This window comes from Argentina silus (genome assembly GCF_951799395.1).
Source record: "Argentina silus genome assembly, chromosome: 1".
Taxonomy (NCBI): Eukaryota; Metazoa; Chordata; class Actinopteri; order Argentiniformes; family Argentinidae; genus Argentina; species Argentina silus.
In genome coordinates, this window is record NC_139655.1 from 28581131 (window position 1) to 28653219 (window position 72089).

General features: G+C 43.1%; 3 protein-coding genes and 1 pseudogene across 4 annotated transcripts in view; 1 reads left to right on the forward strand and 3 right to left on the reverse strand.

Annotated features, from left to right (window-relative positions):
• dok6 (docking protein 6) overlaps positions 1-728 on the reverse strand; it is a gene marked incomplete at its 3' end in the record, with an annotated part of 40608 nt that extends 39880 nt beyond the window's left edge. The window contains exon 1 of the mRNA XM_083684620.1: positions 648-728. Within this exon, the coding sequence (XP_083540746.1) occupies positions 648-713 (66 nt within the window). The 5' untranslated portion in view covers positions 714-728. The remainder of the gene's footprint in view (positions 1-647) is intronic.
• A 16735-nt stretch (positions 729-17463) lies between these two features.
• LOC310813774 (cysteine-rich secretory protein LCCL domain-containing 1-like) lies at positions 17464-29718 on the reverse strand (the record flags this gene model as incomplete). Its single annotated transcript, XM_083682893.1, has 14 exons — positions 17464-17730; positions 18867-19000; positions 19177-19252; positions 19774-19846; positions 19939-19982; positions 20097-20227; positions 20508-20574; positions 20725-20785; positions 21490-21672; positions 21976-22076; positions 22273-22388; positions 22507-22639; positions 22845-22963; positions 29455-29718. 14 exons carry the CDS (start codon positions 29716-29718, stop codon positions 17679-17681), a joined length of 1554 nt encoding a protein of 517 aa, XP_083539019.1. The 3' UTR covers positions 17464-17678.
• A 5815-nt stretch (positions 29719-35533) lies between these two features.
• LOC310812822 (polyadenylate-binding protein 1A-like) lies at positions 35534-38641 on the forward strand (annotated as a pseudogene). The gene is made up of 5 exons: positions 35534-35644; positions 36618-37344; positions 37463-38015; positions 38137-38346; positions 38433-38641. The product of its transcript is annotated as a polyadenylate-binding protein 1A-like (transcript).
• Positions 38642-46755: 8114 nt separating this feature from the next.
• Positions 46756-50334, reverse strand: LOC310804725 (peptidase inhibitor 15-A; the record flags this gene model as incomplete). The annotated part of the gene is made up of 5 exons (XM_083670043.1): positions 46756-46891; positions 48244-48359; positions 48502-48634; positions 48943-49061; positions 50059-50334. 5 exons carry the CDS (start codon positions 50332-50334, stop codon positions 46756-46758), a joined length of 780 nt encoding a protein of 259 aa, XP_083526169.1.
• Between the last annotated feature and the right edge of the window lie 21755 nt (positions 50335-72089).

The window sequence follows — 72089 nt, forward strand, 5'->3', positions numbered from 1 at the left end:
TGCCAAAATGCCGAACTCAAAGATATATACTTGTACATTACTACATGTACTGCATCACCCAAGTACAGGATAACAACATGTAGACCTTCACACCTGGGGAAAGTTATACTGTGCAATTTACAATGCAGTCCATTACTATTACCATTCTGTCATAATGTATATCAATTATACTTTTTTAGAAATAAAAATGAATCATCATACTATTCATGATAGACTTGATTGCTTAACAGAAGGCTACAGGCAGCTGTACATTTAACTAGGACAAACACGTTATCACGTTAACAACTTTTTACTCTTTGTAATTACAATTGAATTGTTAATTTAACAATATCTACAGTACAACAAACATGAATGTCCCTATTAAACAACAATGTCTTATTGCCCCAAGGTAACTATAGGATTCGACTCTATATTAAATTATTGCATACAATATGTGATTATATACAAAAAAAGTAAAATTCAACCATTGAAGAAAAGTTAATAATGTTGTTCTAGTCTGTTTCCTATCTTTAAGAGCTCACAGCAGGACAGACGCCTATGGAGCAATTAATGCCTCTAAATCCAGCTGTCCCTGATGCTTCTGCTACTGCCTACACATAAATGTAGTAGCCTCTATCTACCCTCATGAAACAGCAAGTGCCACTCACCCCTAGTTTCTTACTCCGTATCCTCACGTAGCCCTGCTTCACTATATCATTGAAGTTAGAGGCCATGGTCAGCGAGCGCTCTCCGCTACTGCCCGGAAAAAGTAACCTCCGTTTCGGCGGCGAAGTCTCCCCGGAGTCAGTCCGACATCCAGCACGAAGGACCGCTGGCAACCTGCTCCAGTGTCAGCGCTCGGGCACCCGGCTTCGGTGGCGCGTTCCATCCGGGAGTAGGGAGATACCATTCGTCAGCTGATTTAATTCAGCCGAGAGGAGCGCTTCCTGGATCACACCACCCCCTGTTCGACAGGGGCGCAGAGCGGGTAACACTGGGACCAGTCGGATGAATAGAGCGCTATCCTTAAGTATTCTATTATTTCCACTTAACCCACCATTGATTAGTCTCTAGTGTACAACAGTAACATTTATGTTCTAAAAGTTTGTTTGGAAAGGGCTTATCAGAGTAGGCTTCATCTTATATGCAATAATTATATAATATAATTAAATTGAATTGAATTCATCAACGCATCTTTTGAACATTCAAAATCAGTTTCACAGACAGATGGGTGTGTACACATTTACAACCTACTCTGTACACTGCCAGCATAAAATCTGTGTTGTCAAATGAAATTGGTATCACTTCTGATCTCATTCTAGCAGCTTCAACATATAATGCAAAATGCTAATCAACAACATGGTGTTCTGACAAATTTGCATTAGGCTTTGTACTTTGTGTTTTTGTTATTACCTGACTGAGTATGAATATGATTTCCATACATTTCAGTGCGGCAGCCCATTAATAAGGAAATACAGTTTCAGATTGCCTCTGCTTGTGTTGTCATTATTAGGCCAACCTTGAATAGATGTGAGATTTGTATCATGATAAGATCCCATCTGAAGGATTAAAGGACCAAACGAGTTGAATGCAAACCACAAAAAGAAAAGAAACCACAGCTTAGAAACAGAACAGCACATGCACAACTCTGTAGATACACATTCCAAAAACAACAAAAACCCATATACAGATTTTGATCCCCCACTGAGCCAAAATTACTTGAAACCCTGTAATCCTGATGGGGAGGAGGGGGCGTGATGTGATGCTGCTTGAATGAATGTGGGAAGTTACAGTGAAAACCAGGGTATTATACCAACAGATGGCTTAGGTATATTGATGAAAGGCTGGCATATAGTAAGTAATGTTGATTATAATTTAGAGCCAAGGAGGAGAGGAGGCTTTATGTAACACAAGTCACAAAATAAAGGATAAAGGATACATCAAGCCTTTTTATGCCCATAAACACCCTATTCCACACTTTTCCTATTCTACTCTTTTCAATTTTACAACCAGTTTCAAACATTTGATTGGCCAGAGTAGACCACTGAAGAGAAAATCATAAACGAACACTGCCGGTTGCACACAATAGATGTTTCTGTTATAAATGGACAACAGCATTTCAACCAGTCCCGTCTGGCACCGCACAATTCTCCCATTGCTCCTATTAATTTATTTATTTCTTCCAGAAATGCGTACAAAAAAGCTATTTTCTACCCTCAATGGCAGGGGAAAGAGGGGCTTTATTCATTGTAGCATGGATGATTGACACTTTGAGCACTGCTATTTGTCAAGTGTCAGCCTTTCAGTGGGGAGGTAAAGCACAAAGCTTGTGTTTTCTGTTGTATTTGCCGTGTTTGGAAGGCTCAGAGAGAAGCTCCCCCACCAACAAACAGCTTGACTTTGATAGTCTTCATATCTCTCTAGGGGTGGCCTCAAATTTCAGACTTGTCAAAGTTGTTTTGTCTTCATAAACCTCTTTGTATAACATGCCCCAGCTCTATTTCCCAAAACATGTCATTCTCTCAAAGAAAACAATGTTGACAGCAAACACTGACTTTTCATTTGACTAATGACGCTCTGTACTTTCTTTTGGGAGTGTGTGTGTGTGTGTGTGTGTGTGGGGGGGGGGGGGGGGGATCAGTATCATGCAGTGATTCAGGACTACCAAGAAGACTTGTGTTTCTTTTCGGTATGTACAGTCTTCACAGAGGCTCCACATATGGCTCTGTAATACATGAACGCTTGGGTTCAGATGTGAGAAGAGATGCTCAAGAGTACAAAGACCTTGACCAAGGTCAAAATCAACCAACACATTTCTGCTGAGGTGGGGAAAAGAGCACACTCCTCTAATCTGGCAATTTATCAGTTATTGACCTCATAATCAGGACCATTTTTCATAGGTGTTCCACATCAGGAATCCCAGTCCCTCCACGTCCATGATGATTAATACAGCGAAGGCAGAGTCACTCTCAAAGAAACCTGAGCATCCGTTACATCGCTAAGCACTTCTGTAAAAGCCACAGAATGTGCTTATTCAGTACACTGGCGTTTGTGGAAACACGAACCGCAAATGAGTTTTAATGTATTGGTGTGATATTGAAACGGTATTAGTCCACTTCCACACTGCGTTATTTGGCACATGTTCAATAACACAAACAGCAAAATAATGAACACATTCCAAAAATGAGAGATGGGGAGGTAGCGATGGAGGAAGGGAGAGAGAGAGAGAGAGAGAGAGAGAGTGAAATCTAAACGCTCAACGCTCAGTTTGCCTTGTAAGCACTTACACATGTGGGTGGTGGGGAGGGAGGGGGGACCATGCAGGCAAAGTTATGGTAATGTATCCTAGTCTGAGTCTCTCAGCACCAGCTTTTACAGCATCCCACATCAGCACGGATATGTTAATAGGCACAGTGGGATTTGGGTTTGATTAAATGTCAATGCCTTCAGGAAAAAAACGCTAGGGTGAAGAAATAAAGATCCCTCACTCTGGGTATAAGTGATAGCCAACGCCGGCCTCTTTGGGTCCTTGGCCCTCAGAGGACATTGGGATGAATACAGTGTGTATCACATGCTTGCGGTGCAGAGGGCTGTGGCTCCCAGAGGATATCATAGTGTCATGTTTGTGATTTACTCCAGAACCGTTAAAGAGGGAATGGTTGGAGGGCTTCTCTGTCCTTTGCTGGAAGGTTATAGCTGTGAAGGCAGGGGATTGGAGAGGCTGCATGGCTGTGGCTGCTGAAAGACAGTGTGTCAGAGAATTGAAGGATCTTAGGGTAGTATAATAGCCAATTAATGCAGAAAGTCTACAGAGGATACATACCGTATAAGACTATGGAGAGACATTGCTAATGAGGGGTCTAGATTAAATTAAACTGATAATTTTTTTAAGATAATAATGATGGATGAGGATGATGATGATGATGAGGAGGAGGATGAGGATAATGAGGAGGAGGAGGAAGAGGAGGAGGATGATGATGATGAGGATGATGATGAAGAGGAGGAGGAGGAGGATGATGAGAATGATGATGATGCTGATCAGGATGATGATGAGGATGAGGATGATGATGAAGAGGATGGGCCAGTCTTGTGGAGGGAGTCTGTGTAGCTCCAGATGGAACTGTACGACCCAGGCTCAGTTATCTAAATCGGGGTTCATTTAAGTCAGCGTGAGGCTGAACTCAGGGGTTGATCCCCGGGGGTCTCGGCTGTTCTGCTGCAGTGGCATTTCTCTTAGAAACAGGAAGGAGCTGGCTCTATGGTTCAACAGACATTCAGCCCCTGAGGAGGAACATAGAAATGGGAGTTCAATAAAAAAAAGGTTTTCCTTCAAAACAATGCAACAGAAGGGACTGGGTGGGAGCCTCATATATTTGAACCGTACATATCCTTACACCGGGAGGTTAGACAAGAACATTGATAGTGGCCACGGATTAATGAATATTTCATATGAATATTTCATTTTCATATTTCATTTCATAAAATATTCCTCTGGCATTTGCTGTCCTCAGAGGACATTGAGATGGAAAGATCATTGGTGATTGGTATGAATGCCCTGTAGAGGGCGACATTGTCTTTCATGTCTCAGAGTCCGGTATTGGTATTAGCAGGAATGCATAAGGGAATGCGGTGGACTGTGTGTGCAAAGCTCATTGTGATAGAGCACTTTTGATAGTTGTGCCATTACAAATTGTGCTACTGGCTTACCATCATGGCATAATGCATTGCTAACCTTTAGTGTGGAGATACGTAGATCCACTGATGCAGTTGTAGCAATAGGCAATTTGAGATATTCACTCTTTTCTAATAAAAAACAACAACAAGATGCTTCCATCTATGCAATAGCAAAACATTGTTAGGTGCCTGTCTGTTGAATCATTCAATCCAGGGAGCACTTCAAAACAGTTACATAACCAAGGCCAGCCCAAGGCCACTGCAATTGTGTCATGTCTATTGTCTTGTGTCCCCAACAATCGTCACTGTCCAACCGTCTCACTTATATTGTGCTATGTCACTTATTGTCTTGTCTCACTTATCTTGCACTATGTCACTTATTGAATTGTCCTACCTCATTGTACTACTGCGTATTTGTATTATTTGTATTATTTGTATTATTTGTATTTGTATGCTGCATTGTCAAGGAACCGAGCCCAAGAATTTTACTCCCTGCACTTGTGTATGAGACGTAACAAATAAACTTGAAACTTGAAGATGTCAGTCTTATGAAAGTCCATATCTGAGACCTCTACATCAATGATGAATAATGACCAGTTTGATAGAGTGTTCCCTTATCAGATCTCTTCTATTGATGCATCTGTTTACCTGCATTTGTCAAATCAAATCAAATCAGACTTTATTTATATAGCGCCTTTCATGCAAAATTGCAATACAAGGTGCTTAACAATATTATGAAAATACAACAGTACAATGAAAATACAACAATACAATTTGAACATGAATAAAAGGATCTTAAAATCTATTCTAAAACTGACAGGCAACCAATGAAGGGACTTTAGGATGTGTGCTCTCCTTCTGGTCTTGGTCAGTACACGTGCTGCTGCATTCTGAATGATCTGTATCTTATTTATAGCTTTCTTAGGTAGACCAGAAAGGAGAGCATTGCAGTAATCAAGCCTGCTAGTGATAAGTCTCTCAGTATCTGCCTGGGAGAGAAACGATTGCACTTTAGCAATATTTCTGAGGTGATAAAAGGCGGTTTTAGTGAGATTACTGATGTGAGATTCAAAATTCAAATCAGGGTCTGGAAGCACGCCAAGATTTTTTATGAGGGATTTGGCATTTTGTGCCAGGGATTTTAAATTAGCGCAGAGTATCTCTCTCTGGACCTTTGCTCCGATAATTAAAACCTCTGTCTTATGTTTGTTCAATTGCAAGAAATTATGTGACATTCACAAGTTGATACAATCAATGCATTGAACCAGTTTAGCAATAGGGCTGATGTCATTGGGTAATAAAGAGATGTACAGTTGTGTATCATCGACATAGCTATGAAAATGAATCCCGTGTTCTCTGATGATATTTCCCAGTGGCAGCATATAGAGACTGAACAACACAGGTCCCAGAATGGAGCCTTGAAGAACCCCACATGTTATGCTAGTGTTAGCCGAGGAGTGGTCACCAATGGAGACAAAATAGTCTCTGCCGGACAGATAAGTCCTAAACCAATCTAAAACTGAGCCAGAGAGGCCAACACACTTCTGTAGTCTGTTAATAAGGATGTCATGATCGACTGTATCAAAAGCAGCGCTTAAGTCTAAAAGTTTCTTGTCATCCATGTTCATTCTCAGGTCATTTACAATTTTAACTAGCGCTGTCTCAGTGCTGTGTTGAGGGTGAAAGCCAGATTAAAACTTTTCAAATATATAGCTGAAAGTTAGGTAATCATTTAGCTGTTTAAATACTAATTTCTCAAGAATTTTACTTAAAAAAGAAAGGTTTGAAATGTGCCTGAAATTGTTTTGCACTGAAGAATCCAGGTTACTTTTCTTTAGGAGAGGGTTCACAATAGCAGTTTTCAGTGTCAGAGGGAAAATATCAGTCAGCAAGGAGTGATTTACCATCACTAGCACTTCATCCTCTAGACAATTAAACACAGTCTTAAAAAAGGTGGTGGGGATAGGGTAAAGTGAGCAGATGGAGGGTTTTAATTGCATTACTTCGTTCCTGAGCATTTCTTTATCAACAGCAGCAAAATCATTCATAGCAGTCTTAGGCAGAGGGATAGTGTCCAAAGACAGGGGCTCACACACATTCAGTATAACATGGTTTAGATCCAACCTGATTTTTGTTATCTTGTCTCTGAAAAATGCTGCAAACTCTTCACATTTTGATGTTGAGGTGATGGAAGAGTGGCTTTTTGGAGCTGGATTTATGAGGCTTCTGGGATTATTATGATTTTTAGAAATCAGCTTTGAGAAATGAGCTTGTCTTGCATTTCTAATTGCTTTATTGAAGATAGTGAGGTGTCTTTAAAAATGTCATAATGGACTTGCAGCTTAGTTTTTCTCCATTAACGCTCAGCTTTTCTGCATTTTTTCTTTAAGTTAATAATATCCCCAGTTCTCCATGGTGATTTCTGTTTAGATTTTATCTTCTTAAGTTTGGCTGGTGCTATAGCGTCAATGGTAGTCTTCAGCTTATTATTAAAATTGTTGACTAAATCATCACAAGAGGAAGGAAGGATCTGTGGGCGTCTGTTAGTAATATGATTTATGACATAATTAGATCCAACGTATGACCGCGGTTGTGAGTCGGCCCATTAACATGTTGAATAAAATCTATAGAGCTCAACACATTTAGGAACTCAGCAGCTTTAGAGTTGGCCGCATTATCCACATGTAGATTAAAATCACCTATGACCATAATGTTGTCATAATTGGTACTGACAATAGACAACATTTTGATGAAGTCATCTAAAAACATAGGACATTGTTTGGGGGGTCTATATATTGTTATAACAACCACAGGGGTTGGGATTTTAACAGTATAGTATGATGTTCAAAGGAGCAAAAATCACCAAAAGGGATATTTCTACAGTTTAGGATGTATATAGAGGCAGTCCCATCGCCTCTTTTACTATGCCTTGTAGAATGCTCAAAACTATAGCATGGAGAGGATGTCTCAAATAAACAGCAGGTCCGTCACTATTTAACCCGATTTCTGTTAAAAACATGCAGTAAATTTTATGTTCAGATATGAGTTTGTTAATAACAAAAACGTATTTGTTAGTGATCGTACATTGAGAAGTGCCATATCCATTTTCCCCATCCAGTCTTTCTTAGTGCAGGACGTGGAACATTTCATGGGATGGAGATCAGATTACCTGCAGTTACACCACGAGTAGTACAGTTTAACTGATGTTTAGTGGATCTCACATGTTGCCAGTTGCAACTGTTAACTGGGATGAAATTAGAATGAAAACAGACTGCCTGACTGGAAGAGTTTAGGGAGTATTTGTTTAGTAGTCCAGGCCCCTTGTAATGACCATGACAGACTGTAGTAACCATACAAGGTAACTGATTACCTTGTAATTAATTGACTTTGTTCTATTGGCATGGGTGATGTGATTACCTTGTGGGGGCAGAGAGTTTCTCAGTCAACTAAGACAGTGTAGGATGGCAGTCCATGTTTGCAGAGAGAAAATGTGCACCAGTGCGGTTGGGATGGAGTCCATCTCTCTTATAGTATTCACTACGGTTCCAGAAGAGGTCGAAATTGTCAATGAAGTGGATTCCAAGGGTTGTGCACTCTGCCTTGAGCCAATTGTGGAGAGAGAGAAGCCTGGTGAAGCGGCCGTAGCCACGTCCAAGAGTTGGAATTGGACCAGAAATCAGGATCCTTTTACCTGTGGACAGGAGTGTAGCCAGGAGATGTCTGAAATCCCCCTTTTTGTGTACATACCCATATCTCATTTTGTGTACATACCCATATCTCAGTTCCTTCTCAATTCCATACTGAAGGGCACCAGAGGAAGAGAGAGAGGCTGACATTTTGGCCAACGTTGCACCCTACAGAACGACAGGTTATTGGCTTCCTTATTTAATCTGACAAGCTTAATATAAAACAGGTGATGCCTGTGCTTTTCTCAATGGTCGTGGGTTGTGGGCCCTCTTCTCCTCTGGGTTTGGCAGTGGCACATGGCTCCAGCGTTCGCCATCCCGGCCCGGACAAAGCCACTCTTTTACCTCCCCGTGCCTCTCCACAACGGCTCATGTGTGAACATGGAAAAAGAGGCGAAATCAAACCCCTTCTGTAAACACCAAAAGGTCAGCCATGACGTCAGAGCCTCGGGACCGCCCTCCTCATGACTATGCGACCCATCGCCGGAGCCTGATTCGTCGCAGGTCTTTACATTTGAACCCCATGCTCCCTGGACCGTGATCCCAATATAAACATAGTCATGCACGAATTGGATACAGATTTGTCACAGAGGTGTGTTTTGTATCACTCACCTTCGTCTGTTGCATAATGCCTATGTACAGTACTGCAGCTATATGGAATGAATAGATTTTGCTTACTGGGGCGAAAAAACTAACAACAAACTTGGTTATTTTGAGGAACTTTGATGTCGTTTTATGATCTAGTTTTTTTTTTTTCTTCTTTTCTGAGCTGTGTTCTCCTTTCAGAGCCTCCAGGATCCTCAGTGGCCCTCTCCTCCTTCCTCCTGGCCTTTGCCAAGGTTTCTCACTCGCTTCCTTTCCTATTATGACTGCAAAGGAGTGCGGCGCTATTTCCCATAGCTTTATCGTTTATGTATGATATGCAACTATATATACAACTTCCCCACATTAGACTTTGTTGTCCTGCCAGACCCTTTATACTCTTTCCCAGATTCTTACTCAGCATTTATTTTCCTTTCGCTACCAAACAAGTGTTTGTTCTACAGTCCCTGCTGATTGTGTCTTTGGATGGAAGCATGGCCCTTTGAAAGCCCAGCCATTTCCTCTATTGGCTGTGTTTCTGTCTGTGAAGCCTGATGCCAAGCTGCAGCAGCGCTGTGCTATCATCACAATCGGCACTGACCCACATCTCTGTCCAACACTGACAGGAAACACACAGCTCCACTGCCTGCTAGTAAGCCTCTTTGTTGTGTCCCTGCGTTGGCAATAAGGGGCTTGGAGTGTATCATTCATTGATGGGCTGCTGCACACTTAGATCACTTTAATGAAGAGGAATTATTTATCCTTTGATCCAAAGTTAGTGGGATTTGTTGGTGATGTTTCTGCTCATTAAATCTTCAAAATCCTTACTGTACAACCCATTGTGAGTTGAGTTGTGAATGACGAGTACACCAGTACAACTTCCAGTACAAAGTCAGGGCAGGATCTATGTATTAGCCATGTTCCATCCTCTCTACCCACCTCTTCAGTGACAGGCATACTGTACGGTATGCAGACTAGTTGTAATTCACATACAAGGACATACAGGGGGAAGTTAAGTCTCACAGTACTGTAGTAGTAGTAGGCTGGTGGGCGGTCTGACCTCTCCTGGCGGGTTCGGCCCAGTGCACAGAGACTCAGCTTGTGGTATTCCAGTTTGCTTGTTTTAAGAAGCTTTTACATGTGGTGCACATCTGCATTCAGTGCATATTATGGCTTCACTGGTGTCCATTTAGCAAATGCTACATTGGTTTCAATACAATTCAGAGGAACAAATGTGTAAGTGTTCTTTGTGCCCTCACTGTCTTACGTGAGCAAGTGTTGACAATAAAGCTGGTGACGTGTGTTCTTGGGTTATGGTGCATTTCAGAAATATGACAGGAACTGTGTCATATAAACATGTGTGTGTGTGTGTGTGTGTAAGAGAGAGAGAGAGGGGGGGGGGGGGAAGGGATTACCATAACCAATTAGCACTGCCTAATACAGTATGAGGTGAATTTCATCTGCAAAACCTAACTTTCCAGATGTTCCTAATCCCTTGCTAGAACTCACCTGATTATGCCCAAAGGAAATAATCTTTCAGCTCCGCAGCAAAATGTCTATTTTCCTTATTTCTGCAGAACAAAGAAACCTTCATTCTCTTGGTCGCACTGCAAAAGACTAATTTATTTGTCTTGGAATGGAAGGCGGAGAAGGTATTTGGTCTGCTTCAAACTCCTACAATTAACCATATGGACTATGGTGGCCAAGTTTGACTGGTTGACAACATGTAGGCTACTCACAGTATCAAGTACTCAGATGACACAGTTATGACCCAGGATTGGTGATTTACCGCTTAGGCTCACGTTACACACAAATAACAATGTTAACACAGATTCTTGTTAAGGTAATCATTGGTCTTACAGTATTAGGTCACACATGTTGGTCACACCTTATAATGGCTCTACATAGGACCTCTGTAACCTTGGCATATGTTTTCCAGCACATGATGGAGGATTGAACAGTTTACAAGACATTGTGAACACACCATTGTTGTGGTTTATAGACAAGGTGTGGTTTAGAACCTACTGTGCTAAAACCTCACAGGCAACCTTTTGTCTGTGCAGTGAGTGTTTCAATGTGGAAAAATGAACTTTTCCAGGAGAAACAACACCTTCATATTTCAGCCAACGAACACATACACACGCGTACACACATGAGCAGACACGTGCAGACACTAACACACACGCACGCACGCACACACGCATTCACACCCGCACACACACACACCCACACCCACACCCACACCCACACCCACACCCACACACACACACACACACACACACACACACACACACACACACACACACACACACACACACACACACACACACACACACACACACACACACACACACTTACACACCTGTCAGTTGTCACCTGTTCAAACTGTTGTAGACCAATAAAGGTTTTGGGCTTCTCCATTCTCACCTACTGTACACATCCAGGACCATTCATCTGAATATCCTATTCTGAGGACCAGTCACAGGAGACTTTCGGTAATCCGATCAAATATCTTCCGAAACCAATAAGATAAATCTATGAGGCCAAGCTATTCCAAACTCAGGTGAACACAAGGCAGAGTTTCAGGGAAATAAGCAGGGGGTTTTTTAGTGGTCAAAAGGAAAGCCAGTTGGTAACACACACATATTCTAAATCAAAAGTCTTAACTTAAATTTACCGGAGGTTTATGTTTCAAGAACATAAAGAGCTAAAATAACTAAAAAATGATGAGTCACCTTTCTACTCAAGAAAAGCCTTTTCTCCACATATAAGTGGCTTCTCCGACGATATAAAACATATTCAGTGTTTGTGTGTAATATTTTTGGATCATGAGCGGAAAAAATCTCTCCCTGTCAAATTTTATGTTTAGTTGATCTGCCAAAGTAAAGGTACAGCGAGAAGAAACACAGACATTACAACTGGCAGCCATAACTCTTCACCTCAGCGCTGACAAGTTTTCAACTGCATCACTGCTATCTGATACACATCCAAAGCTTGTGGTAGGCTACCTAAAACATAAACAAACACAAGAGTCAATTAAAAAAGAGGGACAGCATCCAACAAGCTTAAAACATACCCACCCACACAAATTCACTCTCTCACACACACACGCACACACACACACACACACACACACACACACACACACACACACTCTCTTTCTCTCTTTCTCCCCCCCTCTCTCCCTCCACCCCTCTTCTCTCTCCCCCATCCCTCCCCCTACCTCTCTCTCTCTCTCCCTCCCTCTCTCCTCTCCTCAGGTATATTTGGTCTGTTTGACACAGTCTGCCAGTCTGCTGCCATGCAGCGCCACATTTAGCTTTGAGAGCAGGCCAGACTGCAGCTGAGTTGAGGAGGTTATTAATGGCCTTCGTTATTTTCAAACGACAGTCTGAAAAACACCAGCGGCACCACGGCAGACCCTCTGGCTGTGAGCTTGTCTTTCATCCCATATGTCTTCACGCCATCTTCCTGTCTCCTTGTTCCCGCACCCTGTGTGTGTCTGTCTGTCTATCTGACTGTCTACCTGCCTGTCTGTCAGTCTGTCAATTTATCTGTCTGCCTGTCTGTTTGTCTGCCAACCACTCACAGCATCAGTCCAGACTCCTGCAACACAGTCACTCTCTGTCAAATTGCACTCCATCCCACCCCACTCCCAGCTGACACAATACACCATCCACGCTTAGAGAATACTCATTAGGTGCTTTTGGGTCGCAGTTCAACAAAACATAAAAAAAACAATAAGACTGAATGCTTTATGCCTACCCAAAACCCTCACGTTACATTAAAGAAAGAGGCTAACAGATATGTAGCTTCCATATTCAAGACGTGACCTGACATAACCTTGTTATAAAGCTGTCTCACAGCCACAGTCACCACAGCTTCATACCTGCTGTAGTATTCTGGCAGGCTCGATGAAGCCAGAGTCAAAATAAAACAAATAGACTGGAATTTTCAGCATCCGTAATGCTACAAGGCCCTTCCCTGTCTATGACCATGGAGCTACCTAGCTAGCAAGTCCTTATCGGGCCACTGGTGGCTACAGAGTGACTCAGCAGCCCATATCAGACCCCTAATGGTAAAATGAAGACATCTGTCATGACATTGGCATACAATTGGTAGACCAACAGTCGATATGCCTCTATTAGACCAACGGTCAGCATGCCATTGGTAGACCACCCATTGGCACGCCAATGGTAGATGGATGCCAGCATGCCAGTGGTAGACCGACTGCCAGCATGCCAACACTAAACCGACAGTCACTATTTGAACCAATGTAGGCATGCTAGTGGTAGACTGACAGTCAAACCCATAACCCTGGTACTGTACGTAAAGACCCATGTGTTCACAAGAGTTGGTATGCCAATGGAAAACTGATGCTGGCATGACAATGGTAGATGACCAGGATACAACTGTGCAAAGACATCAATGGTGCAAAGACAGATGGTCGGCATGCTTGTTGGTTGACTGACAGTCAAACCCATAACCCTGGTACTGTACGTAAAGACCCATGCTTCAGCCATTTGAGCTAAATATAAAGCTTGGCAAAGGAATGGGGAGATTGTGAAAGGGAAAGGGAACATAGTGGCAGTGGAATGGGAAGAGAGCAGCAAAGAGGCGGAGAGGATGGCTTGTTAACAGCCAGAGCTGGTGTGTCCCCAGTGGACTGACTCAGGGCCGGTTGCGGGTGTCAGCTTGCCGATGGAGGTCCAATCTTTGACAGATATAAATTCTCAGCTAGCCGATGGTAGTGTGACAATGAACCACTGTTTGTGGTGTCGGCTTGCCGCTGTTGTAAAGTCGATGAGCAAAAGCCATGCCGACAGCTTTTGCCGGTAGAGGGCCGTTGACTCTACCAACATCAGACCACTCATGGGCCAACACAAGCTTGCTAGGTGGGTACTGTCTACCTCATAATAGTGTCCAGGTTTAGCATCAAAGGCTCTTTGAAAGCACAGCTGTGTTGATAAATAATTGCAATGATAATGGATTGTAATTATAACATCCCTCTCATTAGATTTCAAAGGATGTTGCATTGTATTGGAGTAAATAAGGGGTTCATGAACCTCTCCTCTCCTCCCCTCTCCCTCCCTACCTACCTTCTTTTTTATCTCCTCTCTCCTCTCACTATACCTTCCTTTCTCCCCTCTCGCTTGATCTTCCTCCCTATATATTTCTCTCTCCCTCCCTCTCTGTTTTCCTCTCTTCTTGAGCCCCCACCTCCGCACCATGCTGTGAATTCTGACACTAGTCTGATGTCTTTCTCTCTGAAGATCTGGGCTGATCCAATCAGCAACCCTTCTTCCTGAAGATATCAGCCAATTGTAAATGAGATGGTTCATTGCAAACATAAACAAACTCAATGTCTCAATGTCTTTGACCATCCCCTATAGAGAGAATAGATACACCACTTATGACTTATAACAGAAAGCCAAAGGCAAAGTACTATATCCAGGGCTGTCCACACACACACACACACACACACACACACACACACACACACACAATGCCACTCTTTGTGTGCCTCTCCTCCTGGTTCACAGCCAGTGGGCTCCGCTAAGTGGTTTAGCATATAGTCTAAGGGTCAGTGTGTGTCTGTGCTCTGCCCTGTATGGAGTGTGAAGTCTGTATTCTCCCCCTTGTACAATAACATCCCTCACGTTCTCATTACTATTTTGTCCATTTCCCACCTATAAAACATTCCTACAAGTCGTTTCAAAGATTCTGTTTTCATCATGTCGCCCTCCTGTTGCAAGGGGCAGTAGCTGTATATTCAACACGTCGTAAATTCCCCCCATAGTGTAGGTACCACTCTTCCGCCCTATAAGTAAGGCTGGCAGCTTGAGTCACAACCCATTGCAGCACTCACAACATTGTAACAACGTCAGACATGGATATGCTGGAGCCCATTATAGATCAGTCAGGTTGCTCCACTGCTGCTCCGAGGTAAATGAAGACTGACTACTTTACTCCCCAGTGACTGAGCTAGAGAGGAAAGCAGTGGTAAGAACTAACCCCCCCCCCCCACCACCACCACCACCACCACCACACACACACACACACACCCTTCAGGGTATGTATGGAGAGAAAGGGGGATCGCTGCCCTAGTACCCACTGAGACCCTCACCTTGGTGGGGTAGCCCTCTCCTACACCCTGGCAGCAGGAGCTGGTAGTCTGGAGGTCTGGGTCCAATCATAGAGGGGTTATCGTTTATCTAACAATAGGCAGGATGTGTGTGTCCTCTGAGCTGTATGGTGCCTAGGATGGGTGAGGCTTTCAATGAGCCATAGATATACACAGTAAGACTCGTTTTGATGTTTAGAACATGATTGGGTGATCATCAGAAATTGCAAGACAATCACATTCTCGTGAAACAACATATTATATTGCTATTGTCATGAAAAATTGTGTGCTAACATTGAGGAGTTTTGTGCAAACGCTGTATTTTCTTTCTTTCTATGGTTTGGTATACCCAGCACGAGAGGGGGGAGGGAGTGGAAGAAGAGGGGTGCGGGGGTCTATCATGTAACACATGTCCAGAGCCTCTAATACTGTAGCTGTATTGTGAAATGGTCGTAGTAATGTTACACAAAGGACAGCTTGGTGGAAAAATGTATTATTTCCTTCAGAGAATGACAATATCTAATATTGACATATGCTAGAAATACAACCAGGTGGAGGAGGAGGCTTACCGTAAGGGTGGGGGAGTGGGTGGGTGGGGGAGTGGGGGGGTGGGCAGGGCCGAGGAGGTAGTTTGGAGACACCCCCCTTACGAGGCATCAGGGAAATATCAAATTGACTTCTACCAATGTGTGAGTCCCACAAACAGGTCATTACTTTGGTTACCCAGGTATACATGACTTTAGGCTCCACAAGGGAACAGGGATACATGCTTTTAGGTTCCACAAGGGAACAGGGATATACTGTAGAATTGAGCAATTTAGGAACCATCCTAGCGTGAAAGAAATGGCATCTTTAATTTAGAAGATTGCGGGTTGTGAGGATGTCTTACTTTTAGAGGGACCTGACAGAGACAAAATGAATGTGGGGTTATGGTTGGAATCATTTATTGTAAAAAAAAATATAATAATAATAATGAAAACGAAAAAAAAAAAAAAAAATGATTTTCTCAAACAAACTGAGGTAGGGAAAATATATGTAGTGTAAATGACAGACACAACAACATCAAAATGCAGATGTTTAGTATAGCAGAGAGCACTGTAATAAAAAGCTGAGCTGTCATATAAATAAACACTTTATTAATGTATCTACCACCTCCCCAATATCCAGCCCACCATATATGTTCTGCATTAAAATATTGATACACATGATTACATAATGTATGTAATGCCCCTGAATGTACTGTAGAGCTACCAGAGTATTTGCTATACTGTATATTACCACGTTACTGAGGGTTTATGGAATTCAGAGAAAGTGTGACTCATTTTACTGCAACAGCTCAACTGCCAAAAAGTGTTTGATTGTTTCCTCTTTATTTCACAGTTTATTATTTACCAGGAAAAAGGATAATAACATGACAATCACCAGTTAATAATATTATTTTTGTATCTTTGGCATACTGGACATTGAAATAAGCACCATTGTGGAAATAAGCACCATTTGGTATCAGTTATTTACTGTGCTGAATTATTTGATGTAGGTGTACCAGCAAAAACAGGACTGCAAAATAAAGTTCAATCATTACAATACTAATTGAATACACACTATTATACTATACCGCGTAATATACCTCTATTCCAAACATCTTTTTGAAAGTGACCTGGTCAGAGTACAGGTTTTAACAGCCCTCTTTAAATGGATAGGTCACCCCAAAATCAACGTTTGTCAGGCATTTTCATACACCAAAGGTGGAATTGACTGTTGTGTAGACTCCACTTTCACTTTTAAAATGTGCGTGGAAAATGTAATCGGCTCCACTTGAGACCACCTTTGTGTGACAAAGTCTGACATGTACATTCTGGGTTAAACTATTCCTTTAACAGTGTGAATGATGGGACAGCTCTGTACTTCCTGGCCGGCAGGGAGTCGTTACCAAGCTCTGATAAACACTATCTGAAACCATAATATCTCTATGGGAATAATAACACATAACAACATAGCAGCATTCCTTGACTTACCCTTACTGATATAAAATAAAAAATCATACAAAAATAAATGCATAACAATTTGTTCCACTTATATTCTTTAAAAAGACAACCACAAAAAATGAAAACAATTTTCTAGAGCACCAATACCATGTGCCTGACCTGAACACCTCAAGTGTTCTGAAAAATGAACGACAGAAACAATGGATTCATATCCTTAAGTGCTAACTTGTACATTGCTATCTACTATTATATGTTTTTTTCTATTTAATATTTGATCTCTGAATATTTCTAATCGCAAGACAATAGGAAAATAACACAAAAACAACACATATTCCACATACAGTAATGTACATCATAAAATATATACAGTTTATAAAGATAAACATATGCTGCTGACGATACAATATAAAAATGTGACCGCACGTGAGCAACAACCACCTTTCGCCCATCTTCAGCGCTTTGTTCGTGTATGTCAAGTTTTCAATCCTCAGTTAGCGTTGCCATGGAGATGACCTTTGGCCTCGAGTGTAGCAAAAAAAAGCCAGAAAACATTTCAGTCATTTCATTTTGACAACAGCAATGTGATTACCGCCTATTCAACAGCCAAGTGCTCTGTGTGTATTTGGTGAGGGCTGCCCTCAGGACCTCTCAGATCACAGCGAACACTCGGAATGCCTTTCCTCCTGGGGGATTCTGAAGACTGCAGGGAGAGAGAGAGAGAGAACAAGAGCAGGAATCAGTCAGGGTGTGGTCTGTGTCATGTGTGAGACATGTTCTACGTTCTACACGGACAGAGGGATGACAGACACACACAAACACAGATAGAGAGACCTCACGTTTGACTGGAAGACATGCACGTCAAGCTCTACGCAAACACATGGATGACAGATAGGACACAAACAGATAGGGGGATAGAACTTTTTAAACAAACAGATAAACTTCTAGTTTTTACACAAATAGATATACTTCACATGTTCTCCCTTAAAAGATAAACTTTAGAAAAGACAGATAGATGACAGACAGACACAAACAGATGTAAGGCATCGCGCCATGTTGACATGGACACACGCAGTTGAGATGGGGAAGGAGGGAGAGAGAGAAAGAAAGAAAGAGAGAGTGAGACAGAGAGAGAGAGAGAGAAAGAGAGAGAGAGAGAGAGAGAGAGAGAAAGAAAGAGAGAGAGAGAGAGAGAGAGAGAGAGAGAGAGGGAGAGAAAGAAAGAGAGAGAGAGAGAGAGAGAGAGAGAGAGAGAGAGAGAGAGAAAGAGAGAGAGAGAGAGCACCAAGCAGCAGAGAGATCTTGTCATGTGCTCAAAGGGCGGTCATTCTTGCACATACCTATTTTATTGGTCTCTACAAAGTTAATGCGAACTAGAACGTCTGTCCACAGAAACAAGCCCATACTTAAAGTAGGTCATTTTTCCTCTTTTCAGAGGCTGGTACAAACTATACCTTTCATGTCCTGAGAGACAGGCCCTGCACAGTGCTGACTGAACCCATTTGACTGAACTCATAAGACTGAACCAATACAACTGCACCCATACTCTCTCCCTGAGTCAGCCTCACTATCCCACCATGGGGGATATAGTCCTCTTTTATCCCACCACTAACCCGTCTTCAGAGGACATAACATCATTATCCTAATCTTATCAAAGTAGACATGATATGACCTGCTTGTCAAAAATCACTTCCCTGTTTGTTATTATGTAATTATTATATGATATAATGTTCCCCCTTCTTTATCTTCTAGCCCAGAAGGTTTAACCATTCTGACGCATGCTAGCCACCGTGGCCAGATTAACTACCATGCTACAGGATTAGCCACACACAGCCGTACCTCTCAGAGAAAATGCCGTTTTGGTACGAGGCAATGTACTGTTTCCGCTTGTCCACTGGCATCACATCAATGTAGCCACCCTCGCCGTTCTTGACCACTCCAGCGTGGACTGCCGCCCTGCATATACTGGACTTCTGTAGAGAGACATGAGACAGAGAGAGAGAATATGGTGAGAAATGGAGAAACTCTGTGGGTTCAAGATCTACTGTAGCAGTGGTGTGCCAAATCTAATTTCTCCGGTGTTGGGTGAAAGAGACAAACCTAAGCCACACACTGAGTTATGCCCCAGAATACATTTTGAGTGACTTACATCTGAGTAAATTCTGGTTCCGATGACTCGAGATATGTGAGGGTTCTCTTCCATACAGTTTCGGGGGCAATATAACCTGAAAAAAAGATAGCTTGTAATCCTTATATTGGCATTTTGGAGATTGAGATCCCCAAAAACAATCCAACGTGATTGGATCTTCCTCGAACACAGAAGTCGAAATTCTATTGGGCCTGAAGAAGCTCCTCCAGACCCCCACGCTGTTATTTCTCATTTTCGTTCTGGAGTTATTTACGAAGCTAGCTAAGTAGTTTGTTACAAGTTAGCGATGGAGATGTCTAACAGTCTGAAAACAAAAGCCTTTTTCATTTCAAAACAGGATGTTCTCGCTTGTGATGTCTGATTGATGCTACGACCTGTCAGTATTTTCCTTTTAAACATCCACAGCCCACCCACTTCTGACTGTTCAGTAACCATTGAACAAGCTATGTTTGACAGACTCTAGAGTGTGGAGCGTGCAGAATGCTCAATGTCTGTCGTCGAGGGACTAGGGTTATAGTAGCTTACTATGTGACAGCTACAATGTTGTGGGTTAAGAGAAAAATAGAGGGATAGAGAGAGTTAGTGTCAGGGTCTTACCTTGGACAATGCTTCACAGGCCTTTGATATGAACACATCAGAGCAACGGTTGTCTCACAGGTGATGGCTTTCACTGAGAAGAGAAGGAGATGTCAACCAAACGAATATTTCAAGAGGACACAGTGCACTTGTTTCAATTCCGTTGACTTCCTTGTCATAACTGACCTGTTACTTTGGCGACTATAAAGGCATTGGCACTCTGGTACTTTCTGTAAATGAGAAGAGGACACATTTTATGTTTTTATACAAGCCTTCTTCAAACCAGGCTATCATTAATGTACGTAGCTATCATCTTCTTCTGATGTGCACATTGATGCCCTTACCCGAGAGACTGGACCCCATTTTTGTTGGATTTGATGAAAAACTCCTTCCTTCCTTGTCTGCTTACATCCAGCCATCCTCCATCGTTGTCTATGACCCCTGAGTGGAGACCCGCTCTGCAGATACTGGATTGCTGTGAAATCAATCCAAATCAAACTGAACTTCATTGACTAACTACAGTCAATAACTGTTTTGTTTTGAGGACAGCCTTTCTCTGATGTTCCAGTATATGGACACAGATACAAAAAAATACTCAGTACTGAGAAAAGCGCTATACAAAATAAATTATTATTATATGTATTATTATTATTATTATTATTATTATTATTATTATTATTATTATTGTTATTATTATTATTATTATTATTAGTAGTAGTAGTAGTAGTATTATATACACTATCGAAGGTACTCACCATCTCATAGTGCACTGTTCCAACAATCTTTCCTTTGGCATCAAGGCAGCCAGCTGGACACTCATACCTGTGGAAAACAATTCAAAGGATGTCAAAGGAAACACATTTTTGAAAACAATTAAAGTATACTATGGATGATGGCCAGTTCTTCAGCAATAGCTCTTTACAGTGAAGAAGTACAGCACAATGCAATAACGTGATGTTTTCTTGACTTTACCTGTTACAGGTCGTTCCTTTACACTGGTCTCGTAGTTTGGTATCACAGGTCACTAGCTGAGCTGAAACACAAACACACACATTCGTGGCGGCCGTGAGACTTATTGCAGCACAAGGAGCCAATAACAAGCTGTGATGGGCTGTTCTAAAGCCAAGGCCTCTCTGTGGAACCCAGGGCCTTGACTCAAACCCAGTTAAGACTATTCTTGTGATGCTTTAAGAGCAAAGTAAGGAATTCCTGCAGCAGGGTTCAGGGTAGTCAGCAGAGAGGAGCGGTCTCAGCTTACATCCAGGGCCCCCTAGCTCTGGAGAGAGGAAGCCATTTAAAAACCACAGCCCCCCTCGGCTGGCCAAAAGCAAACATACACTCAGGAGAACGCCACGAAAATAGAACAAAAAACCCTACCCTCCCCGCTCCGAAGAGTGACTCGCAATATTAAGTCTACTTAAAAAACTGCCAAGTCGAATCAGAAAGTTGACAGATAAAGCCTGCAGAACATCAAGGCAATTTGGAATAAATGGGAGGAAAATGTTTCCGTTTGGGGTTTTATTTTTTTTCACTATCCGTTTTGCTTTATCAACAATAACTGGAGTGAGTTTGAGAGCTTTGGAAATGCCGTAGTTTTGACCCGCTTTTGAAAAATTAAGTTTTTTTAGATCCCAAGCCCATACTCCCTGCTCTCCCCATACCCCCATAAACCACAACCTGTACCCCCCATTTTGAGATGAAACTGAATCCAGAATAAACACTTAAATGACAGCTTACACATCTGCTGTGTGTTGACCACCTCGTTCTTCTCCATGTCCTCTGTGGGGGTCTGGGTGGGGGCGGGGGATCTGGACTGGGGGGCCCGGGGCCGGGGCTTCTGGGGGTTTCTGGGGGCCTGCGGCTCGATGAAGTTGTTTTCCTCCGTTTCCTCCTGAGGAGTGTGTGACTCTGTGCCATCATCTGCAAAAGGGAGTTTAGAGACTGTTTCAATACAAAACACATACATCACAAGTGCTTGGCTGTGACCTTTTAGAAGAAGACAATGAATAAGACGAATGAAGCAAACAAAATAACAGTTTTGGAAGAAGAGATTTTGGTGCAATTGCTGTTTTTATGCAGCCAATCTTTGTAGCAGAGCAAATGATTATCTCTCTCTCTCCCTTGCTCACTTTCTCTCTCCCTCTCTCTCTCTTTCTCTCTCTCTCTCTCTCTCTCACACACACACACACACACACACACACACACACACACACACACACACACCTTTGTAGCAGAGGTTGTCCTTGCAGCCTCCTCCATAGCTGGGGGGACAGGCGGAGCATGGGGTGCCATGCTTGTAGGGAGCGTGGCCCCACCAATTTCCCCTGTAACAGTGAGACAGCACAGGTCAGTGGGAGGTACAGACAAGACCCTAAGTAGGGATATTATATTGCATATACTATATCAATCAACCACTAATGATAGTGCCCCTTTCAGTACAGTTCCATTATCTCAATATCAGCTGTGCATTCCTGTGGCCTAATTGAAGCATTTTAAACATAGCCTCATTCATCTGCTTACTTTGGTGAGTAGTTGCAGACGAGGTAGACAGCTTTGGCCCAGATCTGGCCCCACACATTCATGTTGTAACACATGTTGATGGCACAGCCTATCCGACTGCTGGTGGCCCACACCAGCTGCACAGGAGAGGACAGAGGGACTGTGGTTAACAATACATCCCATTTAGTGAATCTGGCATTAAAACACCCCCCCCCCACCTCATGTGCTGATAAAGTGGTTTGATCTGAAGGCTACCTGGGTGTAGTGAGTGCAGACCGGACCAGAGCATCTGAAGGGGCAGTAGGGGTCACACTCCTGTTGGTAGGGGTATGAGTAGTCCTTCACCTCATCATACCATGCCTGGACATGAAATGTAGGGGGACGAAATCTGGAGAGAGAAACACCCTTCTGAGTGTGACCGTGTACGTGAGCACAGCGGGACACATCCTACCTTGAGCGTTGCGAGCATTAACTCATTATCATTCGATTCTGTAACGACATGTTCATAAATATTCGGAAATATCCATTGGTCAGACTATCAATCAATCAATCAACCAACTAATCACAGGGTGAGTATGGTGTATGTTGGTTACCTCCCCCAGTGGGCCCCCAGGTTCTGTCCAATCTGAGGCAGGAGGCTGCCGGGACCGTGCTCCCACAGACAGGTCTCAGCCCACTCCTCAGCTGTCCTCTCCAGCTCTGTGTCCCACACCTGTAGGGAGAGGAGAGGAGGAGAGAGACAACACCATTAACTTTTCTGACTCCTCTACTCTACAACGGTGATGGTTTGGACTACAATGAATCAATGTTTTTTTTCCTGTGAATGCAATCTAGTTCCAAGAGGCATCTGTGGAGACCAACCAGTGGGGCCTGACCCACCAGAGGAGAGGAGAAGAGAGACCATTAACTCCTCTGACTCCTCTACTGTACAATGGTGATTCTTTAATTTTCTTTCTTTGTACCTAACACAATGAATCAACGTTTTTTTCCCTCCTTCTAGATCCAATCTAGTTGCAGGAGGCATCTGTTCTGTCGAGACTAACTGGTGGGTCCTGCCACATTGACACTGTGTCTGTGTGAGGTAAATGGAGATGGTTTACTATGGTACCATATCTCTACAGTGAGGCATCCAATCTGACAATAGAGGACGGGTGCAATACAAACCTGCCAGCTTCTCCATAAAGGTAGACTGAATCACTGGTGTCATCGAATGCTAAAACATTGTGGCTGAACAGAAATGCATTTAAAATGTTCAATTCATTTAAAGGGATCTGCTGATCTGCTGTTGTAGTGAAGTGGTTGGATGTTGGAGTGTGATTTGCTGTGATTTCCTTTGCCTGGACCAAGGCTTATTTTCCCTAAGGATTGAGGTTATTCAAAAAATGCATAAGTGCTGTTTTTCCTTAAGTAATACGTTCCATATGTCTACAGAGGGGTCTCAACTCAGGTCCGCTTAGCTTTACATTCTGATATGCCCTATCGTCGCATCTGACACTAGTCGGAAACGAAAAAGATCAAATTCCCATTCTGAGGTTTTTGTGGGGGAATGCAAAGGACCTACATTTTGAGTCTTTCATGAAAAAAAAAAACATTTGTAATAGTTGTGTGGGATACTTTAATTTAAATGCACACCTTCAGTTTCACCTTGAGTGTGGGACACCCAGTACTTAGGTTTGGGTAAATGTGTGTGTGTGTGTGTGTGTGTGCGTGTGTGTGTGTGTGTGTGTGTGTGTGTGTGTGTGTGTGTGTGTGTGTGTGTGTGTGTGTGCGTGTGTGTGCGTGTGTGTGCGTGTGTGTGCGTGTGCGTGTGTGTGCGTGTGTGTGCGTGTGTGTGCGTGTGTGTGTGTGCGTGTGTGTGTGTCTGTGTGTGTCATATACATATGTGTGTAGAGGTGTCAGAGTTTAGACATTTCACACATTCAGCCCTGAAAGTCCCACACCACAGCCACAGTCAATCTCAACGAATAGCAGGGCACTAAAATACCACCCCACCCCCCACCCCCCACGCTCACCCCCCATCCCCTGTCACCTACCTATTCCCCCTAGGAACAACTGCTGTTCCCCACATGAATTCTCAGAGACACACCTGCCCAGCAATAGGAAGTCTGCTTGGACTGCAAATTACCTCTCTAAAAACAGGTTCCTCTAGTGTTTCTGGGAACTGAGTGGAGCTGTTTGGCAAAAAACAGCCTGGACTATGAAGCAATACTGGGGGCCTGATGCTAGCATGGAGATATGGGGAGTATTGGAAAACCTGACAGGAATGTGGTAAAAACATTGTGCAAACGTTGTGCAAATAAACCCTGTAGAGAGCATTATGGTATTTTTATGTCATTCAGCACCTGTGTCTATGAAGGGTGTATTGTGCATACTATAATTTTTACTCCCATAGCACCAAGATGTTATTGAGCCAAAGGATGCTGGAGAATCATAAATGGTCACCATAACTAAATATGGTCATCACCACCAGAGCATGACTGTTGAGAAAAGCAATTACATTACACTCTTGTTCTCCAACAATGTCATTTTCACCATTGATTCTCCTGACAAGTCACCCTATTTTCACCCTCAAAATATGAGTCAGGCGATATTGTCCTTGTAACAGAAATGTTACAAGGACAATATCTAAATGTATCACAGGCTGCACATACTGTACGATACAGGGGAGGCTAGTTGAGGTAGAAATCGGAGGACGGGTTCATTGTAATGCAATGTAATGCCTCCAATGGTACCATTATTTCAGAACACTAAAAACAGCACAGTATGTCCACTCAAGAGATTCAGCTCATCTTATTGACCAAAATTTGGTTCCGAATTCCATCTCTTAAGAAAGAATGTGGGTATAAAATCACAAAGGGATGCAGTGTACAGTTACAGTAACACACATTTCGTAAATAAATGGCAACTTTCCAGCCAGAAAAAAATATCACTTTCCCGCAAACAGCAAAATACGACCTCGCGAGCCATAAAAATGGTTTTAAAAAGTGTCCACCAAGACACATATTTCTGGGTTGCTGAATAGCCAGCATAGCTCAGCCTGGATGTCAGACTGATGTTGTTTGCATAGGGAACGCAGAGGACGGTGGGGTTGGGGGGTGGTGGGGGGGGGGATATGGGGGTGGCCCCCGACCGCACTTCTGCTGGGGCCCGGAAAGAAAAACACGTCCCTTGCTGAAGGCTTTCAGCGCTGCATGTACTGCATTGTTTATTTCGCTTAACACCTCATTTGCGGCAAGCGTTTTTTTTTCTTCCTCGGTCATCTGGTCACATTCCAGAGGGTGCAGAAGGGGAAACTTCCTCTGCAAGTTTGCGTTTCCTGTCCATAGTCAATGGAGCGCAGGGACAGAAAGAGCGGGAGAAAGATAGGAGAGAGGGTGAGATGTAGAGGAGAGGAGAGAAAGAGAGGATGAGAGACAGAGAAGGGGAAAAAGAGGGAAGAAAAGGGGTTAAAAGAAAGAAAGAAAGTGAGAGAGAGCTGGGAAGGAGGTACAGTACTGTAGAGGGATGGAGAGAGGAGGAGACAGTAAGACATGGTAAAGGTTGTGAAAGACTTGGAGAGAAAGAGAGACAGAGAGAAAGAGAGAGAGAGAGACAGAGAGACAGAGAGAAAGAGAGAAAGAGAGAAACAGAGAGAGAAAGAGGGAGATAACGGGAGAGAGAGAGAGAAACAGACAGAGAGAAAGGGGGGGAGGGGGGGGCTGTGCGATACTGTTGATACTGTTGTGTTGTACCCACAGCAACAGTGAGTCCTGTTGTTATTCTATGCTCATGCTGTGGAATTCAGCTCCAATCAGAGGGTCTGAGCCGGCCATTGTTAGACTCCTGTCAACCAAATAATCCCTCATCTTCCTATTATCATGCTGCATTTACAGCATGGTTTGGCCAACACAACATGTGGGGATTATGGAGGGATGCCAAGATCACATCCAAGAATATTAAATAGTTGAGGATTGAGAAATGTAAATACAAGGGCTAAAATTCCACCGTTCTCTAGTTAAAAGTTAGGGACGGTAAACTGGCTGCGGCACTGTAAAGCCACGCGCCGAAAAATGCGCCAACTCTGACCGGAGAGAGAAAATATCAATACGGCTTTATCTCCTTAAACTCCGAAAAACCAGCAGCGGTGTCCCAGATCCAACTGGCTCCCGGCCAGACCCAGCCAAACATCAAACACTGATGACACCTTCCCCTGAAGGTGTCATCTGTTTGTTTTACAGTGCTTCAAACACTGACACTTGTCTGTTTCTACCTACTGGGTTAACAAACTGGTGAGACGGAACACCTTTGTTACCTCTGGCTGAGGGAGGAATGGGAGCAGCAGGAGAGCGCTTCCACAGGGAATTCTTCTAGGACCGCTGTGTGGGATAATGCCAGAACGGGAACTGAGCCACGAGGATAAAGGAGAGGAAGAGGGGGGAGGGAGAGGGAGAGGGAGAGGGAGAGGGAGAGGGAGAGGGAGAGGGAGAGGGAGAGGTAGAGATTTGGCTTGATGTTATCTGCCAAAGCTGCTGTTATGCTTACGGGTTGTGCTTTAATATGATGTTCCATCTGTGTGTGTGTGTGTGTGTGTGTGTGTGTGTGTGTGTGTGTGTGTGTGTGTGTGTGTGTGTGTGTGTGTGTGTGTATGTTTGTGTGTGTGTGTGTGTGTGTATGTGTGTGTGTGTGTGTGTGTATGTGTGTGTGTATGTTTGTGTGTGTGTGTATGTGCGTGTGCGTGTGCATGCATGTGCATGTGCATGTACACACGTGCGTACTGTATGCCTGTGTGTGTGTGTGTGTGTGTGTGTGTGTGTAAGTATGTCGAGAGAGGAAGAGAAAGGAGAAAAGGAGGGAAAGGGAGAGAATGCAGGCACATCAGTACAGTGCAGTTGTGAGTCTCAATGAAAGGTGATAGCTGATAACAAAAATAGAAAATGGGCAGGATGAGAGAGACAGCACGAGACAGAGAGGAAGAGGGAGAAAGAAAGAGAGAATGTTTAAACCCAGTGACCCGTATTCCAGATCACAGCAGTAGCATCCCCTCAATGAGGGACAGCTGTGTGAAATCCTCCAAACAAGAACAATATTGACTTCTTATGGCTCCCATTCATATTCCACACGATCTCTCAGTCCTATTCCCTCATACTCTCTTCTTTCATCCCTCTCTCTCTCTCTCTTCTGTCCATCCGTCTCCGAGCTCTCTCATCATCTCCCGTTCTTTCCCATCAGTTTCCTGTCAAAGTTGTCTCTCCTTGCTGTCTCTCTCTCCAGTCCAAACTCTCCTCTTTTCCTCCTCTCTGTCTGTGCCTAATTCTCCCTATTTCCTCTCCTCCTCTTATCTCTGTCTACCGTGACTAGATACTAAAGCCTGGTTTTTCTCTCCTAATTCATTCTTCCTTTCCCGGACTTTATCCTAACTCTCTGCTCTCATGTCTTCTTTCTTCGCACCCTCTCCTCCCCTCCTTTCTGTCATCCTCACGCATCCATCCACCCTGTCCATTCTTCCATACTTCAAAATTCATTCCTCTTTTTTTCTCATTCCTATCTATCAAGCTCTATCTATCTCAAATGCTACCCCTCTCTCTGTCTCTCTCACTGTTTCTGTCTCTCTTTCTATGTCTGTTGCGCCCCTCACTCTACAGTATGTCTTTCAATGTCTGTCTGTCTGTCTGTCTGTGTGTCTCTCTCTCTCTCTCTCTCTCTCTCTCTCTCTCTCTATGTTGCTCTCCCTCTTGCTCACTCTCTCTTTCTCTCTCTCTCTCTCTCTCTTTCTCTCTCTCTCTTCTCTTCTGGACCTCTTGTTGCATGCCTCTCCACATTTCACCCCTGGGTGCCCCTGCAGCTAAAAAAGCCAGCCAACTGTAACAGGAGCCAGTTGAAAGGAGCTGGGCCCTGCTGGCTCAGCATTTCTCCGCTAGAGCGTGCCTCAACTGGGAGGCTGCCAGGAAGAACGACACTTCACACAAACACACACACACACACACACGCACACACACACACACACGCGCGCACACACACACACACACACACGCACGCACACACACACACACACACACACACACACACACACACACACACACACACACACAGCCTCTCAATTATACAATTATACGACCCAGCCATTACCTAGCAGGGAGGTGTTTATTTGTCTTAAACAGAGTATAATAGCTTCTTTTGTTCTGCCATCCCTTAAGTAGAGATGAATGCCGATAGAATATCATTATGTCCTCCTGCAGACCTTAGCGATATTCAGCGTCTCATAAAAGCATTGCTGGTGGCAAGGGCACTTGTAGCAGCATTAGCATACATAGGCAGTACTGCTACATATGGTTTTGTTCCGGAGGCTGTCTGTCTCGTGAGAGCTGACTGGCAGCAGGCCCCTGAGTGCTGATCTGTGTATGCATGGGGGGCAGCTGGTAAAACAAGCATTGTCGGAGTTCAGGGCAACCTCAGGAGCGGTGAGCTGTTCTGTGTCTAATTGCCTTGTGAAAGGTGATGCGGCGTTGTACACGGCGACGTGACGGCTGCAGGGAAACCGTTTTTTTTTTGCATGAAAGCGTAAAAAGGCACCGTGATCACCGTGATCCTAACCAAAACACACTGACAACAACTGTCCACCAACACCCTGGCTGTACTGTATGTACAGTATTGTGTTTGTCACATGTATTGTGACTGAGCCAATTGGGACTGGGGCACACACAACAACAGTCTGGTGACCAGGTGTGGTCACGAAGCGATACACTACTGCACCTTCTCACCCAGAAGGGTATGTATATATATATATATACATGCAAGTCTAGGCTCAGCATGATGGAGCATGGGATGCTATAGGAGTGCTTGGCAGCTATGGGAGCCAAGGTTAATGGAACCTACTGTAACAACCAAATCCCCTGTGTGCCGTACATCTCTTCTATGGCTATGTGTCGTACTGTAAATCTAATGTTGATGATTCACTGCCATCTGCTGTGCTGGGGTGTATTGTGTCAACTCTGCACCAGTGTCTCAGGTCACTTATGTATTGGCACCAGTAGATGGGTGTCTTGCACCTGAAAGCCATTGACAAACTGTGTATGAGCCTATTGAAGAGGAAGACCAATGCGTTGATTCAATTGCGCTGATGCCTTCCCAACTCATGGGAAGTCCAGCCCTTGTTGACGACATGGGTCCCTTGTGCTGTCACCAAATGTGTGTTCTTGCCTACTCTTTCCATCTCTATGTTCTTACCATGTACTCCATGTTGGAGGCCTGGGGGTAGACCTGTCCTCTCAGCTTGTTGTGCAGGTCCAGGATGAGCTGCGCGTCGCTGTCCGTGATGGCCCTCTTCCCCCTCTGCTTGGCCTCCCATCCGTCTCCCTCCTCCTCATCCATGTACTTCTCCAGCATCTCATCCCAGCCCGTCGAGTTGGGAAGCATCACCATGGAGACGGCCGCCTGGACAACTAGGAGCAGGGACAGCCCCCTCAACCATTCCTGGGATACACACCTCATGATCAGCTTCCTTGACCTTCTCAACTCTTTCCAGGATGGGATGCGGTGCAATGCAGATTGCCTGTTTATTTCTCCTTCTCCTTCTCTACTAAGTGAGCTGGCCAGGGAGAGATATGAGAGAGGGAAACAGTGTTATTGGTGAGGGTTAGCAACCTGTATTGAATTTGCTAAATAACTTGAGTCAATATTGAACTTGGGAGGTTCAGTCTATTGGACCGCAGTGGCATTGGCTGGCGTACAGCCTCAGCTTGATGGACTGCCACTGGTAGCCTCTTGGGCTTCACTCGGGCTAAGTTGGCAGGCTATTGATAGCTATTTGAAGTTCCAAGCGAATAAACCACTGTTAGTGTTTTTAAACATCCTGGGACATTTCATGCAATGTCCACAGTGGGGAACGGTTTATATATCATAACTCGAAGTGAAATAATAATTCAGGTCTTGACCAGGTTATGGACAGCTCGTCAGTAAGCATTGATAGATTGATGCATTATTGTGCACGTTATTTGAGTTACTGCGTGCCCTGCAGCGAACAGGAGCCGGGAGTGTGAACACCCTCCCCAGGTATTTGGTTGTGGTCACCCACTGTAAATCAAAGGTTTTTCGGAACAATCCTCTTAGCGGCACACACGCAAAGCATGGTCATGGAATTGCATTGAACAGTATAGTGCAAATACATGGGCAGATGCAGATGAAAATAGTAGTTTTAAAACTATAATACAATTATAATAATAAACAAAACGGTCGTTGAAAGAGTATGACCGCATTAAAACATGCACATTTTCAACTTTAGTTACAAAAGTTTAAAAGAGTAAATTATAATTACCTTTCATTAATTTGAATAAAATGCACAGAAACTCCCGTTCCTCTGACAATGATATGTCGAAGTCAATTGAAGGATGGATGAATGAGCAGCAAACAATGTCCTTATTTTAGACTGCTACAGATGACTGTTGTGTTGCCCACTGAAAGTAGATCAAGGAAATATGCGCACAATTCGCAATTCGCTTTTTATCGGCTGAATGGTGCACTTCTGTCTGCAGGAACTTTGCACTAAAGCCGCAAAAGCATCACTTCTTATGTATCCCCAAGTTGGCTGCACAGTTTTGTGACGTTTCTAACCACGCCTCTCCAAAGTTATTCAACACACTCCTCGTTCATACATACCTGCGCTAAACTGCGTGTTCTCTGTGTGTGTATGTGTGTGTGTGTGTGTGTGTGTGAGAGAGAGAGAGAGAGAGAGAGAGAGAGAGAGTGTGTGTGTGTGTGTGTGTGTGATTTTCTCCACTAGTGCCCACTGGTCTGAATGCTGCTATATCAAGTGACAAACACGTCACTCAAGATTACGAATATTCCTTGCCAACTCAAGAACATAACAGACCTTATCATAGCATATAGTGTACTTCATGTGCTGACAGTGAGAGCTGCAAACATACTATTGATAATGAAGAGGCCTCATAAAATACAGACATTTGTCTGAGGAGTTAGAGACTAACATTTTCCCTGAAATGTAAGCTTGTAACAGAGAGGACTAAATATAACTGTTTCTCTGGGGGGCCTAAAGCAATATTCCTTCATTCTATTAGGTCTGACAGGTTACAGGTGGCTCCTGAGGGGGTTCAAACACAAAACAACCCTTTATTCACTTCAGCCTGAGCTGGTCGTCACAATTTCCCTCCTCTTCATACAGTCGCCACAGTATAACATCTAGAAATTGGCAAAAGCAATGTATGTCTTTTGTCATTTGTCCTTTTTCAATGACAAGACTTGGAAACACAGCAATTATCAAACTCCGGAAAGGAGGGGTGTATGCCTCTATGCATAGTTTCCATGTTAGTGGAAATAATGCTCTTGTATTCCACCTGACAAACGTCATTATACGAAATACAAACCAAACCAACCTAACGCTTACCATGATTATACCATCAAGTGTTCCCCCACTGGCCACATGTGCTTAGACAGGGTAGAGCAGTGTTTTCCACCAGACCCCACTGGTGGGTCATGGCTATTTCCTCCTGGGTCGCTGCTAGATGTATTATTTTGTTTACTAGGCAAGTCACTGGGAAATTGGAGTCTTTGGGTAATACTTTTTTGTATTTCTTTGCAATAAAGATGTATCCGGAAATGTATTGGGAAATGTTTGACTGGGGAATGTTTGATATCAAATACAGTCACACTGTACAGTATATTGCACTGGATTTATTTGGGACAGATATCCATCATGTATATATCTAAAAAAGAGGAAGGTTTGTATGTGTCGGGGGGAAATGGATGACAGTGACCCTCTTAATGACCGGGGGGATCATGTACCCTGTTCTGCCTCCCCTCCTCCCCCCTCCTGTCCCATATCCAGCCTGGCTCTCTATGTTAAAGGAGCTCTTACATTGAGGACCCACCACATTCTGAACTCCATAAACCCAGGGTTTACTGTCCGTTCTCCGGGTCAGTGGCATAGGCCTCGGCCACAGCCCCGCGAATGGCCCTCTCTGTGGTTACCACAGGCTCGCTGGCCCCTGCAGCTGAAATAGCACCGGCTAGCTTTACTCACTACTCCCCCGAGGACCCACCACAAAACACTAATTCATCTGCTATAGAATTATTGCTGCTCTACATTTAACTTCTTCTTTATGAGTGTGTGTGTGTGTGTGTGTGTGTGTGTGTGTGTGTGTGTGTGTGTGTGTGTGTGTGTGTGTGTGTGTGCGTGTGCGTGTGCGTGTGCGTGTGCGTGTGTGCGTGTGCGTGTGCATGGGTTTGTGTCTGTGTGTATGTGTGTGCGTGTGCGTGTGTGCGTGTGTGCGTGTGCGTGTGCGTGTGCGTGTGCATGTGCATAACATAAATATTCAAGCTGAGACATAAAACATATACTTATTCTAAAAACTCAAAATATGTTTTATGGACATGGAACATGAAATGACTCGTGTTTAATTAAAGTTTTCACCGCAACATACAAAGAGTGTCTGTTAATGTCTGACATAACCTAACTGCTAATCCGACCATGAACATGAGTAGTGTGGATGAAAGAAAATATTGACTAACCTCAGTGACTTTTGTGATTTACAGTATGGTACAGTAGTTTCAGACATTTATGAAATTCCTCTATGACACTGGATGACAAATGTCCCACAACACAAACACTATTCAGAGCAGCAATACGGCAATAGAGATGATTTAACACTACAGGTTCAGTTGTTCCTCATGTTACTGTCAGTGCTGCTGCTGCACCCCCCACTCCCCTCTCCTCACTCCCTTACTATCTCTCTTTCACTCTGTGTCTTTTTATTGCCTCCCCCTCCACTCTCTCTTTCTCCCCTTTTTATCTCTCTTCCCCTCTCTCTCTCTCTCTCTCTCTCTCTGTCTCTCTTTCCCCACTCCTTCTCTCTCTCTGTCTCTGTCTCTCTTTTTTTCTCCTCAATACAGTATTTATCTCCCTCTCTCCCAGTCTCCCTCCCCCTCAGTATCTCACCCACACACTCATTGTAAAAGAGCACTAGGCACCATGGTCCAGGTGCTCAATTCACATCCTTAAGTCAGTATCTGGCCTGGCCAAGGACCAGTGAACTCAGTAGCATCTATCTGCATCGCCAGACCCTGCATCCACACACAACAGCAGCCTCAGAACAGCAACCACACAACACTCCCAATGAACATTTTTCTCTGGCCCATGTTATCTGGCTTTCTACTGATAAGTGGTTATGGTTGAGTTGGATTAAGGTTGGGATTTGGACTGGGTTTGGGTGGTAAGGATGACAGTAAAGAGATTTGAGGTCATTTGGCTGCTGTCCTGCCCTGGAGCTTCCGTAGGGAGAGGACACGTTTTCAGCCCTGCTTTGGAAGCGACTCATAGAGTTAGTTTAGTTTGTCTACTTCCACCCTCTAGTGGCGCTTCTATGTCAGTACACTGATTTGTCCACAGTTAGTCCGCATGTGAGAATGAATGTTTGTCTTCATTGGAAGTCTTCATCCTGCAGTCACCTGTTCTAGCCGCTCAGGGTTGTAATAAGCTACTATAAATACCATAGAGGGGTAATGAGCTGTTCTGGATTGAAAGAGAAAGAAATGTCTAATTTTGCTTCTCAATACCATATTCTTTGCCATTTACAGAAAGGTTGTCAATGTTTTCTCTGTATTCTGTCCATACCTGGGGTATGACCAACACTTGATAACTCATGCGTGCGTGCGTGCGTGCGTGCGTGCGTGCGTGCGTGTGTGCGTGTATGCATGTATGCATGGGTGTGGGTGTGGGTGTGCGTGGGTGTGTGTGTGTGTGCATGTGTGTGTGTGTGTGCCACAGAGCCAGTGCTGTGTGTTGGAGCCGCAGGAGAAACCAATGTGTGTGAGGTGTTCCAGAGAGTCTGCTCATGAAGTCATAATAAGCAATGCACACGGACATGTGAGTAATGTTGACATTCCAAGGAATGGTGTTCCTCAAAAAAGAAATGTTTTCACAACTACACTTGAGTCCATGTTCGAAATGAGGCAATGTAACAATTTATACTGATCTATTTTAAGCTATATAATCAGAATATACACATTTAGGCAGAGGTGGAAAGAGTACTGAAATATCTCAAATAGAAGTACTGTTACTTCACTAAAATTGTACTCAAGTAAAATTAAAAGTTCTAGTCTAGAGATAAACAGTTCTACGTGTCATTGGTCCTGCTGGCTCTCTCGGGTCCCGGTCCCACATGGGTGTATAGGTGCTGGGACTTGAGCTCTTGGTGGTGAACCAGGTGCACCTTTGTTCGAAGTGCACAGCCTTGTGAAACCTCTGTGTTGATATCCTGTATGACTCATGGGGACCTGTCAAGTCTGGGGAGTAGAGTAGAGACATTGACTCTAGCTAAGGGTCATTTTTTTCGTAGCTTTGGCTGCAACTTCCCTTCATGCTGATCATTGGTTCCTGTGGGAATCAGGATGTGTGTTGCCTCCTTCTGCATCTCCTCCTCTCTGTAGCTCCAGGGCTGCCTGTGCTGTAGGGCACCAGAGCTTAACAGCTCTTTTACCAGGAAAGTGATGTTTCATCTTAGCAAATTTCCCATCGGAATCACTTGAAATAAAGTTCTTTGCGTTTTTCAGTCAACTCAAGTAAGTTCACTCAGTGCTTGGGGTGGCCACTTGAGCGTCAGTGCGTTTGGGATCAGGATGTTGATCACTGCTGAGCAGGACAAGGTGTGTGTTGGCATCGGGGGGTGTGAGCGGGGGGGAGGGGTGTTCTTGTTGCTGGCTGCATACTTCCTCCTTCAGCTCCCGTAGCTCCCTCTAAAGGTAAAAAAAAAACTTTTTGAAAGATTTTATTTCTTTGGGGTACATTATTTGAAGAGCCTGCTCCATTAATGTCTCTACTTCTTGTAAATCAAACATCTCACATCCAGCCTGGTATACTGTATCTATATCTAGCCCATATAGATACAGTATACCAGTGTTCTACTGTATATGTATGGTCTGGCCGCCTTTTACATTGTTTCATTTGATGTGTTTAATATTAATTAATAAACTACAATTGGTGAAAACTCCCTATGGGCAGCTAACCATAGCTAACATGCGTGTGTGCCTTATTTCAAGTTTTATCTTTTTTGGCAAGCACATTGCATTAATGTCTGAATTGTGCTACCTAAATAAAGTGTGATGGATTGATTGATTCATTCATTCATTCATTCTATTTTCTTATTGAAATTGGAAACGGAAACAGTCAAAGGAGCGAATAATCACTAATATTTTTCTGTGATAATTCTGGAGAATGCAGTCTGCCTGACACCCTCATGCTGTCTGAGAGTACACACCTCCATCAGAAATTAATGCAAGTGTGCCGAGCTGTTTAATGGCCTCCTTGTATGTTGGCAATCGCCGCCAGGATGTCACTGAGCCAATGTTGTATGAGAAATTTGGCCCCTGTGGTCCAATTCTCTCCATTAGAATATGCAGGGACATGATCACTCGCCGATCTCTTGGATATGCTTATATTAACTTTCAACAGCAATCGATGACCTATGCACATCATGTGGTCTCAGCGTGACCCTTCTCTGAGGAAGAGTGGGGTTGGCAACATCTTGATCAAGAACTTGGACAAGTCTATTGACAACAAGGCCCTCTATGACACATTCTCTGAATTTGGCAACATCCTTTCTTGCAAGGTGATTTGTGATGAGAATGGCTCAAAAGGCTACGGCTTTGTGCACTTTGAGACCCAGGATGCTGCTGAAAGAGCCATTGTGAGGCTAAATGGCATGCTATTCGAAGGCAAAAAAGTGTTCATTGGACACTTTAAATCTCGCCAAGAATGAGAGGCTGAATTTGGGACCAGGGCCCAAATCGCAAATTTTGTTACAATGTCTTTATTCATGTGAAATGCATTGCTTCTTTAGGGTCTTTGATGAAAACAGTGCTTTTGATAGAGTATATACATGGAAAATACTGTTTTCCTGCCAATATCTATTCACTCCATACTGTATGTAGTTCAGAGTGCACCAAATAAATCTCCTAGGGAAGGTCTCCTGAATCCCGACATGGGTGAAAAACCCAAACTCTGTACAACATAATTTACACTTTGAGGTAACAATGACTAGTTAGAATGGTTCTATACCTGTACATTCTCATCTAGAAATTTAAATAGAACATCAAGTATTTGGATACATGTCACAGTTGACAATGTGATGATGTAACAAACGAGGACAACTGGGGTTCTGGAACCAGTTCTAAATGACATTCATTTACCTGCAATTCCTCTGCATAGAGCACACATTTTAACAGTTTATTAGCACAAATATTAATATTAGTTGCATTCATTTAATATTAATATGGCCTTGTATGTTGGAGATCTCCACCAGGATATCACTGAGACAATCTTGCATGAGAAATTCAGCTCTGCTGGTGCAATTATCTCCATCAGAGTGTGCAGGGACAAGATCAGCCACCGATCCCTTGGGTATGCCTATGTCAACTTTCAACAGCACGCTGACGCAGAGCAGGCCCTGGACACCATGAACTTTGATGTCCTCAAAGGAAAACCTATGCGCATCATGTGGTTTCAACGTGACCCTTCACTGAGGAAGAGTGGGGTAGGCAATGTCTTCATCAAGAACTTGGAGGAATCTATTGACAGCCAGGCCCTCTACGACACGTTTTCTACATTTGGAAAGGTCCTCTCCTGTAAGGTGGTTTGTGATGAGAATGGCCAATCTAAAGGCCATGGCTATGTGCAGTTTGAGTGCCAGGAGGCTGCTGAGAGAGCCATTAAGAGGCTGAATGGCATGCTGTTCAATGACAAATTAGTGTTTATTGGACACTTCAAATCTAGCAAAGAACGAGAGGCTGAACAAGCAGCCATGGCCAGAGAGTTCACCAATGTGTACATCAAAAACTTTGGAGAGGATATGGATGACCAAAAACTGAAGGAAAGGTTTGAAAAATATGGACCAACCCTGAGTGTCCGGGTCATGACTGATGACAACAGTCAGCTTTGTCAGCTTTGAAAGGCATGAGGATGCCCAGAAGGCTGTTGACCACATGAATGGTAAGAAGATCAATGGGAGAAAGGTCTATGTGGGCCGTGCCCAGAAGAGAGGAGAGCGCCAGACTGGGCTGAAGCGCCGATTTGAACACATGAAGCATGAGCGTAGGACCAAATACCAGGTTTGTGGCCTCCAGTTCTCTGATACTAACACAGGAGTTGATATTACTTACACATAGTTATTGTTGATGTATTTGAGGTATGAAAAACATCTCAATAAACAGGATTTCTCTCTGCCAGGGTGTCAATCTGTACGTGAAGAACCTGGATGATGGTGTGGATGACGAGCGGCTGCACAAAGCATTCTCCTCCTTTGGAACAATCACCAGTGCAAAGGTGATGATGGAGGGTCAACGCAGCAAGGGCTTTGGCTTTGTGTGCTTTTCCACCCCTGAGGACGCCACCAAGGCTGTGACTGAGATGAACGGTCGCATTGTAGCCACCAAGCCGCTGTATGTGGTCCTGGCCCAGCGCAAGGAGGATCGCCAAGCACAGCGCCAGGCGCTTATCACAAACCAGTACAGTGTCTGCGCCATGCCCAACCTAGTCATCAACCCCTACCAGCCTGCTCCACTATCTGGATACTTCATGGCTCCTGTTCCACAGGCCCAGACCTGTGCTGCCTACTCCCTCACCAACCAGCTGGCTCAGCTGAGACCCGCTCCTGGCTGGGCCACCCAGATTGTGCAACCTCAGTACTTCCAGAACATGCCCTACACCATGCCTCAGACCTTCAATGCTATGAAGCCCACACCGTCCCAGGTTCCCCAAATGATGATCTCTCAGCGAATGGGTCAGTATATTTAGTGAAAAAACTCTGCACATACAGTAGATGTGTGACTTGAGACAAGACCAATATCAGAACATTTACCATGAATATGCTTTTGATTATGAGTGTCTTCTTACCCACTCAGCTACTCAGGCTTTGAGACAGCGCCCTGCCAGTGCAAATGCAGCTACAGCCAGGATGTGCGCTGTGCCCCAGAACAAGCATGCAGCTGGTGTACGCTACCCCCAGCAGCACATGGCTCCCCAGCCACAAGTCCCCATGCAGCAGCAGCCTGCTTTGCTGACTGCCTCCATGCTGGCTGCCACTCCTACTGAGGAGCGAAAACAGCTGCTGGGTGAGTCTATTTGTTAGATCTTTAGATCCCCATTAGCTATACTGTACCATAACTGTTACTGATTGTTTGATTCTCCATCTCCTCAGGTGAGCATCTCTTCCAACTTATCCAGAAAACACACTCCAGTCTGGCTCCCAAGATCACAGGGATGCTGCTGGAGATGGACAACTCTGAACTGCTCCACATGCTGGAGGCTCCAGAGTCCCTGCGCTCCAAGGTGGATGAAGCAGTCACTGCGCTGCAGGCACACTGGGCTAAGGAGGCTGCACAGAAATCTGACCCCCTCCCAGCTTGAGTTCAAAGCGACTAAGACATGGGATGGAGAACCAGACTTTAAAACCTACTCCTACAACATTGAACTGTTTTACACTTTCAAAATATTGCAATATTAATAAATTATTTCATTACCAAATGAATGAATTAATGAATTAATGACTTTTACTGTGTCAGTGATCAGAATATCAACAGTGTTGTACTGTACAAAAACCTGACAGCTGTGCATTTTGGATTGTGCATTTTGGAAAATTTATTTGATTCATTTGGATTAAATACGGCTGGCTGTGATCAATTCTCAAACTGTCTTCAGAGGCCAAAACATCTCTGTCCTTATAGATCTGGGCCAAACACAAAGGCTTGATGTGCCTGAGAAGTGTTTCATATGCATTAAAATGGATAAATAGATGGAGAATATACAAATAACTTTCAAGATCTATTCACTCCATATGTAGTTCAACTTTTGAGCAAGAAAGATTATCTCCTGGGGAAGATAGATGCTGTGCATGACCTCTGGCTACAGCCCTGGGCTCCACTGTTATTTTCTGCTGTAATGGATTTATTTTTTTTAAGTAGAAAAGTAGAATACTTTATGAGTACAAAACCTTGACAAATCTACTTAATAACAGTAATGAGAGTAGTTACTAGTAATTACTTTCGACCTCTGTATTTAGGAACCTTGAATCATAAATCAGTGTCTCACAGTCAATATGGTTTCCAGAACTGCTATACTCACCAGCAGGAGGCAGTGTCCTTTAACATATACTGTACACAAAGGTTCTGCTCAGTCTGTCCAATGATACTCCAAGTCAGTTTAGGCTGTCCCTGAACTATTAGGTAAACGTCAACTCTCTTTTCATTGCCATTCTGTAGTGGGAAATATAGGTGCGTCTGTGTGTGTGTGTGTGTGTGTGTGTGTGTGTGTGTGTGTGTGTGTGTGTGTGTGTGTGTGTGTGTGTGTGTGTGTGTGTGTGTGTGTGTGTGTGTGTGCGTGCACATGTGTACAGTAGGTGCTGTATGCTTGTGTACATGCGTGTGTGTGTGTGTGTGTGAGTGTGTGTGTGTGAGTGTACAGTAGTGTAAGCATGCTAAGAAAGATGTGGTACAGTGTATGATTACATTCATGTCATATTTATTCTGCTATCTACCTTAATGTTACTGTTAATACATATATACTGCTAGACTGCATTACCTATACAGCTCATATGCTGCTACACTGTTCATACTGCAACCTATTTATTCTGCTTACAATGCTACTGCTTACTCATATACTGCTTACACTGCACTACTTATACTATACTGCACTACTTACTGCTCATATATTGCACTACCTGTATATACTGTTCATTGCACTTTCTGCTATTTTGCACTTCTGGTTAGACGCTAACTGCATTTCGTTGTCTCTGTACTTGTACTCTGCACAATGACAATAAAGTTGAATCTAATCTAATCTAATCTAAAGAGCACAAGGTCCTTTAAGCTGTGGGCATTCAAATTTAGCATCAAAGCCATGCACCAGTGGTCCTCCCTCTCCTGTTTGAAGTGAATGGGAGTGACTGGGGCTCAGGGGGGAAACCCCTCTGTGTGTCACTTTCTCAGCACCATTTTTCCGTGTGGACATTGATCTTGGCCCTGGATGTTGCAGCAGGAAACCTGTGATGTTCCCCCCTCTGTAGGTCCTGGGCCTCTGTCTCTGTGTGTCTCTGTGTGTCTCGGGGTGGTGAGGGCCCGGTCCAAGACAAAGACTACAGTAGGACACAGGAGCTAAACACAGGACATGGGTCATCGTTAGCCTCCGTTTGTGTTCTTAAAGAGCACATTCAACACGTTTCGAGGGAAAACGACCCGGTCACTCACTCGCCTGGATGGGTCGTTTCTAAGAAAGTGTGGTGTGGGTTAGAAGGTACAGTGTCCTGGTCCAAGGTGTGGTACAGTGTATGATTACATTCATGTCATGTTTGAGGTGGGTATAGACTATACTGCACAGGTTTTATGATAAAATGCCAGTCAATGTCCTACTGTACAGTAGCTCATAAAACGTTGTGCCAGTTTTGTGGTATTCGGGATATGCTATATTTATGTTTTTCTGAATCCCATCTGAGGAACACATTGGGATAAGAGCATAATGAAATGAAATAATACACTATTTACTAAATCACATAATACTAAATCACATTATACAAGTAATATCAATCCTCGTTATACCGTATTAGTGCTGTTGCTAACATGGAAAAGTGGTTGAAAGGAGCTGTCGAGAGTTGAGAGATTTACCAAAATGTTATGGGGATGTAGTCCTAAGTAAACGGCAATATGGGCTAAATACGGCAGCCATGACACCACAAATGATCTGTGTACCTCAGGAGCTTTATTTTTCTTGTTTGAAGCGTACACGTCAAGCTCACAAGGAGAGACTACACAAAGCCTTGTGAATCTGAAGCTAGCCCGGTGGTTCACCAAGGCCTAGAAGATTTACTGCTGCAAGGAGGTTTTTTAACATGTACATGCCAACATCTGTGAAGATCCCAAAACATGCCTCCATATAACACATGTGCCAATAGACCTCTCAGGTACTCCCACCTGACCTGTGCACATGTCAGAGAAAGACACACGATTAACTTCAGAAACTATCTTTCTCTCTCTTATCATAAATATAGAGGTACCAAACAATGTCCCCACCAGAAAATGTGTGGTAGGTTCCAGATTGAATTATATGGAATACATACAGCATATCTGGATCAATCCGTATTGAAGCGCCCCTTTCCCCATTTAAATTCTTCGTTGAGTATTCTATTTGTTCCACATCATCATACCATTATTTTAGTAAGCTACTGTCTCCCTCACCTTGCCTATATTTTAATATCCATACAGTTCTGTCCCCATGCAATATTTGTATGGCAATATGACACAGATGACAATGACACGTCCCTATCCCGCTTTGCACCACCTTACTCCTCTCTCTCTCTCTCTCTCTCTCTCTCTCTCTCTCTCTCTCTCTCTCTCTCACCTGCACCTGAGGAAGGGAGTCAATTTGGCAGTAAGCAATGTCTGTTTACTGTCTCATCTATTTTCTCTTCCCAGCAGAGCACGTCTAGTGTGCCGTGGTCCAGATGCTGGGCCCGGCTCGCGCAGCCCAATGCACAGTCCATTTCATCCAAACTGTTTATGCTGGGATAAGGAGGTGAATATTGACACTGTCCATAACCAAATTTACAGCCTTGTTTTCCTAAAGCTTATTTTGACTGGGTTACATTGAGCCTTCACCCTGGCGTTATTCGCCGAACAGCGAGCCCATTCTGACGCCGTGAGTTTTTAGGGCTGCGGTGGTGCATTTGGGCCAGTTTGAGGACAGCATAGGCTGTCCTCCATGGGCTGCAGTTCCGATGGCTGCACTGTAAGGGAGTCGGATGAACACAGTTGTTGTGTTTCCAACAGAGACAGAGGAAAAAGAAAAATACAGTGAAAGAAGCCTCTCTCAATGTCCCACAGGAGAACACGGAGGCAAGATGGAGATGAGGAGAGGCGAGGAGAGGAGAAGAGAGGAGGGGAGAGGAGAGGAGAGGAGAGGAGAGGAGAGGAGAGGAGAGGAGAGGAGAGGAGAGGAGAGGAGAGGAGAGGAGAGAATTTCTCCTCAGCTCCTCAAGACACAATGAAAAACATTAGAGACGACCTCTCCAAGCATACAAGGTCAATCACTATCTGATGTCCCCAGTATTGCCCCTTTAAGCAATTTCTCTACCTGCTGAGCTGGCTCTTTCCCTCCCTACACCATCCTCTGAGCTCACCTGACAGTTTATTGGATGGCCACTCGCACATTTGGAAAACGTCCACCTCAATCCGACCCATTCCCATAATAATCAATCACTCTTCCCTCCACACTTTGAAGTCTCCATCTCCTACCAAAACAAACGATCCACCACTTCCACGCTGGAGTGGAACTTAATCACTTTAACAATCACAGTTTATCCACCGGGTCTGTAATTAATTTAAAATGTGGGATTATTAGGACAAGTAGTGTAGACTTTGTGATGAGGTTTCAGATACGTCAGTGACTATGGAGCAGGTGTTGGCACTGGCAGGGGGTCACATGGTGGTTAGATGGGATTTATTACAGTTGAAGCCTCAGCTCTGATCTCCGTCTCTCTCTTGGTCTTGATCTTCATGTGTGATAATGTACCTCTCACATGATAAGGTGGAAAACCTAGTTACGTAACACCAATTCCAACTGTGAAATAGGACCAAGGGACATTTTAAAATGTGATTATATTGCCTATTGTATTTATTGTTATTATTATTATTATTTTATTTTTTTTGGAATAATATGTTATAATGTAATATGCTATTGATGTATTGATGTTCCTTCCCAGGGACTACAGATGAAATTAGCTATGGTATCTAGCCAGGTCTGGTGCAGTGACATGTTGAACATGATTCCTGACAAATAAACGAATAAGATTCAAGATTCAAGATTCAAGATTCTTTATTTGTCACGTGCATACAAGTATACAGTGAAATGCAAAAGTGACAGTGCCACAGAGTAGTGCAACAATAAGTTTTAAAATAAAATAAAATAAAATAAAATAGAAGTACTAAAAAACAGGATGAACAGTATAAACAGTATGAACAATGTAAACAGTATAAACAGTATAAGCAGTATAAACAGCGGTGAAGCAATGTACGCAATGGAATGGCTATATACAATGGCAATGACAGGTTGACAGTACAGATAATTACAGTGGAGGATGAGTCTGCAATGGATAATTATGTGTGTGCATATGTGTTATGATGTCAGTGAGTGTGTGAGTGACTTGAGGGGTGCACTGGTGGGGTCATCGTTGATGATCCTGATGGCATGGGAGAAGAAACTCAGTCTTAGTCTCTCTGTTCTTGCTGCATGACAGCGAAGGCGTTTGCCTGACCGCAGCAGCTGGAACAGTCAGTTTTTCGGGTGGTGAGGGTCCTTCATTATCCTGTAGGCTCTGGTCCTACACCTCCTGGTGTACAGGACATGGAGAGGGGGGGTTGGAGCTCCCATGGTCTTTTCTGCCAGGCGTACCACGAATAAATACATAATGTCAAGTGTGACGCCAAGGGTTTCATGCAGTACGCATACAGTAGAGTTCCTGCAAACTCCACGCTCGCCGTCTCGCCCCCCCTTCCCGCCCCTTAATACGTTCCACCACCTCCATCACGTTTCCCTGCTAGATCCACGCTCCGCCTCTCGCCCCTTAATACATTCCACCCTCCGCCATCCCATTTCCCTGCATGCTATGCTAACCTTAATCCATGTCATTAACCTCCGCTCCACTTCTGTCTCTCCGTGTCTGATGGATTGCTCAGGCCTGCATGACAGTCAGCAGGTCGTCACGCTCATCAACGCCTCCTGTCATCCATCTCACCCAGGTGACTTCAACAACCACCAATCATCTCCCTGGCCTCAGTTCAGCGTTCACTTCAGACAGACAGGGTTTCTACTCATGTATACTAATCCATTCCTCTGCTTCCCGTACGGTGGTTCCAGGGAGTATGATGGTCCGCTAGGCCTGGTATGGCACTGACCTAGGCCCACTCTGAGTCTGGGGGCTCCCAGCTGGATGTCTGTGTGTGGAGGAACTGTTAGGTCTGCCCAACACATCAAAACATTTATGGCATCATATTTCCCCTCTCTCTGATTTTCACATACTTTCCCCACGTCCGGGACATTCTTTAAACTGAGTGCTGCTGCATTGCTGTACAAGGAGGAGAACGTCAGCTCCTTCTCTATTTCTCTCTCTCTCTCGCTCTCTCTCCCAACCCGCTCACTCACTCTCTATCACTCTTTCTTTCCCTTTCCACTCAATCTCTCTCCCTTTCACTCTCTTTCCCATTCACTCAATCCCTTTCTCTTGCTGTCTCACTTTCCACTTCACCTCTCTCTTTCTCTCTCTCACTCTCTCTCTCCCTCTCTCTCTCCCTGTCTCTCCCACTCTCTCTCCCTGTCTCTCTCTCACTGAGGTCAACGGTTTCATGGGACAGAGCTAAGACGAGAGAAGGGCCCCCTGAAAACGTATCGGTTGCCTTTTCGTTTGTGTAGACACGGACTCACAAGGCCAAAGTCAACGTTTTCTTAGTAGGGTTCAATTGTAGCTCCGCCGTGTTTTCTCTTCTCCCTCTCCGTCTTTGATATGCAGGATGTGGGCTTTGCAGTGGTTTGGTTGCAGTGGTAGTGTTTAATTGAAAGTGAAAACAGAGTATCAAAGAAACGGGATGAGACTGGGTTTCCCTGGACAGATCCTCTAATCAATATCAGACATCAGAGCAGCTCTGAGAACTGAGCTGAGAGTACAGATAGGGAATAGGAGAAGACACAGGACTTGGGTGGAGGCTGTATTCACAGAGAACACACTGCCAAAAATGCGAAAAGCGAAAGAGATTTTTTTTTTTTTATTACAAAATACAAAACATAACAGCGAAGCACAATTCAATGCCATCATAAATACACAAAAAAATGAATTTAAATACAGTCAGTGCGGATAAAAAAATCTGGTTAATTTCTAAATCTTTCTTTTGTATTGTTGTTCTCTATGTCGGTTTGCATTATTGGCAACTTATTGGCTAACAAAAACGTTTGTTTTTGCTAAGTATACAGTATGTATAACACTGCTCATATTACTGATATACAGTAGATGTGGGATAGTATTCAGAATCTGACCTAGTTTGAAAAGGAATTCTGAAATATTTGCCAAGTCAAAATTGCTGAGGCATTTGCTTGCCAATACTGTCCTAGTGCTTAGTTCATAAAATTACCATACTCTACTCTAAATGGGAGATAAGAAAACAAGTAAAGTATAAACAGTTTTTCCTTCAAGACTGGCTTCATCAAAATGGGTATGCAAATTGACAGCATTCCTTTAAACATCTATATAGTATGTATATACACAGTTCATTTTACAAAACAAATTAAATGTTTCTGGCATATAAAAATGTGTAACTTGCATTATGCATTAGGTATCATATTCAGGTTATGCGGATTATCTATACACAACAACAGTAATTTCCTGATATTTTGGAAATATACAAACACTTAAGGTGCACATGAGTACTTATTTCTCTAAGAACTGAAAACAGATCAGTGAAAATATCATACAAAATTACAAACAACAACAGAATTGTCCCATAGACCAAAATACATGTCATTGGTACTCCAAGCTATGCTAGAGGAACATGCCTGGGTCCATTTCATGTCGTATCCTCTACATTCCTCAAATCTTATGTTAGACAAACCTCACTGAAACCATACAATGCCCAGAATTCTGAAAAAGCAACACAACCAGTGCACAACTCAGGAGGTGTTTGAACTTGAGGAATACCTAATGACTATTCAAGGATGACAGTACACAGTACATTAGTTGTCTGACAATATGCTTTTTTCACCTTGTGTTGGTTAATGTCATTGGGCCTTCCATAGAAGTGTGAGGCCAATGGTTCCCAGTGGACCTCTAAGGCCATTCAGCTTGCTGTGTGTATTTTCTCTGGTAAGTGCACTCTGGTAAATAGCCTTTTCCCATTTGCTACAGGATATGAATGGAAATGTCATTAACTGAAGCTCCTCTGTGGTTTAGAAATGGTTGAGTGCTTCATACAACAAGTTGAGGCCTACGACCTTGTTCTTCTGGCCAAGAAATAACCATTGAGGCAGAACACACACAACGTATGTATGAAGCCTTTAGCACCATTGAACGGATTAGATATAAGCAGCTTTGATTGTGTTATCTTACACCAAACTTGAAAAATGCATCTGGACCATATTGTACGTGCAGTATATGGTCAATTATAAACCAATACAGTAATACGGAAAAAAAGCATCTGAAATGAAATCCGAGTTCTTCACAAGATAAATTATCTTCCTATCAATCAACCAATCAACCAATCAATTCATCATATAAAATCATAAAAAGAACACATTCTAATACAAAATGTAATACAATTATAATACATTATATGTACACATTATCAAAAACATTTGCTGCCTTCCAATGTATGCTTGTATCTTAAATAAGCCCATATATACAAAATAGCATGGTCCAGGACTGTTGTGCAAATCCTTTAGGGAGAAAATGTCTTTGTGGCAGGGTGTTGGATGTGTTGGACAATCTGTGTTTATTTGAACCAGTGCAGGTAGTTTGTGTTGAGAGCAGGGAAGCACATGTTGTTGCTGCATGAACCCCCATAGCTGGGGGGACAGGCAGAGCACGGGACACCTACTTTGTAGGGGGCCTCTCCAATCCAGTTTCCCCTGAAAGACAGAAACCATACAGACAGTGAGTACAGTGTGGTCTTGAGGTACTGTACAGTAATGGTATAGCTGACCGGAAAGCTCACGGTTCACATTGCATTATGCTATTGCGTCACTACAGTAAGAAAGATCTGATCTGATCTTTGTCGATTAGCGCTTTTCAATACCTGTTGCATGATGGGGATACATTTTCAGCCGCTTGAGTTTTTAGAGTCACGAGATCAAGGCTCACGCAATGTACCTCAATCAGGAAAAGCTCTACATGCCGCGATGTGCAGACTGTGAGAGATCTATTGATTGCACATATATGTTCAGTCGATGGTTGTGTTATGTGGTGATTATTCAAAGAGAATTCACAAGATGTTTTATGTTCTCGCCTAACCTAGCCTAATTCTAGTTGGATCAATTTTGAAACAATTCAAACAAGCCTGCTGGCTGGCTGAGGTCTGATTGAGGTCTTGAAGGGGCACAGTTGTATTTTAGGAAAGACAGAAGTGCAAGTTACAGTATTTCATCATAAGGCTACAATTGAATATGCTTTTCAGATTTCAGGTCAAACATGGCTGATGTTTAAATAGCAGCATTTTCATTAAAGCCAGTCTGTCATTTTCCCAGTAAATAATGTATAGGCCTACCCTTGGATTCTGGTAAATATAACTTATAAATTGCATAATGTAATTACAACTGTCCATAACCAAAATACCAATGACGATGATGTTTATGCAACTGACCTGGATATTTGTATACTCAATACACTTATAGTCGATCGTTTTTTTATCTGTATTTTTTTTTTTTGCTCAGTCGCCTCACTTCTGAAAATTAAATCCGTTAAACAATTAATCTGTGTCTGCCCTTAGTGAGTTAAAATAGGCCATCAATGCGCTGAGTCAGTTATTCTTAAACATCTCCTCCTCAATGAGATTAAAAGGCCTAGGTCACAAGTCAGTCACAAGTCCCAACAGTCATGAAACGCCAGCCTTTGATTTCGTAAGTAGGGAAAGAATTCTTCTGGAATTCTCCAGGAGTTTCTGGAGCTTTCGGAATGTAGTGCCCATACACAGCCTTGTATTGAGGTTTCTGAGTCTCTCAGTGACACGGGCCGAACAGCATTTTTGAAGTATGTGCTAAAGACCTAAGAGACAACCTTTTTGGATGCAGATTAACTGTACGATTCTGCTAGCAGGCTAAAATGCAAAGTATTGGTATGTATATAAGCACTAACATACTCATTTACAGTACTGTACATCGTTGTTAAAAGCACAAGGATAAGGGCATAGACGCTGGTGAAAAATCATAAACCATATGGATAGAGTCAGAATGATCATACACATGTTGTTTAACAGTATACTTACTTGGGTGAATAGTTGCACACTAAGTATGTTGCCCGTTTCCACACCGAGCCCCATACGTTCATATTGTTACACGTGTGAACGGCACAGCCAACTTTGTTCGATGTCGCCCACACCATCTGGAGACAGAGATAGAGATAGAGTGGGGATCATCATTATCCAGTCTGTATGACATGGGTCATGAATTACTTACATGACTTGCATTTACTCAAAATACTGTACATGATATAGGGGTAGCTCACCCGTCCCATCACCACTTACTTGTGTGTAATGTGTACACATGGGTCCATAGCACTTGAGGGGGCATCTGGGATTGCAGTCACGGGGGTAGGGGAACACATAGTCTTTGACCTCATCGTACCATGGTTTGACAAGTTGAAGAATGGATCGATAGCTGTAGACAAAGACAGACAGACACACATGAGTAACCGGAGTAAAAGGAGTATCAACACTACTCGTTAGAGATAAATGGCAATGGTGTCATGAAGGTCAAAACCCACTGGACTATTGGGTCATGGCCAGAGACAGGGTCATGGCTAGAACCATTGGTTTTGTTTATTTGTTGGGTCACAGGAGCATTCCCGAAAGCCTAAGGAGGGAGTCACGGTGCAAAAAGCCTTTCTGAAATTGGACTGAGGCATGGCCGTGACTTCTCGGGCTGCCCTTGAGGGGTGCACATGTGAGGGGTCAAAGGTGACTCACCGTCCTGTTCTGACAGAGAGGTTCTGACCCAGGAACCTAAGGAGGTGTCGTGGTCCGTGTTCCCACATACAGGCGTGTGCCCAGTCCTCTGCCGTCTTAGCCAGAGTCTCGTCCCAGACCTAAACACACGGGACACAGGAGAAACATGGAACTGATTACATAATATATGGAAAATATACACACACTGAGCCTACTGTGTACCTGATAGAGTGCTATATACGTGAGAGTTGTCGCTATAGCTGACTTTGCTGTTTCTTTACAAGGTTACATTCACAGACAGTATCCTGCAGTTGTCCAAGTGTTCCAAAGCAACAATAGAGCCAAAGATGTGGATTGGATCATGGTTAAGAAGTCCAACTCCTGGTTCGTGGTAAGCTATGCTCGCACGTGGCTCCCATCCCGAATGATGTACGACTACGCAATGGGGGGACACTTCCGCTGATGATTTCACTACTGCAGTATGCCTGTGATCATGACTATCATGACCGTGCACATATTCAAGGAGGGATACGCTGGATCTGACATATCAATTTAACCTCCAATCTTGACATTTTTCAAATCATCATCCAACTTTTATGCATCCAAATAGTATGTTGTTCATGAAATACAACAGATGACTGTGTCATACACCCACACCCATAAGTCATTATTCATTAACTATCAAAAACCCATTACACTGCTCGGTGTGATGATTTGGCCTAGAGTTGAGTAGCACTTTTGCACTCAACACTCTCCCACCAGCAGACCACTGGTATTACGCATGACCCCTCTCCTAGTGAGGGTCTACTTTGGTGGTCTCAGCCACTGAAATCTGCTCAACAGCTGGTAGTGCCAAAATACATTTGTCACTGTGGCTTCCTGCACTGAACTACACATCCATTAACATCAACCTAAATGTCACCTATCACCAATACACCATTTTCTCTTTATACAGCTTGCATGTGCCACTCTATGTGAATCGTGTGTGCAATACACTGTGTGCATTGACAAGTATGGATATGTTTGTAAAAATACAGAAAAATAAGCAAAAATGTTTGTTGAAGAGAGGGGGTAGAATAACATGCAATTAAATGATTAAACTGAATTGATAAAGTTGGTATACAGAATATCACTTACCATGTACTCCATATTGGAAGCCGGGGGGAAAACCTTTCCTCTTACTTTATTGTGGTAATCAAGAATGGCAAGCATGTCGTTTTGGGAAATATAACGCTTCCTCCTGGTTTTGGGACTATTCGCGGTGTCTGCTCCATAGCTGAGTGCTGCGCCAAAATCGGTGAAATTGGTGGCTGGCAACGTCGTGGACACGGTAGGAGTATTCGTTGCCAGTACACTTGCTCCGCAAGATATGCACAGAAGCAGAATGTCTATGGCAAAGCACTGAGTTTTCATTTTTGGTTCGTTTTGATACCTGACAGAATGTATTCCGGGTCTTGAATTAATCTGAAATGAAAGCAAAAAATACATATAGACCTTAGAATATATTATATAAGATATCATTGTTATTCATTCATTATTCATAGTCATCTGTAAGCTAATGTGCACGTGCAAAATTGCAGCAATACTTAACATTTTTTACTTGCAGATTTGCTCATTTGTAACCCAAGTCGATGCAATTGCATGTCTTTGCAAAATCTTTGCAAAAGTTCCAAAAAGTTTCCAAACGCATACGCAGAAGAATGATATCAGTGGCAGCAGAACTATTCCTTCATGGAATGTTGGAAAAAGTCCTACCTTCTACTTTGCGGCGGTATCTAGCGCTTGTGTTGCCAGGCGATTTCTTCCCAAGCTTTTGCACTAGATAGGAGAGGTGCTTCCAAAAGTAGGCTGTCGCTCTTTGGAAACTATAGGAGGACTTCGGCTCTAGTTCGACTCACCGGGTTTATATATGGCAGTGGACGATGCAGGAAGTGCGCCTGCTTTGAAGGTGTGCGGAGTCCCTCCCTGTCACCTGAAACAAAACATCATTTTGAAACGTAGTGTTTTGTTTCTTCAATCCCATTCCTGGCAGAGCTTGCTCAAGTTCATCAAACATCTGCTTTAGTTTTGCGCAGCTGGACAAAGTGAGAACGAAAACATATGATAAGATAGCAAACAATCCCGTAGACCAGCCATAGAGGTCAGAGGGATTGCTGAGGTTGTTGTAGCCATCATAAACCTGGATGATACTGTGCCAGGTACTTATGCATCATAGCTAATAGAGAATAGATAACTATTTCATCTCAATTATATGATATATCATAGTTATATCATAGTTTTGGAGCCAGGATGACACAATTTCTTGCCATTTTTAGTATCTCACACTGTATGATAAGTAGTAGGCTATTATAATGGTGTTAAGGCCAGAACAACTGTTGATTATCAACATTTATATGATCATAGAGATATGGTAAATTGGTATTACTGTTGCTAAGTAGTGCACATTAGTGTCTGTTACAGTAAAACAAACATCCCAGTGATATTAAGAAATGACCATTGTAATACGTTTGCACTTTGCTTTTTAACACTGAAGTGGTCAGAACGTGCATAAACAATGCAGGGATATCCAACAGTTTTATGGGTTGGGGTGAGTGCCGGGTCCCTTTCTCCTATTTGTTTTCATTGTCGTATTCATTATACTGTAAAGATTACACTTGTTCAGTGTTTGGGTCCAGCAGAGCTCAGTGCCAGAACCGACATCGGGCCAAGTAAAGAACCCCTTCAGCAGGTCATCATTTTCTTTGGCAGCTGTTAGACAAATCAAAGCAACGTGACGCAGGAGCAATTTTCTTTCCCCACTCTTTTTTTCTCTCTTTCTCCGGCAAATGGGTTCTTTTCCAAAATTTTCTTGGAAATGATTGACTTTTCAGGTGCTGGAATGGTGGGAATAGTGTATATCACTCAAAGGGTGGTGTGCAGTAGTATTGTTTGAGCCCTTCTCTGTACTTTACCATCTATACTCTTTTATTTATTGGTACTGCACTTCTAGCAAAGCGTATTGGTACTTTAACATCATTCTAAATGGCCAGGACATTAAGCAGGCATGTCCGTTTCTTACATTTTCTGCATTTTTACCTCTCAATTTTCAGAAGTTGCTCCACAGGAGGTATTTGGTGACTGCAGAATACTTCAGTCAGCTACTGTACATCTGCAATCTCTCAATCAAAAGCTGGCTATCAGCTTTGTTGATTTTGGCCCCAAGAGCTCCATGTAGACCATATGCCGTCAATCACTGCTGCAAACCTATTGCAGCTTTTCTATGAGGCGAGTAAAGCTTGCATTGGATTGATTGGCTGATCTTGCCCATTGATATGGGCAACTAATCTATTTACCTTCTATCCAGAGACGTGGTGACCAACCTTGGTCCTGGACCCTCCACTGACCCTCCACTGTGGCCACAGGCTGCTTGTTTAGAGGTCTGAGGCTCTGTCTGCTGTTATGGCTGCACACTGTGCACCTGTTAGATGTTTTGACTCATCCTCTCATATGGAACCAATTTAGTTCAGCCCTTTGCCAAAGACTCTGAGCATCACAATGATGAAAGAAACTACTTCCAGATCTATAACTAGAATCCCAATTGATGTCCATTACTGTATGTTTGCCTTAATTTTTTACCTTCATTTACACCATTTGAATTATTTCAGAAAGAGAGACCTGGCCAAGAGTGGCTTAAAACACGGAACAGCATACAGTGTACTGTAATGGATGCTTTCATCTAGATCTAGGCCTGCGCTCCATCACCTGTTAGACCAAAGTTATGCGCTCTCTCCATGTGCACTCCTCAATAGAGGCACCACATGATACAGCCTAGTCTCAAGGTTCTGGTTTGCTCAGTGAACTCAGTGACTTTAGAGAGGTTGAACCAGAATTATCATATTATCAGAAGCGTAATTAGGGCTTTATTTGGGGCACAGGCCGCTCAGAGGGCCTTGGGTCTGTTTTGGAAAAGCATTATTTTTCAGACAGAGCATTTATTTACTTACAATATATTGTTCCAAGTTTCCCCCTGCCTTTCCCCTCTTCTGAGGCCTCTCGAAGCCCAGTGTTGATGCCAATACAGAGAGAGTGAGATGCAGCAGAGAGAGAAGGGAGAGAGGGGAAGAGTGAGGGTGTGTATGTGTGTTTGTGTGTGTGTGTGTGTGTGTGTGTGTGAGAGAGAGAGAGAGAGAGAGAGAGAGAGAGAGAGAGAGAGAGGGAGGGAGAGAGAGAGAGAGAGAGAGAGAGAGAGAGAGAGAGAGAGAGAGAGAGAGAGAGAGGCATAAAGACAAATAAACAGAATGATTAAAACCACACATTTTCTGGTTCAGATATTCAGGTATCTTACTGCTGCAGTATGATATTCTACAGCCCGTGCATTGCTCGATTTGTTTTATTATTATTTTTTGCAACAGACACTGAAAGTATCCTGTACATGGTCCCTGACAAATAAACAAGTAAATTAATATCCTAAGGGATGGGCTGCTCTGTCTCTCTCTGTCTGTCTGGTTGGCTGTCTGTCGGTCACTCTAGCAATCAGAGCTCACAGACTCCAACCCAGCTGTGTACTCCACCCAGGGCTATTGTTACCGCACTGGCAAGGTCTGCCGCGTCTGGGAAAATCACTTAGAGGTCGTCAGTGTGTGTGTGAATGAAGGGATGAAAATGAGCTCTATTATGATTTGAAAAGAGAAACCTTCAAGCCAGGAAAAGGTTTAGAGCTGAGAAGATATATGGTGTGTGCTTTGTTTTCATATGGAATTATTTCAACCATTTATGATTTGTCTTCGTTGAGCTCCTTTTCTCTAAAGGTAGTTTAGCTTTGCTGCCCACTTTGGCCACACTGGAAATGTTCAAACGTGCATATGCCACGTTTTCTAATAGCTGCAAATACTGCAGGTGCATATGCATGTGAACAAAAAAAAAATATACAAATGGTACGTAAAGGCCAAAGACCTTGACACCAGATAACCACTGAACATTCTTTATAATGCAATGTCATTCCTTGATCGCTACCGATTATCATGGCCTTTTAGCACTATTTTAAAGCTCAAATCTACATACTGGACCTTTCAAATGGTACAGTGAAAGAACATACCTGGAGGTAAAAGTAAATAATGATCATACTGATTGAATTATGTTTCATTGTGTCTTCAGACGTTTCAACATTTACAGATAGTTCGAAGCCATGCTGCTGAACTTCACCTTTCGTCTCGCTTTGAAGCTTGCCTTCATGTTCAGAAAGAGTTTTTGGGCACTGGCTGTTATAAAAGTCTGTGGTACTGGGTCAGATTGGAAAATGTATAAAAAAAATAAAAATAAAAGTTCAGTGATGTCACAAGTTTGTTTTGGTTGGCCAGTGAGCCAAAAGAAATTGTGACAGTTCAGAGCCGTTTACATTGGTCAAAAGCCCAGTCTCCAACTTCAGGTTGACCAAAGGCTGCTTCTTCAACACACAGCTGTTAAACATTGTATCAGTACAATATATGGTTACATAGCAAATATTGTATATTTCTCACAGTGAACACACTTTCAGCAGGGCAAAGGCGTGTTGACAGTAAAGGCATCAACAGCTGAGAAAGTTTTGCTCAGCGTTCCCATGTTCGAAAGTGGATTCAAACTCCTCCCTTGTTGAGAGAGCTACAAGCACAGTAATTAAGAAAATAAATATCAAAGTCCTTTGATCAAAGTGTGTCCTCCTGGCTGAGCTTCAGATTAATTCAGAATGAATTTCTTGTGCAGTTTTTATAGGAACCAGTGTGTTTCGAATGCCACCAGTTTTCGAATGCCAGCATTTCGCAGGTGGGCAGTGTGCATTCAATTATCGATTTAAAAAAAATAAATCTGGTTGAAATCCCCGCCACCATTTGAAGCACTTCTCGATTCGTCAGTAGAATCTGCTTGTCGCTGGTGAAATTCACCAGATGCACCGCCTCCCCATTGTCTAAAGCCAGGTATCATCCTTCTAGAGCGACCTCGCTTCGCCTGAACTATTATCAGTGTGGATTCAGTGTGGATTCATTCAGAGTCATGCTACTTGTCGTCAAAGACAATATCGCCTCCCATCAGCACTTTCCGATGGGTGCGCCGTTAGACTCTCCATTTAAATGGTGAGTCTGATTTACTGAGACTTCCATGCATACATCCCGTTTTGCACAATGCTCCACCTCGACAAGATTCTTGGAAAACAGAAAAAAATGTGATAATAACAGTGGTAAGTAGTATATTTAACTATATTTGATTTCATGGTCATTTAATTACATGGTCATTACACAAGTGAGTATATTGTTGTTACTTTGGAATGATACCTACATACGTGTTAACTGTTGCCACGTGGCCTTCTCTGGACTACAATCCAATGACTGCATCCATACTTGACCCCTAAAACTCTTTGCAGGATTGAATGTTTTTCTCATGTTGTTGTCTAGATACAAGCCTGGTTCCTGTTTGGCCAGTCAAAACACTGTCTGTGGAATCCAGAGTGACTTTGTCCCCAACTGCGGTCAAGCAGAAGACACAAACCATACAGGCCTTTAAGGCAAGAGTCAAGTGCAAACAGTACATGACAAGGAGGATGCCCTTGAAACCTTGGTGCAGTGACAGGAATTCACTTGGAATCTTAAACAAAAATGTATTTTTCATGATATCAAGCCTCTTGTATCTTTTCCTAAAGACGGTTTACAGTGGAATACAGTAGTGGTTAATGTTAGGTGGAATGTTAGGTGGAAACTAAACCATAAACCTTGTGTCATAGCCTTTACAGTGCTTAAAAACATACTTTACGACCACAATACCTCCAGAACATATACCTTAAACACTCCCCTTTTTCCCATAACAGTGTTTTGGGTGTGGGAAACCCAATAGCATTACTAGACAGGAGGGCTTGACTTGAGGAGTAAGTCGTCCAACCTCTGTATCTATTTTTGACATGCCACATTCCTTTGCCCCCAGATATTCTCACCCATCTATAAGACATTTACAGGCATCTTTGATGCTCAGGGCTTGTAAGGGAGGACAGAGATGGGACTGTGGTCGCACACAGACATTTCACAAGAGGTTCTGATGTCAGCTGAGCAAGAGACACGCAAACATGAAATATCCACCCAGGGGCTAAAATTAGAGCAGAGACGTTTTATGATGTATCTTTATGACAACAGGTAACAAAAACTATCACCTCAGACAGAGAGAATAAAAAAAACGTGGCTAGATAATAATTGTATTATCTAAACAGATCACTTTCCATTGTACCTGTATGTATTCATGAGAACATTGTCTATTTTCCATCTCCTCATTTTTGTGTCTTCTTTTCCTTCTAAACAATAACAGGTGGAAAGCTTGCACTGTTGCAATGTATAGTAAACCTATCCCCCTGGCCTCTTGTGGGAGTCTGTTGTGTGTCAGTATGTCGTGGTGAGAGAGACAGTTCATTCCCCTGTGCTGTAGAGGTGGAGGTGGCTGCTGGGGCTGGGTCAGAGTTACAGCCGGTTGGCTGGCTGTGGCTGGGGAGGCCTGGAGGCTGTCTAGACAGCAGATGAGGGATGAGCTGAGGCCTGGCACTGGCAGACAGGTCCTGTGGCTGGGCCTTTGGTCTGGTTGTTCTGGGCCTTTGGCTCTTATGCTGCACCTCTGCATTGGTGTGGAACTCACTTCATACACCTTCAATGTGTAACTCATTGAATTGACTGGTGTAATGACTATGTTATTACAGAGTGGATATACCAAAGCATTCATAGCCCTGATGGTAGGGCTTATTTAAGTGATTATTCATTTAAATCACCAGTTATCCACATCAAGATGGCGTGTATGAGGATATATTGGGTGTGTGTCATGCAATGCGTCATAATGGTGACATTTTGTCTCTTTCAGCTGAAATGTATTACTGCTGATGCAATACACCATGCACCCAGACAACTCTCTACATCAAGCCAGCATATATGCAAGGTAATGCAGTTTTTATAGCGCAGCTGGAAAGTCATTTACATGATGTAAAGATTGATACTGCAGCTTCCCCCCAGACATTCCTTGACAGTCCAACCTAGAAAGCATGTCTGCTCTGTCCCTTGAAAATCATGACTTGCATAAATCTCCTTTTCCTATAATCAAAATGTTGCTTAAGATTTATGATTGGGCTGGATTTATCATCATCCACTCCTGAAGAAATGGTCAAGCTCCCAAAAGGGGAAGAACAAAAAAAGCCTGTGACTCCGGCTCCCGTTGTGGGTGGTTGAAGACCTGCTCGTTGCTTATTGGCTCCTGATACAGGGTTCCGTATGGTTGTGAAGCGCTGACAAAAAGTTGCACCCGTTTGCTTTAAGTTGCGTTAGTAGGGAGTGGTGACATCTGGTGAATTGCACGATTCAGAGTTGAAGAATAATGATTGCAAATTGTGATGCTGAAATGTTTTTATGTCAGATTTTGTTCCCCCTGATCCTCTTAGAGCCTATTAAAAATGCTATGAAACCACCTGGCAGAGAACAAAGAAACACAGTACGCTAATACCTATGATCCTATTGTTACACTCTGGTTACTCACTTTGCGATGGATGTGCAAGACACTACTGAAACCGAACAGTTCCCCCCAGCTTAGCTCTAGATGAAGTTTATAACTGAATTCCAGCGTTGCAGTTCAAGGTCGAGCAAGACAATGCTAGAAATAAACCCTGTCGTCAGAAATGTAAATTTGGAAGAGGAAAGTTGAAATGACATGCCAAACCAGGCTGTGGGATGTTGTAGGCTTTAGGTTTAACAGATATTTCAAAATATTCTTCACAGTAATGAAAATAGTGCAGCGTTTCCAAGCTAAATGTTTCGCTACTCTTAATGTATCTGAGGATGTGAAGCTGCATACCAGCCCATGGCGAAGGGATGCATTACCTTATAGAGCGATGATGAGGGCCCCATTTGGCCACAGAAAACCTTGTATTTACATTTGTTTTTGGGAAGCCAGGAAAGACACAACTGCTCTAAATAGAATAAGAATTGCAGTAGTCTGAAAACTCATACTTTCAGTCTGAACATTGTTTCCCCTCTTGTTGTTTTTTTCTGTTCATTTTCTGTTGTCTTTTTTTCCTCCCTCGCTTTGGCCTGCAAAGACGTTGGGGATCTGAAAGTCTTAAGCTTATAGAATGGAAGGAGAGCTTAGAAAGAGTCTACGACTAGAACTGTCAAGCACTGAAACTTCAAATGTTCTCACACTGTTAGCTTGTCCTGACATAACCTGAAAAACAGTAACCATGAGAAAACACACTAGTTTGCAGTAGGTCCAGCTGCTTTCAGAAGTTGAATTAACCCATCTTACCAGCTGTGTTTTTTTTGTTCTTGATGACACTATTGAAACGATCAATCTGCTGCTAGCATCCCTTTCCTTGCCTGTGATCTGTGATGACATCACTGTTTGTGTTGGGTTCCCGTTATCAGTGAAGTGGGAGTTTGTCGTGCTCTGTGTTAGTAGAGGCGTGATGAATGGGAGTTTCTGTGGAAGTATAGTCTCTGTGGGATTGCTGGGACTCACCTCTTGCCCTTTCTCTCCGTCATCAAACCAGTCACTGAGAAGGCAAAATTATGCCGTCATACTGTCTGTCTGTCTGTCCATGAACACAGGCCATTCCCTGGACAGACAACACTGGGAATGGTCAGTTCAACGTCTCATATCAGTGTTTCCCAAATGTGAGGTCAGGACCTACTGGTAGGTCATGGCTGATTCATAGGGTCATGGCTAGAGATTGTGTTGTGACTAGAAACACTCATTTGTTTATGTGGTGGGTCATAGGAAAGTTCCATGGAACCAAGTATGGGAACTATTGCCACAGATGAAGTAGAAACAAGGTGCTTCTCAAAAAGATACAGACAAGTCTTCATGACCAAGAACATCTGCTCAGCACATACACTGGCAAGCTGCTTCATAGTTTCACCCAGCTTGAACTATAGTATCTGTTCCATAGAATCACTCAAATCAAGTCCTTCCCCTAGCCAACCAAAACAACCCACACATCTCCTCCATCACTCTACAGTGATGGTCATCCGCTTTTCTTAACTGTTTTTGTTTAAGTCACAAACAGATTTTCAGATGTTGTATAATGCAGCTCATTCGTGAGTCTTGAACTTGTTGTGAAAGGTGGCATCCCTTGTAAGAATTTATGACTTGGCTCATCTGGTTCAACGCAAACAAACCATGTTTAATGGGGCAAATACGGAGAAGACTCTCGCTTAATTGCTTTCAAATTTCACTGTTTTCAATGTCCAGCCAGCTGTTGTGACAGCAGAATATGACATCATGTAGGTGTGATGATAATGGTGTATTTGATGACCTACTAAAGAAAACATATAATCAACCTCAGCTTCATGTAGTTGTTAGAAAGTCTATAGACTTTGATTGTACTGTAGGGAATGAGGATTCAGCCCTTGGTAAGCTTGTTATTATAACTTATAGGAGAATTAAGTCTGTTTGGCTTGCAGTTAGTGTAAGTGTCTTGGGAAGTAGCATACTGGGTTGCTGGTCAGATCCCCACCAGAGCCAACTACTTTCCAACTTCACTATAATATTAGGTCTTGGTCAATCACACAATACTCATACTGTGTTTGATAGTTCCGTCCACCTACTCTGTGATAAATATCATACCTTACGTAAGACATGTAATATCTTATAAGACTTTATCTATATAACAATTTATCAAGCATTTATTGATCATGAAAACAAACCATTTCACTTGGTTCCGAGTGAATTTTCTAAAGAAGCCAACCCACTCTATCTCCAGGCAACCACGTCAGACGAGCCACGCTGAACCCTTGGCCCTTCACTCATAGATTCATAAGTCATAATATTTGCTTGTTTAATGAGTCCTCTAAGACTTGGCATGGGGACTCACAGCGAGCTGGACCGGGCCCAGAGATGGCCATGAGAATGTTTTTTCAGGTTTCTGCCCCACTTTGACACAGAGAGGTCCAGCTGAAAGGGTTGGTGGGCCACGGGCCTAGAGACTCCCCCAAAGTGGAGCTCTTTTCACGAAATATTATGTGTGTAATGACTCTTATTACAATGCTCAGGACTGGAAACCACCAAGCTCAAAATGTTTGTGCTGGACCAGAAGTTAATCATCAGAGATGAATAGCGTTTTTTGATGCTTTAATGATTCAAACAAGCGCTCATTCAAACCACTTAATCTGTCTTCAAATTAGTCATACATATGAACATAGATAATAGATAACTATGATCATAGATAATAGATAACTGCCACTTTTATGGGACATAGGCCTAACATTTGAGTATTTCCTAATACTGTATGTTATGAGAAGTTCACATAGTAAACAAACTATGTTGTTCATGGAAAATATTGATCCATGTAGTGATGGTGAAGGATTCGTGGCTATCTTGTGGACTGTAGCCATTTCAACCTGCTTTGCTTCAGCAAGTGTTTTGACTGTTCTCAACAATTTCTTTCTCTTGGCTATGATCCTCACAGAAACAACATCTGCCAAACACTCTCACACACCATAGATATCAAGTTGTTTTCTTGCAATAAACAGTGTTGGGGTCATTACTTTATACATATTACTCTGTGGGAAAAGTAATTTGTTACACTTCTCATTGTATTACTTTTGCGTTGCACTCCAAAATGTTGCGTGTTGCACATCTTCACTCACTATAAACTATGTCAACATTACATATATACCTTCTATACCAACACAAGTAGCCTAATGATGACAGACAAATGGCCTACCAAATCATAGCAATGAGAGTATGTCTACACTGAGAAAGTCAATATTTTTGATGCTTCTGCCATTTTTCATCTCCCTCACTTACAGTAATGAGTTAGTAGTCGTGCGTGCATGCGTGAACAGGAACTAGGTGAGAGTACAAAAACTATTTGATTCTGGGGCGGGGGGATTATTTTATATTGCACCAACAGAGAGGGAATAGAAATCACAAATATGTATTTAGATCAATAACTGTAATAGGAAGTAATAGGATGTTTTTGTTAATAACAAAAGTAACAACCTATTTCTTTGATCAGTAACTGTGATATTATTACTGAAATTGGAACAGTAACTGTTATATTACTTGTTACCCCAAAACGTAATATTATTGCTGTAGTCCCCCAACACTAGCAGTGAGTGAATGGAATACTAAATGAATTTAAGTTCAGCCTATGCAGACACATGCATCTGCCAATGGTGTGTCTACGCTCCACTTCGTGTCAAGGATTTTTCACTCCCTTTCCAGAAAAGTGAAAAACATTACATCACATCATATCATGTCTTCATGGTGTTTTGACCCGTTGTGGTTCTACTGCCAAACCGTCTCATGTTTCACTGCATTAGAGCATTAGAACGTCGTCATAGCAAGGAAGGAGATGGAAACCAAGCCAGCTTACTATCAGGACCATCGGAGGGTCATGGATGTTTTTCAAGCCGTTGTTGTTTAACTATTGACCACTCCTACTATTCAACTCCCTACACCGCCCGGCCTCCAGATCAGTGTCATTCAGTGTGTTATTGACTACTATGCTCCATATCATCATACACACCCAATGGCCAAAATAACATCCCAGAGTTCAAATTGCAGAGCTTTTAAGAATACTTTTAGCCAGTAATTTGAGTTTTTTATGGTATAAATGCATTAAGCACAGTTACTTAGAAACAAAAGTTTTGAGACGAAAGAAGTCTAGCTGACTGGGTGAGTCTAGCTTTTACTCTGAGGGGTCGCTTGTGTTTCCTGTTCCTGTTTAAGGCCTGTATCCCTACAGAATGTCAAAGGACCCAGAGACTCCAGAGATGCTCCCTCAATGGTAAATGTTTTCAGTGTCCGAGCACATGGTAGCAATTAGCAGAGGGCCTTCGCTCTTATTGTCTTTCATTGCCTTCAAGCGGACGGGCAGCGCTTCAGAATATCAATAAGGGGCGAGAGCAAAGCCGAGGCCTCAGGAGGAAACGAAACAGAGCAAAACTAAACAGGGGATTCTATTTTCTATGACTGCTGGCGATAAAGATCCAGAAACGCTTGAAATTGAGTTTGTGAAGCCCGATTGAAAGTTTGAAAAACCCTTCTGCTGTTGGCTCCTCTTTGAGAGCTATTTCACAGTAAGTGGTTTCATGATGAATGAAAAGTAGAGCGTTTTAAGCATTGCTCATTTTTCACCACTCTGGATCACGCTGGGTCTGTCATTTTACAAGCTGACATTCAGTCAAAAGAGAAAAAAAAATCCCCCTCTCTCCTTGGTGATTTCTTTGTCAGATGTGTAATTTCAACCAATGAATTCCTGTTATTATGCTAATAGACTACATTCATCTTACGAGAGTCACAAAGATTATGAATTGCCACCGTACAAAACAAACTTTCATAACTCCATGCTTGGCCGTGGAGAGTGAACCATTGCCGTCAATGCCATTCCTGGTCATTCTGAATGGTCTATGCTGTAATGGACTTTCTCCAGACTTGTGATTGAAATCCCATGTTGTCTTTGGTTGCTAACCCTCCTCTGTGTGTGTTGCTGTGCTAGCATACATCTCAACCACTCATAACTCCACCTATACTTCCTACGTGAAGATGTTTAGCATTCCTGGCTGTCCTCGTTAGCTCATCCTCCTCTCTTGTGTGTTGTTGTTGCTGGTTGCACAGAGTTCACAGGAGGAGAGTTGCCCTCCAAGGTTAGGGTTTGGCACTGTTGTAATGACAAACCTTTAGCTGACCTCTGACCCTGAGAGTCCAGTCCCCAGACACACAGTAGCAGAGTGATTCCAGATGTGGCACAGCTGTAACAGAACACACTGCTGGAACGTGATATGAAAACGTCTGAAAGCGCCTACGTTTCAATTACATTCAAAATGGTGGACATAAAAGTGGAGACTAGAGCATGGTCAATCAATTACTGTATGGTTTATGATTTGGTCTCAGAAGAATGAGGACCACAGCTCATTGCTTAGTGAAAACTGTTTAATTCTGACTTGCCAAGTGACCCCTGCTAAAGACCATATACATTTCAAAGAGCATTTTATACATTTGACCATGACCTTCTCAACATTATTGACCTAATGGTGAACAAATTCAACTTTATCTTTGAGCTTCTGGAGAAGTGATCTCAAACAATGACCTAAGCAGAAGGTGCTTAAAGAGATGAGTGAACTTGCCCATGCTATCAAATGACTTCTCAGTCAGTTACATTTCCCATGTGCCATTTGAACAGTCTGTGAACTTTCCCCAAAAAAACAGTCCAAGATGGTGGTTAACACGACCATTTAGAAAACCTCATTCATAATAGAATAATTTCACCAGTACATTCCCGTATCACATTGAGAAACCCACCAGCTGTCCTAATGATTCTGTGGGTTGCGTAAAAGACACTTTATAGTCAACGACCTTATTGACCCTGCTGACGAACAGGGCCATTTTCAAAAAGCTTCAGTCATCGCATAAACAGCCTCCATAGTGACCATGCAATATTGAACTTGGAACGTGGTCCCTGTGTGTGTTTGGCATGGCAGCGGCTCGCTGTGAGGAGACGGTTGTCCTTTGTGCACAGAAACCCAGACAGTGGCTGTGGGATTGCATATGCTTAACACATCATGTCATTTTGCCTCTAAAATTCAAGTCTATTCAAAAGAATAAAACTGTGAAGAGAACAATTGAGAAATGTTATTATTCCTTGTATCCATATGGTGCTATATGGGCCAATATCATTGCGTAGTTCAAGCAGAAGACATTGCTCCCTTTAGCTTTCTCGTCTGGCACTGCTGAAGTTGAGCAGGCTAGAGTGGGCAGGTTTGGTAGAGGTTGGATCAGAACCATTCTGTTCATAGCAGACATGTTGGTGGGAAGATGCAGAACACATTTCACCTCACCGGCAGTAGAACTCAGGACAGGTGGCCCATAACAAGTGAACATACGGTATCATATTGATGAAGACTTTTCAGTACTGGAGGACTAGTGAGAATAGTGAGAAGGATAGTGTGAGTCACCAGCTGTCATTTTGAAATGACTGTGTGTCTTCGCCAAAGTCTATTCCATCAACATGCATTTATCACAATGGGCTGAATTATTTGGAAAGTGTGAAGTACCTGATATTCCCTGTAATAACTTTCGAGAGATTTATTGTGGTGAAAATGGAAAACAATGAACAGGGAATACTGGCATATGAGTTGGAAAACTATGATGTACTGTTATTAGTTTTGAATAGTCGTCAAAAGCGCAAGCTCAAATCACTGTGATACGGTTATTAAAATTCCCTCAAATATATGTTTTGCTTACAGTATACAGACGTATAAATGTGTAATTATAATTCAAGTTTACTCAAATACTGCATAGTTTATCAGTATTGCCAAATGAAAACTGAGAGATATGATAAAACTCTGTTATCATTGGATTCATATTTTTCAGTTATCAAGTTTTTTTTTCTTCAAATTATCACACACACACACACACACACACACACACACACACACACACACACACACACACACACACTGCTGATGCTGATTCAGGCCAGTGGAACATAAATATCTCAGTGGAGCAGCTGCCATTGCCCAAGTGGCATTTAAGTAGAAATCCACTGGCTGCCATGTTCTTTGTTTTGACTGGCAGTCCTATGATTTAGAGCCATGGGCTTGCTTCATATCCCCTCCAGCTGGATGTCACAGGGGCATTACTCTTGGGGATTCAGTTCATTACACCAAACGCCACCGGGCGTGAAATAGATTATTTAATGAAGATTAGTTTACTTTTCTGTTCTTTATCCAAGACACTTTCAGTAATGTGGTAGTAGGAATAAGGGGAATGCTTACTTAAAAGTGTTTCTTAAATCCCCCCCCGCCCCCCTAAATGGGGATTTCCATTCTTCCGAACTCTGTTTTTATGGTTTAGAGGAATGGGATCCAAAGTGTGCCTTCCTCTCTGACTTTGACCAACAGGAGAGGCAGCGCACATCCATCATGTGCATAGGAGGAGGAGGAGGAGGAGGAGGAGGGGGAGGAGCAGGAGCAGCAGGAGGAGGAGGAGGAGGGGGAGAAGAAGGAGGAGGAGGGGGAGGAGCAGGAGCAGCAGGAGGAGGAGAAGGAGGAGGGGGAGAAGAAGGAGGAGGAGGGGAGGAGGTGAGGTGGTGAGGTATCTCCTAACTAACTGCAGGCCCATTTGCATGGCACAATAACTAGCCAGCCAGCCAAGAGGTCTGTGGTGGATCGTGCCTATTGTACTTTACTGGGCCTGGTAACAAGCTTGTGTTAGAGCTCTGCTGCTGCAGGTCATCCATCATTCTTGTCAATTGAGTTGTCCTTGACCCAACAACCAAGCAATATGCTGGTAAAGTGATTGCATCACAATCGAAGAATACCATGACAAATATCTGGAGACAAACATAGCAAGCTTTTATAGAAAGCTCCATAGGATAATGTAAATACAGCTCTTTAAGCTGGATTGTTGAACGTGATCAAATATTTGTATTATATATTCGAGATATGTGTGCTAGTATGTGGCTAACTGTGCAGTTTTATACTTTGTCTCCATTTCTGGGATGATGGGGAAAGCGAAAATAATGAAGAATGTTCAATTATATTATGGTGGGAGTACATTTAATAGGCACATATGTCAATTTTCATGTTTTGCAACGCTGAATGTTCATTTGGCTGTCTCCAGTGACGTTCCACTTTACCAGTGTATTACAGTAGGACCTGCACTTGTCTGTATTTGCCTCCAAGAGCCTCTTCACTAAGATAATGTCCATGTCTTTCCAGATCCTTGTCTGTAGCCTGGCTTCCCCTCCATGTGCTCTGCTCTCCTCCGCTCAGAGAGAGTTGTAGTGATGAAGTGACCCATGTCATCAAGAGTAGCCAGAGGCAACACATTCCTATGACTTGCACATATGTGGAGGAAAGCAGTGGGTGGTAGTGACGTAAAACTCCCTCAAAGAACATACTATGAACCCCCCAAAACAACATTCCATTCATTCTGACTTCCTCCCCTCCAACCCTGCACACAGTTTGAATATGTACTGTATGAACATTTGAGACAAAAGCCAGGCTACAGTACACACACTTGTTAACAAATGACTTGGCAGAGCAGACTGATACTGTAATCGTCACTTATGGTTTTGTTTGGTTCACTTGTTCCCCCTGTATGCTTGATGCTGAAGATGTTTTTGGCTGCCTTTAGGGGTCTTTCTGCTCTTTTGGGTAAACTCCTCTGGGAATCTAAACAGGATGGAGGGAGAGGGTCATTGATGGGAAACTGTGCTTACTCCCTCACCTGACTGTCAGGCCATGTTTCTCCCCCATATGGACCCTCTGAATCACCTGTTCATAACAGACTAATATTCCATTATCCATTATTGGTTGCAAAAAAGATTGTTGAAGATGGTTGAAGATTAGAAGTGCTACTAAAGTATTATTCAATCAGGGGAGGCTGGTGGAGGTAGACATCGAAGGATGGCTTCATTGTAATTCATGGAACGGAATGAGGAATTCCATTTCATGCATTACAATGAGCCTGTCCTCCGATCTCTGCCTCCACTGTACTCAATGCATTGATAATCCTCTGAACAAGTGCTCAGGCGGTCGGAAATAATAATAATAATAATAATAATAATAATAATAATAATAATGCCTTCATGTTTTTTCTCAGTACTCAAAGACTGCATTCCATGGAGAAGAATATATAGATAAATACAAACTAAAACGGAAGCACACTCAGTCAAAACAACAATAAAATTAGTTAAAGATTAAATTAGATGGGTTTTGAGAGATCATTTGAAGGAGGAGAGTGGATTCTTTGATGTGGTTTGTCTTGGTACAGTGGATCTGGCTCACTCAAGCTTGGATTAAAACCCCAGTGTGATTCCCCATGGACCTAATTGAAGCAAATCTCCCAATGTCAGCATGGGTACTGTGTTATTGCAGGGGTCCATTAGTGGGATGACGTAGCCTGGCACCAAGACCGGCCATAGTTATATAGATGGAACACAGGGGCATTGTCCAATTCAGGCAGAAACACAAACACAGACTCAAACTGAAGACCGTGCGTGTTGTACATTGGAACACAAACACACTCAGACTGAAGACCTGGCATTTTGTACATTGGAACAGGATGCACAGAAGGGTGTGTGAACAGTTTGAGCGGAATTCGATTGAGTGGACGAAAAATGGAAGGATACATTTGGTCCATTAATCAAATGTGTCAGCCATAAGGAGAAAATTGTATAATACGGGTGTGTCCTAATAGTCCTCTGTTCCTGAGATCCTCCTTCCTCGCTTCCCTCTCAAAACGCATTGGAGGAGAAGATCCAAGGTTCCTCCCCTTAGATATTCTCCTCCAATGCTTTTGGAGTAGGAAGTGAGGAGAGAGGAATGCGAGGAATAAAGACTGTCAGTATTATACTGTATACTGTAGTAATACTTTGAAGAGAAATTATGTTGAGAGGTATCGTTTTTTTACATCCTACGATCACATACATTTAGTTATAAAAAATGCTGCCCTGCTTTTATTGCCTGTTTTTGCTTCAGACTCAGTATGGAAACATGAAAATGCTCAAATACTATTGGTACTGACCTTTTCCCATTTTACGAAAAGTACACAGTCAGAGTTTGAAAATGATGCATCACTTGTTGAAATGAACCAAATATTAACATGCAATGTCTTTCACAGTTTGTAATGCAGCTGGTGTTTATGACATGTTTTTGGTGGGGTAATGTGATGGATCAGAGTCTCATCCAAAACTCATTATTTAAGATAAGCTGTTTTATTTCTGGTAAACCTCGCCTTCCATCAGTGTACCTGCAAACAACGTCATCCCCCGTGTCCTGGCTGAGCTGCAACACATTTACTACCCTGAAAACCTATTGGAACAACTTGATCTGGATGTGCGCTGAAACAGAAAGAATGATGAAGAATGATGGATGAAGACCGACTGTATCATCCTGGCTTTCTGTGGAGAGTTGAACGAGCCTGCCTCTCTCTGGAGCATGTAGGTCAAACTCATAATTTGTGCTACACCCATTTTTTTCTTCTTTTTGAACAGTGACCATTCAAACGACAGACAAATGGGGTAGTAAGCCATTGATAGATTGGATGGGAAAGTCAGACGTGCACCAGTGCACTGAAGAGTCAAACATTGCAATGGAGGATTGTGATGAGAATGCATAAAGTATTCAAATGTTGCTCTAGGTCGTTTGACCTGACAAAGTGTCAGTATCTCCAGAACAAAATAGTTAATGGTATAGTTGACATTAACATTTACCACATGTTGAAGGGAGGACCACAAAAGCAATATATTATATTGTTATACTTTATCCTAAAGTGTAACAAAATCTAATATTTTTGCATCTGCGTGTTTCAAAGTCATACCTTCATTTCCTTGCCTATGTCTATGATAACAGCTTTTGAACTTCGTCATGTTCATTCTCTTCAAAATGTACACGTTGGACATAAACAAGTCATAAAACTGTGACCCATTATGAGACCTTGCTTTGTTCATGTGGAGTTTCATATTTTCAGTGCATTCATTTGTGCACTGGGTTTATTTTATTTCTCCTTTTTTCCCCTCCTGCTCTGGGGACAGGCTCTGCAGTCAGCACGGTCGAGGTGAAGTCCAAGCAGGCCACAGGGCCTGCGGTCAGGGGCGGTCAGGGGCGGTCAGGGGCTGGTCTGGGACGAGCAGGCGAACACTGACAGAGTCTGGGCGGGTGGATTCATAAGCAGAGACCTGTGGGTGAGAGCGTGGCACTGGCAGCAGCCCTGTGGTGGAAGGCTGCTATGCTGTCACACTCCTCTTTCTCCTGACCTCTTTCTTCCCTCTCTTTCTGTCTGTCTGTCTGTCTCTCTCCACCTCGTTCACTCTATTTATTTCTCTTCCCTCTCTCTCTCTCTCTCTCTCCCCCTCCCTCCCACACACACACACTCTCCCTCCCTCTTGACTACTCTCTCTTATTTCCTTTCATTCTCCATCCCTCCCGCTCCCTCTTTCCTACTCCCTCACTCCAGAACAGGTCCACCATGTGGAAAGAGAGGGATGATGGATGAGGAGGATGACAGAGTGTTTGTCTTTCGTCCCACCTGACCGTAATCCTGTTGCCGCTGAAAGCTGCCGAACATAACCACACATAAACACACACACACACACACACACACACACATACATGCACACACACACACACACACACACACACACACACACACAGATGCACACATACAAACTCATGGACACACACACACACACACATATGCACACACAAACACTCACCTTATTCTGTTGAAGGACAACGAAGTGTTTGAGTTGAAGCTGTTGCACACAGACAGTATAATAACTGTTTCTAGATTCTGTGTATTCCAATTTAGCATCAGTGGCACAGTTATAAACCACATACATGGCAGTGCACTCTGTTTATCAACGGAAGGTGGTGAGGAGAGACACAATGTTCATCTGGGAAGGGAGGGTTGTACATAAACACAGGGCAAAAGCGCTTTCTCCGGTTAATATTCAATTTAAAGATTATTCTTTCTCAATTAGCGGTGGAATTTGTGTCTCAGCAACACAGCTGTTAAAACGTACAGCACAGTGCTCCGTCAACAGAAACTGTACCATTTCACCCATTCTGCTGAGTTCACATGCGCAAGAAAAGTCTCTCTGTGCGTGCTGTCCTAACTCGACCCCTTATTGTTAAAAGAAACAGCAGGGTGGTATAATAGTGAAATGTTATACTGTGCATGAAAGTGGTATGAAGGAAGGGGAAATCCTATGTAAATACAAGCCATCTCCCTGACGCCTCTGAACCTTAAACATCCCCGCTCCTCGTGTCCTTCCATAGCCCTCAGCTCAGCTCACCTTAAACGCCATGGTGATAGAACAGAGAAAAAACAGGGCAATTCTGAGTAGCCCATGCCCCATTGACTTCCATGGGACAATAAACTGTCATGTGAGAGGAGTGGTTCTTCTGTGTTTTAGTTCTTTCTTGATTTTTGAGAGAGAGCCTGGCCAAGAGGTCCAAGAGGAGTTAGAATTCCATGTGGAAGAGGCCAAAGTATTGATTTGTTTTTCAAGGTTTCAACGCGTGGAAGGACGTCCTCTCAGCCGGCTAGTGGTGAAGCTATTAGGCTCGGCTTAAGAGAGGGTTTGGACTGGAAGTCCCTCACAGGCGGGTGTTACCTCTTTTTCCAGAACTGCGGTGAAACCCACGGTCCATATCCCCTCAGATTGGCTGATGAGATCTATGGGGCTCCCCTGAGAGAGCGAATCATATTCTGTCAGATTAAGCAGCCATCTTTGGCAGGAACCTGCCTAGGCCTGCCTGTACCCCGCTCTCCTTTAAAAGCACCACATTTCAGAGTCTGCCCCATGCCTGCTATCCATCTCAACCCAGTCCTCTGTGACTTGTGGTTGTGTGAAGTATCTAAATGTTCCATGGTTCCCTTCGCCAGCTGAGAAAGAGGAGAGGAGAGGAGACAGAGCTTGACTGCTTCTCTCTAGAAATATGTCCCCCTGAAGAATTGTATTTAAGAATGTTGTGGAGCCTCATTTTCTACTTGAAGGAATAAATAACGTTAGGAGAACCACGTTGTTCCACACCCTGAAGGAGATGATGAATAGGGCTTGAGAGCGCGGAGAGGGTTGCTGGTGAAGACTTTTACTGCTCTTCTTTATGGCAGTGTGAAAGGCCCTCAGTGGCTGCTCATCCTTCATGGCACCTGTAATACTGTAATTACACATTCATGGATTACTACAACTAGTGTTATAGTACTTAAACTATCTGTAATAACACCTTTCTAACAGTGTCATAGTAAGTAGATGGTAGTATAACATAGTAATGAGAGAGCATTTTGTCTTTTAATCACACGCATGCACCACAAAGAAAAACAACAAAAATCTATGCATTTAATTAACCACAAATTGTTCGAAAAATCAGCACCTGCCATCATGACTCATCACCTCTACATCAAGTAATGGCATAGTTGTATCATTTGAACATGAATAGATGTCCTATCCTCTGTAAGAAATCAGAACCAGCTGCTTGAGGCTAGTGATACTCACCACCATGTACTTTGGCTTTCAACCAACCCGCTTGCGCTTCGCCAGTAAAAACAGCTTCCTGTACAATGCATCCCAACAGACTATCAGTCAAGCCGACCAGGGCTTTGGTGATACGTGTTACAAATGGGTCTGTTGTTCTCAACACAATGCATGTCAATGTGACCTGATTCAACATTCATCACGGTTAAGTATGGCCAAAAGAGTTGTTATATCAACTTGCGTCACAATATGTCACATTTATATTCACATTTTATACAAAAGAGATATAGGTATAAAAGCAGTACAGGACGTTTAGCAAAGGGATACACTTTACTTCTCTTGCCCATTGATTGACAGATCAGGACTTATTGGACCTATAGAATTACAATTCATCATTAGCACTAACAACTGCTTGACCTGTGGTTCACTCCCCCTCCACTGGTGCTGTAACAGGCTGTGGTTGTCCCCTCATCCCCTGGCTCCAGCCTTTGTCAGGATTGTGAAATATTCAAAAGACTGAGAATGATTTCAGCAGTGGAAAACTAGCCGGTCTCCAGTTGGCTAGTGTTAATGGGTTCAGCTTAGTCAGAGAAAACACAGTGCTAATCCTCCATGGATACGGTGTGTCAATAAAACTTTCTGCCATCGTATTTAATTCCTCTCTGTAACAATGAGTAACTGTTGAACTGTGTTAGCCATAGTCTTCAATGAGGGGAGACTTCTTGGGCACATTGCTTTCTGCTGAGGCAGCATTTCCAACCTTTAAAGGGTAAACAGAATCAGAATAAGCATAAAACAAACAATGTCAGATGGACTGTAAATAAACGTCTTTGTTGGGAGTAGATAGAATATATTCATATGGGTTATTGGTCTGTCTCTCTGCAATATGAATTATAAGCTAAATGTCTTGTAGAAGAGAGCTGCCTGAAAAATTACCTTTAATGCCAGAAACAGACACGGCATCCTGCCAAGGCGATATTCACCTCCAACCTGGTGATACAGTATACCAGCCTGATCTCATCAGTTATTTCTTATGATATCATACTTAAGTAATGTCCAAGAAGATGTAAAGATGTTTACATGTGGGCAGTCGGTAAGATGTAAAGATTTTACAAATCAGGCAACTTCATCTGGCAGCAAGATACAAAAGGAAGAATGCTTTGGTAGGTTGGAGGTTGAGGTTGACGAGCAGGCATATAACCGAGACTTG